Source organism: Xenopus laevis, chromosome 8S (assembly GCF_017654675.1).
Source record: "Xenopus laevis strain J_2021 chromosome 8S, Xenopus_laevis_v10.1, whole genome shotgun sequence".
NCBI classification, from domain to species: domain Eukaryota; kingdom Metazoa; phylum Chordata; class Amphibia; order Anura; family Pipidae; genus Xenopus; species Xenopus laevis.
Window position 1 is genome coordinate 97578341 of NC_054386.1, and position 72089 is coordinate 97650429.

A 72089-nucleotide genomic window follows, 5' to 3' on the forward strand; every position below is an offset into this window, starting at 1 on the left:
GGATACATGTACTGTTAATATGAATGAATTTTGTTACAACAGCGCCACCTGCTGGTCAGTTTCCCACCAGTCTGACCACCAAGTAGTCAAGGAAGTTGTCAGGAGAGAGAAAGAGGCTGCTCTGATGTTCTTCTGCTTAGGAAAGATTTGAGAGAGGTTTCTAATTATTTTCCTAAGCAGAAGAACATCATATAGCGAATAAATAGAAAATCAATAATTAATATAAATTACAAAAGTACTTAAGGTGGCCATACACGGGCAGATAAAGCTGCTGATATTGGTGGTTTGGACCGATTTGACAGCTTATCTGCCCGTGTGTGTGGGCTTCCGACGGGTCTTCCCGATCGATATCTGGCCATGATATCGATCGGGAAGGTTTGATTTTTAACCGACTAACCCATCGGAGCTCCTTGGCGCATCGTAATTCGATCGTTTGGCCTTAAGGCCGAACTAATTACCCCCGATATAGCCATGCCGTTAGTGGCATATCGGGGAAAGATCCGCTCGTTTGGCGATGTTGCCAAACGAGCGGATCTTTGAGTCTATGGCCACCTTTAGAATAGCACTCTCATCAATTTTGCATTCACTTATTTTAAAGATTTACTTATCCTTTATGTTTAGTGGACATTACAAAGATATGGTCTTAAGATCTGCTTCCCCCCCCCCCACCGTTTTGTTGGTATTCAAGAGTTTAAAAATATGAAGAAAAAAAAAAAATCTTGCATTATTATTATGCCCTCTACTTTTTACGGTGGTAACGATGTGCTATTTCTAGAAACGCGTGTGCTGCGCAAAAATCTTGCTTGCAGTGCCTAGGGTCCCCAAACATTTTTGGCCCGGGAACCAAATTCCAGGGGTTGGGAGGGATCAGAGGGGGTCGGGCAGGTTGTTGGAGGGGTCGGCGTCCAATTTGGGCACGCTGGAGTCAAAATTTGGCGCACCGATTTCATTGTCCGGCAGCCCATTTCAGAACTGTCCGTGGCCCGGTGGTTGGGGACCCCTGGCCTAGAAGATATCACAGAAAGCTGGAAATTGTCAGGCGGCCCCTGCATGAAGTGCGACAGGCCAGATGATACTCTGCAATCAGTGGATGTGGCATTGGGGTTCTACTAATTGGAAATTTAGAAGAACAAGGAAACTTTGATTGGCTCCCGTCATGATTCCACATTAGTGTATTTTTTATTTCTTAAAGGAAGACTACACCCGAGCTTTTATGAGTCAGAGCATCATTGGAGATCTTTGTTTACGGCTTAAACCCAAGCACTTAGGGTATGACTTACCATGGAGTGTTAAGGATATCCACATAATTGGGGAAACAGTGGACTAAGTGACTCAGGCCATAAGTAGATTTTAATTATATTCCCTAGTAGGGACTGCGCCTGCTAAAATGGTGCCCCTCCTCTTACTGGAATTGTCGTCCTTTCTGCAAAGCGGCTTTTAACCTTCACATTTTAGAAACAATCCCAAAACTACACTTTTACGACTGCTGCTGTAACACCAAGGGGGTTATTTATTAACTTAAAAAATCCAACTATAAAATCCGAATTTTTAGTGCGAAAAAAAACCCCCATTTTTTTCAGGATTTATTATACAGGTATTGTACCTGTTATCCAGAATGCTTGGGACCTGGGGTATTCCAGATAATGGATCTTTCAGTATTTTAGATCTTCATACCTTATATCTACTAGAAAATCATGTAAACATTAAATAAACCCAATAGGCTGGTTCTGCTTCCAATAAGGATTAATTATATCTTAGTTGGCATCAAGTACAAGCTACTCTTTTATAATTCGGGGGCTTTTTGGATAACGGGTTTCAAGATAATGCATCCCATACCTGGGAGATAAGCCCCAAAACAAATGAAAGCCTAGGACCATCTTTTCTTTGAACAACTACTTGCGTTAATCAACATGACAGCCGCCACCTATATACAGGTATGGGATCCGTTATCCAGAATGCTCAGGACCTGGGGTTTTCCAGATAATGGATCTTTCCGTAATTTGGATCTTCATCTTGTCTACTATAAAATCATGTAAACGTTAAATAACCCCAATAGGCTGGTTTTGCCTCCAATAAGGATTAATTATATCTTATTTGGGATCAAGTACAAGTTACTGTTTTATTATTACACAGAAAAAGGAAATAATGGAGTTTATGGGAGACTGCCTTTCTTTAATTCAGAGCTTTCCAGTAACTGGTTTCGGGATAACTGATCCTATACCTGTACCCCGAAGAGGGAAAAAGTCTGAATCCGAAAATCTGATCTCAGACCTGCCCAGGTTGTGTATAAGTTAATGGGGAAAAGTCCCGAAGATATCCAGAGCTTCGCTAGGTTTCGTGGTTTTCGGGCAGAAAATCCAAAACATTTGTACAGTTCGAATGTGTACGTTTCCCCCCCCCCACACGAACTGGAATTTTTCGGGAAAATGTATTGGTAAATAACGGAGAATAACCCGTGCCGAGTATATTTCAGAAAATAGAATCAATTCGGATTTTGATAAATAACCCCCTTACTGTATTCATTTTTTTTATTTTTGAAAATGTAACCACAAAGAAGCTGCAGTTGAGCAACGGCTTCATCTCGGGTGCCTCTAATATTTACCTCTAGTCTGAGAAATGACGCGGAACAGAAAATGATTTCTTAGTCATCAAACCATCGCGGGACGTTTGATCGGGAGCCGGCAGTTTGCAGGCTTGTTAAGTGTCGGTTATTCTAGTATGGCTGAATTTAACTCTGAACACGCATTCGTTTTGCTTCATTCATTGTCTTCACAGCATTGAGCCGAAAAGCTTTTATTTCCGTTACCAAAACGTTCTGAAATTCACAAGGTAACTGCTTATATACCTATATTCTCAGGAACCGCGTATGCGTCAGGCACTTGTTACAAAGCCTTTAAAGGGGTGGATCGCCTCTAAGAGAACTTTTAGTATGTTATAGAATGGCTAATTCTAAGCAACTTTTACATCGGTCTTCATTATTAATTTTTTCAGTTTTTAAATGATTTGCCCTCTTCTTCGGACTCTTTCCAGCTTTCAAATGGGGGTCACTGACCCTATCTAAAAAACAAATGCTCTGTAAGGCTACACATTTATTATTATTATTGCTAATTTTTATTACCGTGTATACTCGAGTATAAGCCGAGTTTTTCAGCCCCCAAAATATGCTGAAAAACTCTACCTTGGCTTATACTCGGGTCAAGCGCAAAAACAGTCGCCGGCTTCCAAGAATGGTTGCCGGCATCCAAAAATGAGACGCTGGCACCTCCATTGGGAGGAGAAACCCTCAATTTTTTGATTGAAACTTACCAGAAGCTGCTGCATTTCTCACCCTAGGCTTATACTCGAGTCAATAAGCTTTCCCAGTTTTTGGAGGTAAAATTAAGTACCTCGGCTAAAACTCAGGACGGCTTATACTCGAGTATATACGGTACTCATCAGGCCTCTCCTATTCATATGCCGGTCTCTTATTCAAATCAGTGCGTGGTTTTTAGGGGAATTTGGACCCTAGCAACCAGATGGCTGACATTGCAAACTGGAGAGGTGCTGATTAAAAAGCTAAATAACTCAAAAACCACAAATAATAAAAAATGAAAACCAATTGCAAATTCTCAGAATATCACTCTCTACATCATACTAAGTTAATTTAAAGGTGAACAACCCCTTTAATACACAGTGGTTGATCTTTTAGGGAGGGGTAGGAACTGTGCAACTGTACTAACAGTATTAAAGGGGTAGTTAACCCTCTCCTATTAATATTCTCGTCTCCCCGTTTATCCTCTGCCTAGTTGCTAGGGCAAGTCGTACCCTAGCAACCAGATAACTGATGGCATAGCAAACTGGAGGGTTGCTGAACAAAAAAAGCTAAAAAAAAAAAAATTTAAAAATGTAAAACCAAAGGCAAAACTGCCACTGTCTGCATTCTACAAAAGTTGACTTAAAAGGCAACAACCCCTTTAATGTGTTGGGCAAAACAATTGTGGGTAATATTATTCACCCCCCTCCCAGTGTGATATATTCCAACAGGGAATAACTGAGCTTGCTTACTTTACCACAACATCATTTTCTGTTGACCCAAGTGCTGGAAAAAAAAAAAAATATTATAATATATTTCTATATTATAATATATATATCTATTGTGTATATATCGATGCCGCTTCTTTCCCAGACATTGGCTTGTTGTATAGCATATGTGTGTTTTAAACTTCATATTCATATTTTTAAGTTAACATAGCTTTTTTATTATGTTTCAAAAAGGACAGGAGACAAAGTAGTGGCATAAAGAGCCGTTCCTCGTATAAACGCAAAGGAATTGCACTTGGTTCTCATGGAGATTTTTTTGCAGGTTTTTTTTTCTTCAAGTTTCTTTTTAGATTTCAGGGAAACTGCTCAGGTCTCTGACGCTGGACCATAATTGGGTCGGGTGCATTGACAGCAAACGGGACACAGTATAAAAGAAATCCGAATAAGGCTCGGGGGTTGTGCCTTTCGTGATTTCTGATTGGACAAGGATTCGACTGCAGGATCTCTATCAATGCTGCTTTGGGTCTTGCCCGATGCTTTATTTGTGTCCACAAGCAAGTGCCAAATATTTGTAACATAAATTCTTTTTAATTCCCAGTAAGATTTCAGAACTAATTATCCTAGAAGTAGTTGGCTGGGTTTTGTGAAAAAAAAAAATCTTTTTTAACACTAAATGGGCAATCATTCAAATCAAGTAGAATGGATGATAAATGATATATTAAATATAAGCATTAATAATTCACTTTCCAAATAAGAATTCCACTGACTGTGATGACTTCTCTGCAGGTAGTACAGCGCTGCGAAGTATGGTGGCGCTATATAAATGTTAATAATAATAGTACACGTCTGCTCCCAAACTCGGAGGTATCCATAAAAGCATTATATGCAAAGGTTTCCTTTGTGGTCCAGTCTCAACTGATTACTTAAGATCTCCAACCCTTTCTTAGAACAGGCTACTGCTTACTGCCACCGCCTTCAGGCCCCGACTGTGGGTGAATGTCAAATGCCTTGGACAGTCACTTTATTGGGCCTGTGGGGGGGCAGACATTTGGGTGTGGATCTGCCCCTTCTTAGTGTCAGTCTGACAACTCTACAGGCCGTTGCTAGGTTCTTGGCGTAGGAGTTCTATAGAGCTGTGTTTTAATTAGGGGTGCACCGAATCCAGGATTCTGGCTTTTTCAGCAGGATTCAGCCAAATCCTTCTGCCAGGCCGATCCGAATTTTAATTTGCATATTCAAATTAGGGGTGGGGAGGGTGAAAAGCATGACTTTGTCACAAAACAAGGAAGTAAATGGTTTCACATCCCTAATTTGCATATGCAAATTAGGGTTCGGTATTCGGCCGAATATTTCGCAAAGGATTTGGGGGTTCGGCCAAATGCAAAAAAGGGGATTCGGTGCATCCTTAGTTTAAATACACCAAATTAACACCCAATGCAGCCGCATTAAACCTGGTGTACGAGTGTGCATTTATAAAGTAGTGTGCAGCTGAGTGTAAAGCTTAAAAATTGTTTGCACTTTTATGTGAATAACGTTGCACATCTTTCTAAATATGCCCTTGGCTTGCCTTTTAGGTATAAGATGCCTGAACACTAAAACATGAATACCTCTACTCAATAGCAGCTGTCACAAAAGTATATACAGGTATGGGACCTGTTATCCAGAATGCTCTGGACCTGGGGTTTTCCGGATAAATGATATTTCCTTAATTTGGATCTGCATACCTGAAAGGATAAGTAAACCTTTAAAATAAGTGTAAAATTGATGGTGCTATTCTAAGGCTTTTTGCAATGTATATTCATTACTCATTTTGTTGACCAGCAGGTGGCGCTGTTGTAACAAAATTCATTCATATTAACAGTACATGTATCCCATAATATCTTGGAATAACAAAATGAATAATGATTGTACATGGCAAAAATGCTTAGAATAGCACTCATCAATTTTAAATTCACTTATTTTAAAGGTTTACTTATCCTTTAATTTTACTAGAAAATAATGTAAACATTAAATAAGCCCAATAGGCTGGTTTTGCTTCCAATAAGGATTAATTATATCTTGGTTGGATCAAGTACAAAGTACTGTTTTATTATTACAAAGAAAAAGGAAATTATTTTTTAAAAATATGGATTAAATGAAGTCTGTGGGAGACTTTCTGGATAGCGGATAACAGATCCCATACCTGTATACACCATCCAGCTATAGTGTATATAAATACCCTAGTGCTAGCAGAGATCATAATTAAAGGGGAATAAACTGGAATTTCTTGTTGGGTTAGGGTTGTTGCATTGAATAGCCTGTCTATCTGCATGTGAGATTATATATTGGATGTGGCAGTGCTTTATGGAAAGTCTGCTCCATCTATTTTGAATAAAGCTGGCTGTTATTCAGGCCCCATGCATATTTTCCAGTATATGCCTGTGTATGGGCCCAGAACTGCCTCCTCCCAACAATGTCTAATTGGGGCTTATGGATCAGGAAGACTTGGTCCCATTGTGTGTAAAACACCTGTGGTGGATGCCTTTACCGGTTACCCATATTGTCTGTAGTGTGTGTGTTCAACATCTTCCCCTCGTGACAAACAGAAGCCAAATCCATTGTTCTACATCTCTATACCCTTGATTTAATTGGGGCTTGGTCACATAAGGATCAGGAAGGCTTGATCCCATTATGTGTAAAACACCTGTGGCGGACGCCTTTACCGGTTACCCATATTGTCTGTAGTGTGTGTGTTAAACATCTTCCCCTCGTGACAAACAGAAGCCAAATCCATTGTTCTACATCTCTATACCCTTGATTTAATTGGGGCTTGGTCACATAAGGATCAGGAAGGCTTGATCCCATTATGTGTAAAACACCTGTGGCGGACGCCTTTACCAGTTACCCATATTGTCTGCAGTGTGAGTGTGTTCAACCAACATCTTCCCCTCATGACAAACAGAAGCCAAATCCATTCATTCTACAGCCCCATACCCGTGATTGGTTGTCCTTTATTCTAATCCTAGTAGCTTTTCATTATTTTTTTTCTCTTTATATAAAATGAAGTGCGGGGGGGGGGGTTCCATGTTAGTATTCTCCTCCCAAAACCCCTTTTTTGTGTTCTTCTAATGTATAGAAGTTGCTCTTGGGTGGGGAGTTCATGGATTTTCTTCCCCTTCGCTGATTCAGGAAGAAGTGGTGTATGTACATAGTTGTAAACTAGCTGATCTGTGCAGTGCCTTTAGACGTTCCAATTTCTATGAAGTCATCAAAAAAAAAAACAAATACCTTTTTTTGGCATATATATTATATATATATGATGTAATGTTCTATAGAAATATATGTATAATATACATATTTTCCCTGGGGTATGTGATAGCTCTGTATTTTGTATGGAATTTGAAAGTAAAAGTATTTTACCTCGGATATAAGATTAAACAAAAAAAAAAAAGTTAATAAAGTTCCCTTTTCCATATGTTTTGTCTGCGTTGTTTTATTTGCTCTGCCTTTTTTAGGTTTGTTTATTCTCTGGTAGAGGCTTCACATTCATCTGTCACATTCATGAGACACTGCTCCAAAGATTATATAGTGAATAAAGTTCCCCTCTTGTAAAATATAAGGATATTATAAGTTACATGGAGTTCCATGACCATATAAAAGTACAAAGCTGAAGGCCAAGTGTTTTTATACAGGTCATGGTACTCCGAGGTGACTTCTGATATCCTCATTTTGCAAAAGGGGGTATGTTATTTATAATACACAACTTTCAGTGAGTCATCTAATCTACAGTTTTGTCTAAAGGAAACCCAGTGTCCTTATATACACAAACTCACACTGACTCTCTGGGCACTCCTATAAATGGCACATACCAGAAAAGAACCCAACGTTGGCAGCTTGCCCTCAAAATGAAATCTCCCAACCCTCTAACCAGTTTGTTTGCTCTTAGTCTCTGATTGGAGCCCAAAAGTGCACTGTATACTCCAGGTAAGGCCTTACCATGGACCTATAGCATGTAATCTATGCTTCAGCCAGTTCATTATCCAGGTACAAATACTATGTTCCAGGCCAATATTCCTTAATGTAACCAGTAACCTTTTGTGCGTTACTGTTTCATATGTTTTAGCAATGTCTTAGTAGATCACATCCACTGCCATCCCAGTGCCAAGGTCCCTACTCGCCTCCTCATAAAAATAAATAAAATAAGTGTGGCAAGATCTATTACATATACATATCAAACTGATCTCATTGTGCTATTTTTAATGCATTCAAGTTCTTACCCTTTATTACCCCCTTCTAAAAGCTTTCCTACCATGGACATCAGACTACCTGGCCTATAGTTCTGAGGCTGAGAACAGCATCCCTTTTTGAATAGCAGCACCACATTTGCCCTGGAGGACTCCAAGATGGACGGGTCAATATAGTATAGATTTGGAGGTCCACTCTGGTTCACTAGAGAGGACCATCTGACAAACGTGCATAAACCCTTGTTACTCATGGTGAAGCCGCAAGCTGCCCATCGTCATTACCCTGCAATGAAAAGTAGATTTGTAGATTGTGGGAAAGTGAGGGGCGTCTTAAAAATCCTTTGGAGGGTCACAGCCAGAAAGGGGTGTAATGCATATGGTTGTCTAAAGGCGGAGTCTAATATCTGTATATATAATATAGGGATGCCCCGAATCCAGGTTTATGCCTTTTTTTACAGGATTCGGCTGAATCCTTCTGCCACACTGAACCCTAATTTGCATATGCAAACGCTTTCGCAAAAGATTTTAGGGTTCGGCCGAATCCAAAATAGTGGATTCGGTGCATCCCTGATATAATAATCCTCTGTTAGGATTATCCATTACATATATATTTGAAACCGTCTCAAATCTTTCCTAAGCAGAAGAACATCAGAGCAGACTCTTCCTTCTGACAACTTCCTTGACTACTTGGTGGTCAGACTGGTGGGAAACTGACCAGCAGGTGGCGCTGTTGTAACAAAATTCATTCATATTAACAGTACATGTATCCCTTAAAGGATAAGTAAATCTTTAAAATAAGTCAATGTAAAATTGATGAGAGTGCTATTCTAAGAACTTTTGCCATTTACATTCATTATTTATTTTGTTTTTATTCCAAGATATTAAGGGATACATGTGCTGTTAATATGAATGAATTTTGTTACAACAGCGCCACCTGCTGGTCAGTTTCCCACCAGTCTGACCACCAAGTAGTCAAGGAAGTTGTCAGGAGAGAGAAAGAGGCTGCTCTGATGTTCTTCTGCTTAGGAAAAGAATCGAGAATGTTTTTTTTTTATTATTTTCCTAAGCAGAAGAACATCAGAGCAGCCTCTTTCTCTCTCCTGACAACTTCCTTGACTACTTGGTGGTCAGACTGGTGGGAAACTGACCAGCAGGTGGCGCTGTTGTAACACAATTCATTCATATTAACAGTACATGTATCCCTTAATATCTTGGAATAAAAACAAAATAAATAATGAATGTAAATTACAAAAGTGCTTAGAATAGCACTCTCATCAATTTTACATTTACTTGTTTTAAAGGTTTTCTTATCCTTTAATATCTTTGAATGAAAAAAGAATAAATAATGAATGTACATTACAAAAATTCTTAGAATAGCATTCTCATCAATTTTACATTCACTTATTTTAAAGGTTTACTTATCCTTTAAGCTCACAATACGGCACATCATATTAGACCCATATTATCAAGCTTTAATATCATTAATGTATATAGAATGCCGGGAGCTGTAGACTTACTGCAACATAAAAACATATTTGGGAGAAAATATTTGAGATGTAGTTCTTCTAGATAGAGGGGAGCATTGAGCAGCTGGATGAGAAGTAGTAGTAAATCCATGGACTCGCCTTCTGGCAGACCAACATAAAAGAAATTCTTTATGACATTAACAATTCCTTTTTCTTGAGATTAAAAAGCTTCTGTTCTTTGGTTCTGTTCCATCATCTCCCCCAGCGCAGTATTTAAATGACCTTCCTGCATTGTGTGCCCCCCCCCCCCAAATCCCCGTCTCTCTGCTCCGTTTAGGATTTCTTGTTTGACCGAATTACAAAAGCCTTTAAATACCATTTCCCCAGGAGACACAATGCGAGGAAATGAGAGAAGCCGGTAACAGCGGTGAGAGGAGCACCAAGGGGTTATTTTTATTCCTGAATTTAGAAATGGACCCACAGAAATCCATGTTGTACATCCCAAAATAACGTACGTGGTACATAAGGGAAATTCCAGTATGAATTGGATGCCAGGGCTGCAATGTAGATGCTAGTGATGGGCGAATAAATTTGTCAGGAGCAAATCTGCGACGAATTTCCAAGTTTCGGCTTGTTAAATAAATTGACGAAACCGCGGCAAAAATTCGCAATCGAAAAAAATGTGCATCTGAATAATTGCTTGCGACAAAACTATTGCGTGCGTCAAAATTGACGCGGGTTCTTTTGCAAATTTTGTGCAAATTTTTCGGCAAATTGAAACGAGACTAATTAGCACATCACTGGTAGATGCCAGTGAATTTGTAATACTGACCCCTGATCCACTCTATTTCTAGGACCCCCAAACATCATTCCCCGCATCCTAGCATGAAAACTCCACCCCCTTAGGACTGCTTGAAGGATCTCATAATGAATAATTCTCCTGAGACTTTGTATATGTGTATGTATGTGTGTATATATATATATATATATATATATATATATATATATATATATATATATATATATATATATATATATATATAAATATATATAGTCAATAGGGTGGCACACCGCTTCTTGGTTCCATACCTGGGTGCCCGGTAAAAAAAGATATGTAGTACAAAAATGACCAGCAACACCAGGATTTCAGTGAAAAAGTAATATATTCATATGTGCATATGTGGCTACATATGCACATATGAATATATTACTTTTTCACTGAAATCCTGGTGTTGTTGGTCATTTTTGTACTACTATATATAAATATATATATATTGCACCCATCTGCTCCTCTCATTTAAAGGATAAGTAAACCTTTATAACAAATGAATGTAAAATTGATGAGGGTGCTATTCTAAGAACTTTTGTCTTGTACGTTCATTAATTATTTTTTTATTCCAAGATATTAAGGGATACATGTACTGTTAATATGAATGAATTTTGTTACAACAGCGCCACCTGCTGGTCAGTTTCCCACCAGTCTGACCACCAAGTAGTCAAGGAAGTTGTCAGGAGAAAGAAAGAGGCTGCTCTGATGTTCTTCTGCTTTGGAAAGATTGGAGAGAGGGGTTTTATTATTTCCTAAGCAGAAGAACATCAGAGCAGTCTCTTTCTCCTGACAACTTCCTTGACTACTTGGTGGTCAGACTGGTGGGAAACTGACCAGCAGGTGGCGCTGTTGTGCACTGGGAACCCTTGGAACTATAGCAGGGTGACTGTTATCCCAATGTTTCTATATATCTGTATCTGCTCCTAAAAGCTCTGTTCTTTGGTTTCAGGTGGTCTGATGCATTGTGGCTGTACCCCGAGTTCCTATTGGCTGCTGGGTAAGTAACAGTGGGGGAAGAGAGGTGCACAATGGATTAATATCTAAGGTATAAGGGGCATTTTTACAATCTCATGGAGTTTAAACATCTGTCACAATGCCAAAATATGTCTGTCCAAATGTATTAAATAATCCAGCGCAGGAGGAGTATATGGTCCCCTAATGTTACTCCACTGCTATACCACATTCTCCTAACTAATTATTGGAGGTTTTTGGCATTCAGAGTTTAATAAATAACCCCCCTAGTGTTCCCATGGGCATTATTATTACACGTCCCTAAGTGTTCATGCAATTCTTCCCTCTAATGATGGTTCATTTTCTCCTGTTCCTTACCCAGTTAGTAGGGTCTGAATGTGCGATGCCCCTGTTAGGGCCACATGGAATCAGCACTCACACTCAGGGGCCCATGATCCCTTTCTATTGATGTTTTACTGGCTAAGCCATTTATTTCAGTCCTGCCTAAAGTGCCATTGTCTCTCAGGCTGGCTTTTTACAGACTTCTTTAATGGCTCCCATAGTGCCCCTGTTGTGTTGCCCCTAAGTTTGCTCATAGTCTGTAGAGAGATCCCATAAAACTATGGCAGCATACGTATTCCCCTGTACTAAGCACAATTCAGCAGGAACAGTCCCTAAGTTTTCTCATAGTCTGTACAGAGAGATCCCATAAAACTATGGCAGCATAGGTATTCCCCTGTACTAAGCACAATTCAGCAGGAACAGTCCCCTAAGTTTGCTCATAGTCTGTACAGAGAGATCCCATAAAATTATGGCAGGGTAAGGTATTCCCTGTACTAAGCACAATTCAGCAGGAACAGTCCCCTAAGTTTGCTCATAGTCTGTACAGAGAGATCCCATAAAACTATGGCAGCATAGGTATTCCCTGTACTAAGCACAATTCAGCAGGAACAGTCCCCTAAGTTTGCTCATAGTCTGTACAGAGAGATCCCATAAAACTATGGCAGCATAGGTATTCCCTGTACTAAGCACAATTCAGCAGGAACAGTCCCCTAAGTTTGCTCATAGTCTGTACAGAGAGATCCCATAAAACTATGACAGCATAGGTATTCCCTGTACTAAGCACAATTCAGCAGGATCAGTCCCTAAGTTTGCTCATAGTCTGTACAGAGAGATCCCATAAAACTATGGCAGCATAGGTATTCCCCTGTCAGTTCAATGGTGCTACGTTGTACGGTGTCTCATACCCCTCTCCCATTGTGTGGCCGGGCAGGTACTACTACTACAACAAGCAGATCCTGCACAAGCCCAAAGGGAAGAGATTCACCTATAAATTCAACCTCAGCAAGTTAATCTTTGTCAATTACCCTGTGTGGGACGTGCATTGCCCTCCCCAGTCTTTCCTCATGGGGAGCAATGTGTGTCTGTCGCCTGTATCGCCCCCCGGGGTGCAGAGAGAGGTAATTTTATTCTCTAAAGACATGGATCTAACAGAATGTACATTCACTTGCTTATATAACACTGCCCTCTAGTGGCCAAGAAATAAAACATAATGCACAGATTTGGCTTTATAAAGCAACACATAATCATGTATCAGCCACAGAAGCTTTTGTATCTGTTCATTTCAGGTCCTACAGAATACCCTCCTGGCCCACAAGCTCCTGGCTAACCAACGTGCCGCAGAGTGATCCCCAGTCTGATGGAGTATGACCGGTGTCTAGAAAAAAAGTCACCAAGCATTGGCCGTAAGTTCTGGTTGTGCCTTAAAGTGGAATGTCGTATGCTTACATTAAGCTATACCCTTGTACTTAAATATATACATTATAAAGTTAAAGGATAAGTAAACCTTTAAAATAAGTGAATGTAAAACTGATGATAGTGCTATTCTAAGCATTTTTGCAATGTACATTCATTATTTATTATTTTTTCATTCCAAGATATTAAGGGATACATGTACTGTTAATATGAATGAATTTTGTTACAACAGCGCCACCTGCTGGTCAGTTTCCCACCAGTCTGACCACCAAGTAGTCAAGGAAGTTGTCAGGAGAAAGAAAGAGGCTGCTCTGATGTTCTTCTGCTTAGGAAACATGTGAGAGAGGTTTATAATTTTTTTCCTAAGCAGAAGAACATCAGAGCAGCCTCTTTCTTTCTCCTGACAACTTCCTTGACTACTTGGTGGTCAGACTGGTGGGAAACTGACCAGCAGGTGTCACTGTTGTAATAGATTGCATCCGGCTACATGTTTTATGGGCCTTTTTTGGCTTGAATGATGGAACCCTCTACCCCTGCAGAGCTGCGTTCCTCAGGCTTCTCCACTCCTACTGGTTGATCGCTGCTCTTCCTCGCTGGTGGCTCTTCAAGGCACTTCTGATTGGCCGTTGTGCTCAGTTCAACTGTTCCACCATCGTCAGCTGTCCTTATCGTAGGGAGGAGAGAATCCAGACTCTTGGTCAGCGACTTCCTGGAGGCTCATTCCCTGGCCATTGGCTGGGGCAGCACAAAGAAAACCTGAACCTCCTACCTCTGCCCACAGAAATTAAAGGGCAACGAGATATCTGCCATGTGACCTCCGCTGTGAAACCTGACCCAGAGGTAGGTCACTGGAGCAAGACAACATCTTCCTGGATTTTCATGAAAGAAATAAGGTCCCTGTTGACCCGCATGGGAACCAGAGTCCTCACAGTAAACCCACCCCCTGCGCTGAAACCAAACATCTGCCTGACGTCAACCCCAACTGTCAACTCATTGTGCGCCTATAATATTTCCTGCTGAAAACAAACCAACTCTGGAATCAGCCAGTCAGAACAGAGGAAATGTGTCAGCGACTCACAGCATCAGTGTGTTGGCTGCATCCAGGAATAAAAATGTTAGGTTGAGGAACACACACATTATTCATTCCTCATAGGAACTAAATGGGAAAAAAGCAATATAAGCCAAATTACTAGCATTTCAGGATCTTTATTTTTCCCTTCATAAAATACCATAAAACAAAAAACATATGGCATATACAGCCAATTTAAAAATACCCCAGTGATCCCTGTTAAACATCAAAAGCCTGTGTGAATCATTTGCACCCACGCAGCCGTTAATGAGTTAATGTGTATACAGTAACGTTTATCTCTTTCCCTCAACACTAAACTGTCATGTTTACATCTCCTACACTGGAGAAGCCATCCGCGTGCTTGGATAAGCAATGGACTATGATGTAAGCATATTTACATTGTAATATAATAAGCACACAACCACACACACTGGCCAATCGGCTTCTACATTGTGTGATCACATGTTCTAAAGCTACAGCATACATGATCATACTGATATACAGGGCATTCAAACATGTACATACATGATTTCCTCCTATAAGGCATTAGATATGATATCGTAATAAAAATGCAGCACAAATACAATTTGATTGTTTATACTGCAGTTTCCCCGTGATCAGTTTCATACATTTCAGTTTATAAGGATTTTAAAATAAGTTTAACTGGTAAAATATCAGGAATGTATGAAGACCGTTTCCTATTGACCCCAATGTTTTTTTTGTTGCCAAAGGCCATTGGTGGACATAATGTCTAGTTTTCCGGTTGCCTATTTTCAAGCAAGATTGCCTACTGAATGTCCGTTAGATGTTTCTGTTATATGGGTACACTAATGGCATTCAATATGAGGTCCTTCAACTCCAGTATGTGGGTCACCGACTGTTGTAGGACGATAAACCCTTCAGCATCCCAATAACACCCTTTGGTTGGTTAGAATGTTGGGATTTGACCTTCATCTACTGTTGGAAAGCCTCAAGATTGATGCTCATGTTCTAGATCATGGCTATCAAGAGTGGCCATCCACTGGATTCCTTTTTAAAGAACTCCAAAATGTTCTTCATAAAACATCATCACTTAATTTTAATCCAGGCTGCTAGTTTGAGATATGATAGTCAACCTATTGCATGGAAGAGGCTGGACAGTACTCTTCTGGAACACTTCTAGATCTAGACACTGGTGGCCACATTTAGCTATCAGAACTTCTTAAAGGATCCCTTGTAATTATTCAGTTACCAGGTGTACCTGATGACTTGCCCAAAACTCTTTTAAGCGATGGCTCTTCCACTGTTCCTCAGAGACCTATGTGGTTCTACCAAATTTGTTGAATTTCGGTCTACTTGTTGGGTCCAATATAAGGTGATTTTCTAATAGCTTCTCGTTGGAAGACTTTCCAACTGGAGAAGCAGATTTTTTGAGCAGGAGACCTCACTTACCTTGTGTAAACAATCATAGGGTGAGAAGATGTTATGGATCCCTGAGTTGATCTTGACTTTTGGGTGATAGCCAAAAAGACCACAGTTGACACGAATAATTCCACGGTAGGTTTACTTCTTCTCTTGCCAAGGCAATCAGCAATGTAGCTTCCGCTTTTTAAGGCAAATTAGCAAATGAGGAATTTTCTGATTAGTGACAATGGTCCTTCCTTGTTCCTTACTTCTGTTCCTTAGTCCATCCATGTATGTGCAGTAAAAGTCTAGGGGTACAGGAGTATCATCTTCCTCTTCTATACGTATTACTGGTACCATTGTTTGATAACCTATGCAAAAGGTTGTACAGGTATGGGACCTGTTATCCAGAATGCTCTGGACCTGGGGTTTTCCGGATAACTGATCTTTCCATAATTTAGATCTTCATACCTTAAGTCTACTAGAAAATCATGTAAACATTAATAAAGCCAATAGGCTGGTTTTGCTTCCAATAAGGATTAATTATATCTTAGTTGGGATCAAGTACAAGCTACTGTTTTATTATTACAAAGAAAAAGGAAATCATTTGGAGGTGGGCATACCGTAATTCAGAGCTTTCTGGATAATGGGTTTCCGGATAACGGATCCCCTACCTGTATATCCATTGGCTAAATAATAGCACATAATGACAATGGATATAAAGTACCACTGCAGTAAGTTACTACATGTAGCAGATAAGTCCGATTTCTTTTCATTTGCAGACCCAACACCATTCTCCATGTGACTAAGGAGGAAAGTCAAGTCAAATTTGAGTAATGTATGAACAGTCCAGGGGTCGGTGGTTCGGATACACTGTTGGACACTGATGTTCTTCCAGTTCTTTCCTGTGGATCTCCCAAATATAAAAGGTTTTAGTATGGATTCCATTATAAGAACTCACACACACTATCTTCTTGAGAGCCTGACAACAATTAAGCCAAGAAATTCTAGCTCCACCAATAATAAAAAAAAGTGTCGGATAGTTACCAACAAACAATCGTAATTATTCATACGCCCAGGTTAGAAAAAAATGCAGCACTACCTGAACAAGGTTTCATTCCAGGAGGATTGTGAGTGTTGGGTTGAAGTCATACAATTGAGGTCTACAGTTTGTACTCCTGCCGTAGTCCCTGTCTAATCAGTGCTAACCATATGGCGTTTGTTCCATTTTATAAACGAAAAAAAAAACGAAAACTAAAAACGATACTATCCGGTAGATGCAAGACTGATGTTCATGCATACCCAAATCCTAAGTCATCTTATGTCCAACAAAAAAACTAAAACAGATGAACCAACCATCAGAGATTGTCTCCAACTACTGAAAAGTCAGACTGTTTCCTTTGTTTTGCCCACAATATGAGGTAGATAGGTATGTGGTATTAACCAGAAAAAAAAATCATTCATACAAGACCAAAACTTGTGTTAGAAAAAGACGAATGCACTGAAACAGTCCAGAGGTTTCCTTTCTGGTAGTGTGGGCAGGTGGATCTAATGCAAAGACAAACGTCTCCTATTTTTCCCTTTCTTCTTGAACTGGTTCTATCCACGTCAATGTCCATAACAAATAGTTCCTATATCGATGTTTCTATATCTTCCTTGTTCTTATGACTGTAACATAATTCATCCTTTACCAATGGACACCATCATGTACATGACGTTATTGACGTTGTCTGGCTTGAACCATTTCTGCAAACCAAACAGTTTAAAGAATTATTTCCTATAAAAAAAAGACATCATCCAGGCTTTAGTTGCTGAATTTGGTCATTTGAATTTTCAGTGTTTTTTTTTCCCTGTCGGTAAGTTTCAAAAATTTGAACTCAGAAAACTCAGATCTCAGTCGTATTTGCTTAAACTTGATTTAAATTTGTAATAAATCTTGAGCTTGGGCCAGTGCTCACATGAGCTGATGATGATATAACACACTTTGTATTGTATTGAAGAGATTGGTTTAATTTAATTGACCGTTGCAATATCCAGAGGTGGGGACAGGGCATTTCTGGTATCAGGGCTAATAAAGGCCAAACAAAACCTAGACCCTCTCACCTAGATAATCAATCTTCTCTTGGTACTGATACCAGTAATGCCATGGAATCCCTTCTAGGTGCCACTTTCCTTATAGGTTGATGTCAAATTACAAATATTGGCATATATATATGGTGCTTCTATTAATAAAACACCATAAGTCCGCAACACTTTTACCGTTTAGGCCTTGGGTTCTGAGTCCTTGCCCATAGCAGGGGTGTTTTCTGCACCAGGAACAGGCTGAGGGTTTGATGCTGGAGGGTATCAAGCAAGGGGATAGCCTGTGGGAGGGGGATATCCTTAAGGAGGAGGATATCCTGCAGGAGGATATCCTGTGGGAGGGGATCCAGCAGGAGGGGCTCCTGCAGGAGCATATCCCATAGGAGGAGCTCCGGCTGGGGGAAATCCCTCAGGGGGGGCACCAGCAGGTGGAAATCCCACAGCAGGGGCTCCGGCAGGTGGAAATCCCTCAGTGGGGACTCCAGGAGGTGGATAACCCACAGGAGGGGTGCCAGCAGGAGGATATTCCACAACAGGACCTCCAGCAGGAGGATAAGCTCCGGGATAAGGATATACACCAAGAGGATAACCAGCTGGAGAAGGATAACCAGCAAGAGCATAGCCAGCAGGTGGGGGATATCCAGGAGCTCCTGGTGGTCCAGGAGGATACCCAGGCATACCCTAAAAAAGGGAACAAAAACAAAATGTTATAACAGTGCAGCTAAGGGTAAATAATCACCTACACAATCTACTGTACAAGTATCATACATTAAACCGACAGCAATGTCAACAGTCAAATAGTTTTTTATGGTGGAACAATTCAAGGACAAATGAGCAAAAAAAAAATGACGAAGAGCTAAATGAAGAGGACAGTGATAATAAGTCTTTGCTCCAGTTTTAGTAAATGCTGTGGGCTAAAGACCCTTTCATCAATCATTTATTCATCTCTGGAGAGAGAAATAGAGACGCAGGGGCAGACAGAGGAACGATATAGGGAGGTTTCTTTACCTGATTTGGGATGTTCGGATTCATCATTTGAACATCAGTCATTTGTCCTTCAGGAGCTGCGTATCCTTGAGTATGAGAAGAGTCCGCTATAATGGCAAGATAGACATTTGTAAGGTTCTAAACAAGCACCTCCCTGATCCCTTGGTTGGTTTTAGGAAAGTATCTCCCAAAAGTCAAATGTTTCTCAATAATGGTTGGTCAAGCCATAAGAACAGTAGAGATGGAAGCATGAAAAAAACAGGAAATAACAAGGGCGCATTCTGTACTGTAACTGTAAGTCAAGGGTATGGGACCTGTTATCCAGAATGCTCGGGATCTGTGGTTTTATGGATAACAAATATGTCTGTAATTTGGCTTTTTATACATTACGGGGTTATTTATCCGAATTTATCTCAATATTTTCTGATCAAATCCGCTCTGGTTTTTTTATGCTTTTTTATTATTACATTTTCCCAAAAATTTGTTTTACGGTAAAAAAAAAAAATCAAATTTTCACGATTTTTTCATCCGATTTTCATGATTTTTTAGGAATTTTCACCCGAAAACTATGGGGTATTGCACAAAACCCAGTGCACATCAAAAAAATCATTGGGACTTCTCCCATTGACTCATTTGCAACCTCAACAGGTCTGAGATGCTGAATTTTCAGATTCAAACTTTTCCATCGTCTGGGTTTAATAAATTCCGAAAAATTTGTGATTTTTTAAAAGTCCGATTTTATTAAAAAAAAAAATCAAAAATTTTTCGGAATATTTGCATTTGGAGTTTAGTAAATAACCCCCATAGTCTACTAGAAAATCATGTCAAGTTTAAATAAACCCATTAGGCTGGTTTTGCCTTCAATAAGGATTAATTATATCTTAGTTGGGATCAAGTACAAGTTACTGTTTTATTATTACACAGAAAAAGGAAATCATTTTGAAAAATTTGGATTATTTGGATAAAATGGAGTCTATGGGAGACAGCCATTCCATAATTCGGAGCTTTCTGGATAACTGGTTTCTGGATGAGGAATCCCATACCTATAAGACAGGCATGCTGTACTGTAAGTAACATATTTAAAGAGGAATAGCCTGGCCATGCTCTACTGGAATTGAAATTATTCATTATAAGCTTAATAAAAGATTTCTTCTTTAGGGGGAGATGAAAGTAAAATAAAGACGTTACCTGCTCCGCACAACAGTTCCTTGATTTTCTTTCTTTTAAGGAGAGCCAATACGAGTACCGATATGCCGAATATGGGCAATAAAATTTTCACGTATTTGGTCCAGTAGTAATCTGTAGTCAGTGCAAAACACAATATAACAGTCTGATTAAACATTTGTTATTAAACATTACTCTGCTTACAGCGACAGTCTCCTCTCTCCTTATATTCACTATTTCTATCTCACCCTTCTCACTCATTGGCCTCATTCCTTGCCTTTTATATAGGGGACAATAATTATTTATAAATATTCATTTCAATCTCAAGAAGAACTTTCCTAATTAATATTAGAAGTCACTGATGGGTTGTTCTGTGACCATATAAAGACACAAGGCTGCAGGCTGAGTTATACAGGGAACTCTGAGTATCACTCATGTATTATAAGGGATAATGTACCCCCTACTGTAAATGATAAGGATATTAGAAGTCACTGAGGGGTTGTTCTGTGACCATATAAAGGCACAAGGCTGCAGGCTGAGTTATACAGAGAACTCTGAGTATCACTCATGTATTATAAGGGATAATGTACCCCCTACTGTAAATGATAAGGATATTAGAAGTCACTAAGGGGTTCTGTGACCATATAAAGGCACAAGGCTGCAGGCTGAGTTATACAGGGAACTCTGAGTATCACTCGTGTATTATAAGGGATAATGTACCCCCTACTGTAAATGATAAGGATATTAGAAGTCACTGAGGGGTTGTTCTGTGACCATATAAAGGCACAAGGCTGCAGGCTGAGTTATACAGGGAACTCTGAGTATCACTCATGTATTATAAGAGATAATGTACCCCCTACTGTAAATTATAAGGATATTAGAAGTCACTGAGGGGTTGTTCTGTGACCATATAAAGACACAAGGCTGCAGGCTGAGTTATACAGGGAACTCTGAGTATCACTCATGTATTATAAGGGATAATGTACCCCCTACTGTAAATGATAAGGATATTAGAAGTCACTGAGGGGTTGTTCTGTGACCATATAAAGGCACAAGGCTGCAGGCTGTACTGAGATCACCGAGATCTTATTGATAGTTTATCACTGTAACTTGCAGTACCAAAGTTCACCACCATAAGTGAGCGATGCCACAAGCTATGGTTTTCCTATTGCCAAAAATACATAAAATGGAATAATTTTAGATTAACACCTATTCATTTCCCCCACCCCTGTTTTAAATCAACTACCCCTTTAAGAAGGGCATGTGGCATTGCATTGGCATTTCAGACAGACAAATGGTAAGTGAAAAATGCAATGAGAGAATGCAAACACTATACCAGACTAATACTATATCTGAGGTATAACAATCAAGCCAAATGGGTGAGAGACGGAAGGAGAGACACACGGAGGTAAATGGATGTGTCTGTCGGAGAGGAGCCGCCCCTTCAGTCCATGCAGCACAGGTAATGGGAAATCAGGGCATTATGGTGCACTGGTTGGTATTACACTCACTTTGTCACAATCAAAATGTCAGCTTCCATGAGGATAGGTGTTCTGCCTTTCACTAAAGTAAACCTTTAAAATAAGTGAATGTAAAACTGATGAGGGGGCTATTCTAAGCACTTTTGTAATTTACATTCATTATTTATTTTGTTTTCATTCCAAGATATTAAGGGATACATGTGCTGTTAATATGAATGAATTTTGTTACAACAGCGCCACCTGCTGGTCAGTTTCCCACCAGTCTGACCACCAAGTAGTCAAGGAAGTTGTCAGGAGAAAGAAAGAGGCTGCTCTGATCTTCTTCTGCTTAGGAAAGATTTGAGAGAGATTTCTAATTTATTTTCCTAAGCAGAAGAACATCAGAGCAGCCTCTTTCTTTCTCCTGACAACTTCCTTGACTACTTGGTGGTCAGACTGGTGGGAAACTGACCAGCAGGTGGCGCTGTTGTAACAAAATTCATCCATATTAACAGTACGTGTATCCCTTAATATCTTGGAATGAAAAACAAATAAATAATATATGTAAATGACAAAAGTGCTTAGACCTGTTTTAAAGGTTTACTTATCCTTTAATCAAAGAAGAGTTTAGATATGGACAAATCACAAGTTAAAGCCTGGACCTGATCTTATAGCACCTGTCTGGGACCAACCAGTGTCAAAATCCATCACCATAATGTGAGCAGTGGAGGGAAGACAAAATGTGGAGACTGGCTTGGGAACTGAAGACCCAGAATTGGGGGCGTAATGATCATGTGAATACATATCATAGTACCTACCTTTTTTACTCCCAAATATGCTCCAAACTGTGGAAAAAGTTGAAAGGATTTCACTTCCTTGACCCATGTGCATAATGAAAAGCTTGATGATGATCTAGTTATTTGGTGCGGCGGGGGAGGGGGTGATTTTGTTAAGATGGGCGTGCTACAAAGATGGACTATTTTAGGAATTTGCAAATAGGGTTGTTTGCTCCAGATACAAAAAGTTTTGGGTTCTCAGCCATAAAAAAAACATCAACGCACAAGTAGCACACTCGTTTCGCACATTACTTACCACTTAGTTTGGACTTGAAGGGTCTTTTGGAGCAGATGTCCTTGGAAGAGACCGAAGCCACCTTGATTTCAGCCGCATTCTGGACGTTGCACTGAAACTTATTTTCGAATAGGGAAGATCGCAGTGCGACATTGATGGTGCTGCCATTTTTATAGTGCTGGTAGAAACTCGACACATGGCGGGTTTTCCAGAAATAGCTCAGCCCAGACTGGTCTCCTGGGATGTGACATCTGAGGGTAAAATTACACCCCTCGCCAGTTGACCTCAATGTGCTGGTTATATTTGGAGTTGGAAGAGGCTCTGTAATCAGAAACAAAACAGCCCTGTAAAAAACATGGACAATGCCGAGCTGTCTTCTGGGTAATTTTGGGCACCTGTGGTTATAGACGCAATACAATGTAACAATAGACAATAATATTCTAATGGGGGGTATTAAAAAAGTACTTGAGACTAGTTGTACATGATTTCATGCCATTCATTGGAGGAGATTAATGGAGATCTCTAGAGGCTTCGCCTTCTCAAAGAGACCATAACATACCGTAATATAGGACATTAAATATAACTATATTTGGTAAGCTCTCTACTGATAGCTTTTCCAAACCGAAACTGAACCCTCATTGCCCTCTGCACTCATATCAACAGAATGCAACCTTGGACACTGTTGTTAAAGGCCTACAACATTAGAGGTTCTACCTATGTATGGACCCAAGAACAAAAATGGCTCCCCATACTACTTAGACTGGGTCCCCATGATGCATTTCAATAATGTGAAGGTAGTTCCTAGAGTAAAAAAATCATAGGTTCACATTTGATTCTAAAACATGTGAAGGTAGTTTCTCATTGCCCTCTGTAGTCATATCAAGAATACGCAACCTTGGACACAGTTGTTAAAGGCCTACAACGCCAGAGGTATAGACCCAAGAAAAAAAAATGGCTCCCCATGCTACTTAGACTGGGTCCCCATGACGCATTTCAATAACGTGAAGGTAGTTCCTAGAGTAAAAAATAACAATTATAGGTTCACATTTGGTTCTAAAACAAAATTTTGGATACAAAGCTAATTAAGTGACTTCATTGGGGTCCCCTGCAAAAAAAAAAAAAAGTTACATTGCAAGTCTATGTGAGCATTTCTTGTGAGCACTTATATGTAAACACTTACCATAAACAGTGAGGTTAAATACAATCTCTTTTGACTCTTTATCCACAAACTCAATGTGGCCGGTGTAGATGCCGCTGTCCTTCACCCGAAGGTTATCGATCTTTAACCTTGTGCCGTTCACTCTTGTGCTGAGACGCTTGCTAAACTCCTTGTTAGTGATCATGAATTTTCCATTCCTGTACACGCCCAGTTGGAATTTTTGCCCATTACTTGTGAAGTACCAAGTCACACTCTCTACTGGAACCAACATCTTTCGTTTCTGTGACAATTCCACTAACCTGTTTCGAAGGCCAGCGACCTCCTTAGGTGCCTCTTGTGTGTCTGCAACAAGAACACAAACCCCTGATTAAACCAATCTGTGATCTATACAGAGGATGGAAAGGTGGAACCTACAATGGAGGTCAGCTAAGACAGTTGCTTGTGAACCCAGCCATCTTCCCATGCCTCTTGTCCTTCAACATGGAGAAAGTATGAACTTATTGTCAAGGAGGAGGTTGGTGGAATGGTGGCACAGGTCGTATTTAGATCTGCAGATCATGAAAAATACCATGTCAGCAGCATTCTTTCTCCTGAAACAGTTACCACCATCACCATTCTGGCCAATCGTTGGTACAAGACAATGAAGAACCCAGAATCATCAAGGCAGCCAGAGGGTAGAGGTATAAGCACCAGTGTAGATGAGTTTTTAGTCATGGGGGGAGGGATGCAGAGAGCTTAAAGGTGGCCATACATGGAGAGATCCGCTCGTTTGGCAATGTCGCCAAACGAGCGGATCTCCCTCCGATATGCCACCCTTGAGGTGGGCAATATCGGGCTGATTGATCGTGGGCCCTAGGGCCCAACAATTGGATCCTAAGGATGCCTAACGGGCGGTCGGATCGCGGGACCGCATCAACGAATAGATGCGGCCGCGATCCGACGGGATTTTTTGTCTCGATCAGGGGAAGCCCATCGGGGGGCCCCATACACGGGCCAATAAGCTGCCGTCGCGGTCTGTCACCAGCTTTTATCGGCCCGTGTATGGCCACCTTAACATGCCTATTGACACTTAGGGGCAGATTCACTAAGGGTCGAATTTCGAAGTAAAAAATACTTCGAAATTCGACCCTCGAATTGAAATCCTTCGACTTCGAATATCGAAGTCGAAGGATTTAGCGCTAAACGTTCGTTCGATCGATCGAAGGATTTTAATCCAACGATCGAAGGAAAATCCTTCGATCAAAAAAAGTTTAGCAAGCCTATGGGGACCTTCCCCATAGGCTAACATTGACTTCGGTAGCTTTTATCTGCCGAAGTAGGGGGTCGAAGTTTTTTTTAAAGGGAAAGTACTTCGACTATCGAATGGGCGAATAGTCGAACGATTTTTCGTTCGAATCGAAGTCGAAGGTCGTAGTCGAAGGTCGAAGTAGCCCATTCGATGGTCGAAGTACCCAAAAAATACTTCGAAATTCGAAGTATTTTTCATTCGAATCCTTCACTCGAGCTTAGTGAATCGGCCCCTTAAGGTCAGATAATTAGACAAGAGCTTTGCTGCTTACTTTTCACCTTGCAGGAACCAATCATTTCCTTGCCTGCTCCTGCCAGATTCCAGCCATGTCTCCTGAATGTGCAGAAAACAAAGCGACGATTTGTATAGGGTTTCGGGCGACTATTGTGATATTGAAAATTAATATAAGCTTCATCATACTGAAATAAGAAACTTTGTAAATATAATCAATTAAATATTCTGTATCGTTTCTGAAATAATCAAGTTTATCTTCACTATTCATCTGTTTCTCTTCATTCTCTCTTCATGCAGCAGTTGGGTGTCAAATATTCATTGACAGTTAGATCCAATATATTTTATATGGGGGCTCGCCCTAGAAAACGTTTTAGAGCTCACTCGATTAAAATCACCAGACATCATGTCTCTCTACATGCAGGATTTGTGCAAAAGACAGTTATTTTGTTAGATTTTGTTTTTACTGGAATCAGTTATCTGAGTGAGCTCTAATACATCTGCTAGGAAAGGAGCCCCCCTATAAGATATATTGGATCTAACTGTCAATGAATATCTGACACCCAACTGCTGCATGAAGAGAGAATGAAGAGAAACAGATGCTGAGAGAGGGATAGTGAAGATGAACTTGATTATTTCAGAAATGATACAGAATATTTAATTGATTGTATTTACAAAGTTTCTTATTTCAGTACAAGGAAGCTTATATTACATTTTCATTTTTGTGATAGTTCCCCTTTAAGAATGTACCGTTGTTTGTCCTATATAGGCTGGTCTACTCAGTGTTTATAAGTGATGTGTGGATGTGTCTAAATACTCATGGGTTTAATCTTGAGTTGGGTGGGTTTGAGACACCAAAGTGGCTGGTTGAAGTAGGTGGCATGTCCACACCTCATATACCTTGAGTGCCGGTAATTCTTTCCTATTAGATGTCCACTCTTAATGGCATTAATGGACCTGCACCCCTTTGTGACATCACCACTAGAGGAATTAGGGTTAGGTGGGTGTACAGTTTTGGAAGACAGGCCAGGGTTCAGTACAGGCCAAAACTACATACATAGAATAGGCTTGTGACAATCTCTTGTTGGTTGCTCTGGACCCATCTGATAAAGCCTCAAAGATCACGCCCTGTGAAAGGACCTTAAACTTACCATAGCAACCAAATTGAGTGTCTAAATAAAGGATGGACAGGACTTATTAGAATGACAAATCTTCCCGAGGTTGATAACACCAACTATTTGCCTTTTGGGGGTCGTAGAAGAGGCAATCCCAGCTAAAAATCCCAGACTTGTGTCATCGGGATGGCACTCGGAGCGCTTTGTTTTCCGAAGTCGTCCGAAGTTGCCTCACCAGGAAACTTTGGCTGACTTCGGTATACGAAGTGCTCTGAGTGCCATCCCGCCAGTAATTTCGATTCTAGCCGGCGGGGATGTAGTTCGGGGCGATTAGTCACCCGAGGAAGGGGCAATTTGTTGCGGGCGACTAAATCTCCCCGAATCTTCTCGTCTGTCTCTGCTCTAATGCAGAAAGAACAGTAGCAATGCACTGGATGGGTAACTCCCCACCATCAGAGCTTGGATACAACTGGTTAACAATTAAGGTTGCGAACTTTTCATAAAATTTCCACCGGCCGGTGGTGGGGGCGGGAACAAAAGGGGCGGGCTATGCCACGCAATGGCCAGAAGGAGGAGAAAAGGTAAGTTTTGAGTGGAATGGGGGCAGGCCAAGGGCTTTTATAAGGGGTATTACAAATTTACCGGCGGCTACATTGCGTGTAAATTTGTAATATGGCCCCGGCATTGGCAGGAGTCTCACCGGCCGGGTGGCAACCCTATTAACAATGCAACACCTCTCTTTAAACTTACTTACAAATTAAAGGATAAGTAAACCTTTAAAATAAGTGAATGTAAAATTGATGAGAGTGCTATTCTCAGCACTTTTGTCATTTACATTCATTATTTGTTTTGTTTTTATTCCAAGATATTAAGGGATACATGTGCTGTTAATATGAATGAATTTTGTTACAACAGCGCCACCTGCTGGTCAGTTTCCCACCAGTCTGACCAGCAAGTAGTCAAGGAAGTTGTCAGGAGAGAGAAAGAGGCTGTTTAGGAAAGATTTGAGAAAGGTTTCTAATTTTTTTCCTAAGCAGAAGAACATCAGAGCAGCCTCTTTCTCTCTCCTGACAACTTCCTTGACTACTTGGTGGTCAGACTGGTGGGAAACTGACCAGCAGGTGGCGCTGTTGTAAAAAATTCACTCATATTAACAGTACATGTATCCCTTAATATCTTGTAATTAAAAAAGAATAAATAATGAATGTACATTACAAAAGTACTTAGAATAGCACTCTCATCAATTTTACATTCACTTATTTTAAAGATTTACTTATCCTTTAAAGGATCACCAACAAAAATTGACAAGGTCTGGGGCCTATGTTGTTTTATTGACCTGGTTTCTACACCCTCTGAGTAACCTGAATCAGGAAAATTCCTGTGCATTCCCGCAACAGAAAGTTAACCCACCCCTAAATACCCCACAGACCAGACTGGGCCTTAATCCTCAACGCACAAAATGACTCTTTGTTGTGTCCAATTGGCTTTTTCGTTATACTATGCTTTGTGTCGACTTCTACCTAATGATTGATTACATGAACTGACATGGGTTAGTCTGATTCATTCATTTGCTGGTGCAATCTCTATGTTTACTATTAGGTGCCAAATTGCATCTATAGTGTGAGATACACAGAACGCCTGTGCTTAGCCTCAAAGAGTAGAAAATTCTGTCTTATGTTGGTTGTGCCATTGATGAGTCCAACTCTTTCCTGCACAAGGAAACTCTGAATTTAACAGGCAATAAATACAGGACTATTGCTCTGCCTTGCATCCCACAGGAGCTCCCTCTAATGCCTATGGAATTGCATGCTAATATTAATGCCCATGGGTCCACCATGCTCCATTCCTAACATAGATATATATTTATATACATACCAGACACAGTAACATTGAATGAGAGGTCAGTTATCTCCTCGTTAGTAAGCGTCATGGTGGCAGTGAAGAGTCCACTATCCTCCAGCTTCAGTTTCTTAATCCTCAAAGTTGCTCCCCCATTAGAAGCTTCCAAGCGTCCGTCATACTGAGCGTTGGAGACATCAAGATTGTTATTCTTAAATTCTGCCAGTTTCACTTTGTTGCCATTGGTAACCATGAACCAAGTGACTTCCAAAATGGAAGCTGAAAGTGTCAGATAGTTTGTCAGGTAGACAGAGTGGTTTAGATCCCCAATCACCGGGATACCGGTACCTTCTTTTTCTTGAGGGACTATGGAAACAGGAAGAGAGTATTTGGCATTAGAACTACAGGTTCTTCATGTATCCATTGGTCAACGTTATTCCCTTACCACAACTGCTATTGGGTTTGACCAACAAAATACTCAACAAAAATAATCAATCATTTAGTGGCTTAACAGATACATTAGCCACTGTATCACCAGGCTTACCAGTGAGATAAGGCCTACTCCATAGCAACGCTACCATGATATTAGTGCAGTTAGGTCTATGACAGTTTGATGGTTTAGGTTTGCCTATGGGAACTGTATTTTATGTAAGATCTATCTGCAGGTATGTAGGGCTTTCGTGTGCATCTTTCCTTTTTGGGGCAGAGGGAGTCAATGATTTCCCCTGGGTGGTCCAAAGGCCTTCGCCAGAAATGGCCATAATTTGTGGGAATAGGATGGCAGTTGGGTGGAAATTATGATAGTAAGCTTTAAGCAACTTTGTTTAGGTTGAGCTGGTAGGGCTTTGTGGTGATGCCTACATGGAGTAGTGTCTCCACTGGGTTTAGAGGGAAAGAAGGAGCCTACTATAGTAAGTTAGGTTGAAAAAAGACATACAACCATCAAGTTCAACCTATTGACTCTATTTTAACCTTCCTAACTGCCAGCTGATATAGAGGAAGGCTAAAAAAAAACCATCTGAAGCCTCTCCAATTTGCCTCAGAGGGGGAAAAAATTCCTTCCTGACTCCAAAATGCAATGGGACCAGTCCCTGGATGAACTTGTACTATGAGCTATCTCCCATATCCCTGTATTCCCTCACTTGCTAAACACCATCCAACCCCTTCTTATACCTATCTAATGTATCAGCCTGTACCACTGATTCAGGGAGACAATTCCACATCTTCTCACTGTAACAAACCCCTTCCCAATATGGAACCTCTTTTCTTCTAATGGGAATGGGTGTTGGAGGGGCTGGGTTTAGAGGGAGAGAAGAAGCCTACTAGGTTAGAGGGGCCATCTTTAACAATTATTTTTGCATCCCAATCAATAAATACACTGTCTCCTCTTCCTGAGGGCCAAGGTTAGTGCTCCTGTACCCCATGTCCTCTCCTTATGGCCTTGGGTTAACACTGCTCATAAATAGACTCCTGTTCCCATTGTTATACACTAGGCTAGCATTTTCAAGGCACTTTCAACAACAAGGATATATAACAGAAGGTCACATCACGTATGGAATAAAAATCTGACTAAATGACTGCTCAACAGAGTTGCCAGTTGCAGTTACACCCGCCTCTGTCTCACTTTTACACCTTGTTCCACTATAGGAGGATTCTTTTAAATGATGTAAACAAGGCTGGACACAGACAAAATCATCAGTAAGTATATATCCAGGGCACACATACTAATGGTGGTATCCAAAGAGACTTCCCAGTGCTGACTTACTCCATTTTATGCAATTGCCATTGTTATCTAGGATGTAAATAAAATGATGGCCAACCCACAGGATGAGTTGAAGGAAATATAGTCAATGTTTATGGTATAAATAACAGGAAAAGTCTCAATCTGTTCTATGGCTGGACCTAATCTGATCCCATGGGGGGCATCATTCTGTCATTGCTATGCAGAAGGGAAGAGACCTTCCCAATACTAGTTTAATGCATGTGATTTGCACCCATCCCGCTGGCAGACGAGGCAGTTCAGGGAGATTAGTCGCCTCGCGTGTATCACTTTAATCAATAACCCTTGGGGCAGGGAAATCAACTTCAAATAGTCCAAATATATTTGCTCTAAACTGATGTCTCCTTCCTTCATAGACAGTGAACCTAGTTCTGACCACTGCGGGGTTTTGTTTTGACTCCTATCCATAAATATAAAATACAGAGAAGGAAATCCCACAATAAGTGATACCCGTATATGTAATTAAATCTATTTTAATAAGAATAACATTTTCTATCTGTGTGTATTTATCATGTAAATGTTTATTTTTTATGAGCAACTCCATGACACCTGGAGGTAACTGCTCATTTCCCAGGCTCCAAATGTCCAGAAACCTCACTAAACATTTCCCTTGGAGATGGAATTTTATCGGCAGTCTGTGTTTTGGCATGAAAATCAATGAGACATTGCTGCGACTACATATTTATATCCAGGGCCGCCATCAGGGGGGGATAGGGGGGACAAGCGTACCGGGCCCGGGCATGAAGGGGGCCCCGGCAGCGCTGAATTTTTTGAAGATCCGGGCCCCCCTTACGAGCGCCCGAGCCATACGTCTTGCCTCTTGCGTTGCCGAATGCGGAAGTGCCGAAAAGCTGAAGCCGATGCGCCCGAAGTCACGGAAAAAGCCGAAGTCCCGAAGCGCCGAAAAGACCCGAAGTCACGAAAACAGCCGAAGCCGAAGTCCTGAAGCGGCGCAAAGACCCGAAGTCACGAAAACAGCTGAAATTGAAGTCCTGAAGCGGTGAAAAGACCCGAAGTCACGAAAGGAGGCGAAGTAGAAGTACTGAAGCCATGAGTTCAATTCTACTGAACACCAGTTTGTGTGTTTTTTTTTTTTAATCCCCTGGCCACCAATGTATTATTTTAGGAAAATAATAAGAAACCTCTCTCAAATCTTTCCTAAACAAAAGAACATCAGAGCAGCCTCTTTCTCTCTCCTGACAACTTCCTTGACTACTTGCTGGTCAGACTGGTGGGAAACTGACCAGCAGGTGGCGCTGTTGTAACAAAATTCATTCATATTAACAGTACATGTATCCCTTAATATCTTGGAATGAAAAAATAAATAAATAATGAATGTAAATTACAAAAGTGCTTCGAATAGCCCCCTCATCAATTTTACATTCACTTATTTTAAAGGTTTACTTATCCTTTAAGTTCATGATCAACCTTCTACCCTGACCTATCTCAAAGCAACAGTTGCCATTCTGTACAGGGATATTAACTTATACAGCAGTTGCGGTTAAAAAAAAAAAAAAACATTTATAAGTTGACTTCATGCTCCTATGCTCCTCTGAAGCCCTCTCAAACCTGCCTTGGAAGGGTAAAGAATTTCTTCATTACTCCATATTGGAATTAAACAGCATTCTCTGAATATTTGTAACTAAACATATGGGTGGGCAATGACATGCCATGTACTCTAGACCATTGGTAGGTGGACTTTTATGGAATTTTCAAACCCCCCTTGGATAGCCAGCCTTTGTTTGGGGTCTACTTACCTCATTAATTGATAATGGATCAGTCATTCAGCAATAATTATAAGAATATCTAGGACAGCAAATTGGTTTTGATCCCTAATACCACCCGACCTTCAAACCAGGTTTTCAGGTGTATCTAGGAAGGCAGTAGACAGTCTTCTCAATTCTACTCTTATCTATTCCTTAGGCCAAGCCTTCCTGCCACTGCTCCAGGGAAAGCCCCACAGCCTGGGAAAACCCTGCTCTTCCCTCAATCTTACTGTTAATTGAGCCATGTTGTAGAATTTTATTTCGAAGAGCAATCAGCCTAGGTCATTCTTATGAGCTGGATGACTATCCCATCCAAAAAGTACATATCGTAGGACTAGAAAGAATGTGAATATAACTGTAGCTCAGTTTCTTAGTAATTAGCAAGTGTCTACGGATACCTACCACTAACAGTGAGATTGAAAGCAATCTCTTCTGTCTCTTCATCCTCGAGAGTAATGATGGCGGAGAAGATTCCACTGTCCTCCTGGGTCAGGTCACTGATCTTTAACGTTGTCCCATCGTTTGACTCTTCCAGTCGGTCGGTAAATTGATTATTAATGATCTCAAATTGCTGATTCTTGTATTCCGCCAGTCTGGATTTCGTCCCATTGTTGTTAAAATACCAAGTGACTTGCTGTGCGGGAGCTTCCAAGCTCAGATAATTGGACAAGAAGATATATTGATTCAAGTTGCCACTCACGTGGATGGGGCCGTCTTCTTTGGCTGTAAGAGAATTTTTTTTATATATAAGGAACTTGAAATAGCAATAAACTTTTTTTTCACATCGTCTCCTATTGATTACTGCCGGGAAAGCAAATGAAATGGACACTAGACAATGTATTTCTACTTTACTTTTGTATTTTTCAAATGAAAGTATTACATGGTGAACACAAGGAGAGCAATGAATGGAACAGGACAGGTGCAACACGAGATAATTGATAGGGAAACACGATATAAGGGGAGGAAAGAAATCCCACATAAATGGTGCAGAATAGGAATTCGTGAAGCACTGAGAAATGGTAAGGAAATGAATGGTGCAGGAGAGGTGCAACATGGGATATTTATTAGGAAGCAGTGACATAAGGAGAGGAAATGAATGGCATATGAGAGGTGCAGCATGGGATATTTATTAGGAAGCAGTGACATAAGAAGATGATATTAATGGTACAGGAGCTGTACAGCATGGGATATTTATTAGGAGCAGTGACATAAAAAAGAAGAAATGAATGGCACAGGAGAGGTGCAGCATGGGATATTTATTAGGAAGCAGTGACATAAGGAGAGGAAATGAATGGCACAGGAGAGGTGCAGCATGAGATATTTATTAGGAGCAGTGACATAAGAAGAGGAAATTAATGGCACAGGAGAGGTGCAGCATGGGATATTTATTAGGAAGCAGTGACATAAGGAGAGGAAATGAATGGCACAGGAGAGGTGCAGCATGGGATATTTATTAGGAGCAGTGACATAAGAAGAGGAAATTAATGGCACAGGAGAGGTGCAGCATGGGATATTTATTAGGAAGCAGTGACATAAGGAGAGGCGCAGCATGGGATATTTATTAGGAAGCAGTAACATAAGGAGAGGAAATGAATGGCACAGGAGAGGTGCAGCATGGGATATTTATTAGGAAATAGTGACATAAGGAGATGATATTAATGGCACAGGAGCTGTACAGCATGGGATATTTATTAGGAGCAGTGACATAAGGAGAGGAAATGAATGGCACAGGAGAGGTGCAGCATGGGATATTTATTAGGAAGCAGTGACATAAGGAGAGGAAATGAATGGCACAGGAGAGGTGCAGCATGGGATATTTATTAGGAAGCAGTGACATAAGGAGAGGAAATGAATGGCACAGGAGAGGTGCAGCATGGGATATTTATTAGGAGCAGTGACATAAGAAGAGGAAATTAATGGCACAGGAGAGGTGCAGCATGGGATATTTATTAGGAAGCACTGACATAAGGAGAGGTGCAGCATGGGATATTTATTAGGAAGCAGAGACATAAGGAGAGGAAATGAATGGCACAGGAGAGGTGCAGCATGGGATATTTATTAGGAAGCAGATACATAAGAAGAGGAAATTAATGGCACAGGAGAGGTGCAGCATGGGATATTTATTAGGAAGCAGTGACATAAGGAGAGGTGCAGCATGGGATATTTATTAGGAGCAGTGACATAAGGAGATGAAATGAATGTCACAGGAGAGGTGCAGCATGGGATATTTATTAGGAAGCAGTGACATAAGGAGAGGAAATGAATGGCACAGGAGAGGTGCAGCATGGGATATTTATTAGGAAGCAGTGACATAAGGAGAGGAAATGAATGGCACAGGAGAGGTGCAGCATGGGATATTTATTAGGAAGCAGTGACATAAGGAGAGGAAATGAATGGCACAGGAGAGGTGCAGCATGGGATATTTATTAGGAGCAGTGACATAAGAAGAGGAAATTAATGGCACAGGAGAGGTGCAGCATGGGATATTTATTAGGAAACAGGCACAGGAGAGGTGCAGCATGGGATATTTATTAGGAAGCAGTGACATAAGGAGAGGAAATGAATGGCACAGGAGAGGTGCAGCATGGGATATTTATTAGGAGCAGTAAAGAGAGGAAATGAATGGCACAGGATGGGGTGTAGCATTGGAAAGGCCTGAAAGCTTTGAGTGAGAAGAATTAACAAAAACAAAATGTGCAGTAACTGACAGAGAGGAGCAGGGAGTAAGTAAATATGAGGTTGGTAATTACACACATTTTGAATCAGGGAAAGCATACGATACGATACGAGATGGAACCATGTTTCCAGCCGGCCAGTGCCACAACACACACAAATGTAGGGGAGAAGAGAAATCCTTCCCCTGCTTTTCTGTCTGTGACATCATTCAGCCCAGTAACAGGCTGGAGAGCGACCTGATTGGCTGGAGACCGCAGTGCATCCTGGGAGGAGAGGGTGTGCCCGACTGTGAAGCTGTGTGTGTAGGCCCTGCTGGATCTGTGAGGTGTGTAGGAGTGCAGAAAGAGGCTGTCTGACCCTGCCACGCTGCTAAAGCTTCAGAGGAGGAAAGTGCCATTGGTGAGAGTGATTCTGGAGAAGAGTTATTTGTGATTCCAATGTGATCTGCCTCTGAGAGAAAGCGCTGAGTAAATCCCTTGAAGAGAGGATTTGCCACAGAAAGACAGGCCTTGTGTAATTTTGCCTGCTACGTGGGAAGCTGCTATTTTCCAAGGGAAAAGGTACTCTGTGGAAAGGTAGCGCTACCAAGGGAATAAGAGCTCTGGGGAAAGGGACATTGCATTTGGAACTGTGTGCTTTTTAACCCTTCCAGACAAGTGGGACTGTGTTTGAACAGATAGTTAAAACCTAATAGGGATTTAGGTAGTGTCCCTTATATTCCCATACAGGCGTGACTTGTGTATTAGTTACTACTTTACAGTTTATATAAAGTTAAATATTGTTATCTGCAAAGTGTGTGTGTTTATTATTTCCTAGGGGATTCCTCTGAGGTAAGTTCCTCAGTGCTCCCTAGGTGGAGGCACTGCGCTGTGATTCCTAGTTCCCAGTACTTTTCGACTTGCAAAAGGGACTCAGGGCCCCTGAATTGCCAAGGAAGCTATTATTTAAAGGGACAGTAACCAAATTAGCGTTACACAAACTTAAAGAGAAATATTTAGAGACTCAGGCACAAATATATGTATTGCTCTGTGCTTATTCAGTATCCCTGGCCTCACACGAGGGACACAATCCTGACATCCAATCAATAAGCAGAAAAGCCAGTGACTGAGATAGGGCAGTTGTATTACACAGAGCTGAGACTACGTGCGACATTAGGGCTATAGCACATGGGGCACATCTTCCCTGGCTTATTGCACCCTGTGCCCAAAACAGCCGCTTCCACCTCTGGTGATGAACTACATTTTTCACCAGGTTTCGTTGCAAAAAAGACATAAAGCCACAGACTCCAATGAATGAAAAAATTGTCGCCCCTAGACTTCAATGCATTTGACACTTTTTTCGCTGTTTTGCATATTTTGGCGAAGCCAAATCAGTCAGATTCATCCTTCACTAGCCTCCTCTAATCTCAGAATGGGAATCACATGAGAACTCTGGAATCAGCCTGGAAATAGATTTTTAGTGCCGTTATTCTGAGAAACACCAGACCCAACACTGGGACATCACATGTTTCTCACTCATAAATAAGAGTCAGCAGTACTAGGGATTTTCTTTGCTGTTGGAAATTTAAGTTGCAAGTTTTCAGCCAGTCCACATGTACTTGGTCACCAATCACATTAAAGGAGAACTAAACCCTGAGAATGAATATGGCTAGAAATGCTTTGTTTTATATAATGAACTTATTGCACAAGGCTAAAGTTTGAGCTTGTCAATAGCAGCAATGATCCAGGACTTCAAACTTGTCACAGGGGGTCACCATCTTGGAAAGTGTCTGTGACACTCACATGCTCAGTGGGCTCTGATTGGCTGTTGAGAAGCTAAGCTTAGGGCTCGTCACTAATTATCCAGCAGAAAATGAGCTTCCCCTGTAATATAAGCTGATGCTACAGGTTTGCTGATTATTAAATTCTGATGCTAATTGCACTGGTTTCTGTGCTGCCATGTAGTAATTATGTGTATTAATGACTAATCAGCCTTATATTGTGACATTTCTATTCTATGTGTACTGTATATTGTGAGTGGGTCCCTAAGCTCAGTAAGTGACAGCAGCACAGAGCATGTGCAGTGAATCAGCAGAAAAGAAGATGGGGAGCTACTGGGGCATCTTTGGAGACACAGATCTTTACTGCTAAAGGGCTGTGGTTGCCTTGGGCTGATACAGAAGCACAAAACATCATGTACAACATTTCTAGCCACTTCTTTAGTTAAGCTTTGGTTCTCCTTTAATTCTGGCAACTGTCTGGCAACTGGCCCTGAGAAAAGTGTCATGGTGCTAAATGTCACAGAAGGAGGCAATGTAGGCACAAGTCTATAACATTTAGCGCTAGAGGAGCTCGAAAAAAAGCTGGAAAAAAAACCTAGGTAGCAGCCAACCCTATGAATATTTAGGGCGCCCCCTCACCACCAAAGGGCCCCCTGCACCTCTAATTAAAACAATGCAGCATTGGTTCATTCTCCTGTATCTACGGTTGCCACCTTAGCAGCCTTCCTAGATTTCTCTTTTTCCTCCTATTAATACCATTGGCATCAAGCCACCCTCGCTCCGGCCAAGTCTCCGCTTCCCACAATGCTTTGCTTGTTTTGTGCCATACCTGAGTAGAACAACATTATAGTGTGCAAAGCATTGTGGGACTTGGCAGTCTTCCACACTGTTTCTGTAGCCGGCTAAGCAGTGAAGAGTATTACATTTCAATAGCTGAACGGTAGTGTATTTGTAAAAAAAACAAAAATGGCGGAGTTCCCCCTACCTGAGGCGCGGTGCATCAACATTACAGAAAGATCCCTTATCTAGAAACCCCCCTGGGGCCCAAGCATTCTGCACAAGAGATCCCCAACATGCAGCACAGGAGTCCATTGAGCACAACGCTGCGGGTTTGTTTGTTTGTGTTCATTCAACTGGTTCCGACCAGAGAGAAAGAGAAAAGCCAGTACTGACCTGAGCAATGGAGGATGACTATGAGGAGTATAACGGGCAGGAGCCTGGGGCCCGGCTGCAACATGGTGCCCTTGATAAAGTGGAGTGAAGAGTCTCATATACACACAGAGGAGCAGCTATAGGGTGGGGAATGCATTCCTTGTGCAGAGATGGGGGAAGCCACAGGAGGAGGAGACTAAAGAGGAGGAGGGAGAGCAGAGGAAGAAAAGGAGAGGAAAGGAGCAGGCAGGTCTGCAAGGATAGCTACTTACTCCACTGGACCCGGCCACTCATTATTATGAGTATTCTTTATTTATATAGTGCCGACATGCCCCCCTGAAATTCCTTATCATTCCCATCCAGGGGCGTAACTACAGAGGAAGCAGACCCTGAGGCTGCCCCGGAGGTATAGGGGGTCCCATGAGGCCCTAATTAATGAGCAATTTCACAAACTGTGGATATTTTAGGGGCCCAGTCCTAGGTGTATGTATGTATGTACAGTATGTATGTATATTTGTATTTGTACAGCACTCCTTGAGGGTAAAGCACTGTACAACAGAACTATAAATTAGTAGGGTCACTGCATTAATAAGTAACAATAAGTGGCATTATTAGCAATACAATTCACATAAATATAAAATATAATTACACTACAGATTAAGTGCTCAGCGTCGAGGAGACAAAAGGATGGAGGAGCCTACCCCGTAGAGCTTACAGTCTAAGGGGTAGGTTTATCAAGGGTCGAAGTGAAAATTCTAATTTTCGAATTCTAATGTCGAATTCGAATTTTCAAGTTTTTTAAAGGCCAAAACTGTGAAATTCAACTAGGGAATTGCTAAAATTTGATTCGAGTTTTTTTTAAAAAATTTCAAATTAGATTTTCGAGATTTATCATACACTGGCCCTTTACGAACTCAAATTCCGCTATTCGCCACCTTAAAGGAGAAACAACCCGTACTAGAAAAAACCCTACCCACCTACCCTGCGTAGACCAACCTCCCTCCTCCCCCACAGCCTACCTGCCCCCCCCGGGCAAATGCCCCTAGTTTTTTTACTTACCCCTCTGTGCAGATCTGGCATCAGGAGTTCGCGAGCGCCATCTTCTTTTTTCGGTCTTCTTCGGAATCTGGGGGGAATTTTGGCACATGCGCAGTTGGAGTGCGCCGAAAGTCACGATAATTTCCAAGAAATTTTAGGAAATTTTCGTGACTTTTGTCGCATGTGCTAAAACTCTGTTCAGATTCCGAAGAAGACCGAAAAAAGGAGATGGCGCCCGTGAACTCCCGAGTCCAGATCTGCACGGAGGGGTGAGTAAAAAATTAGGGGCATTTGCCTGGGGGGGGGGGGAAGTTAGGCTGTGGGGGAGGAGGGAGGTTGTTTTACGCAGGGTAGGGGGTAGGGTTTTTTGTAGTACGGGTTTGTTTCTCCTTTAAACCTGCTGGATTGCTGTTTTAGCCTATGGAAGACGTCCTGGGATCAATTTGGAGTTGTTTGCAGCCTTCCTGACATCCGAGTTTTTTTTCAAATTCGATTTGAATTTTCAGGTCCATCCTTTTCACCTGAGTTTGCCAAATTAAATTTTTTTAATGAATTTCTATTGGTCGAATTTCAAGTTCATCTGAGTTTTAAATAACTCCCATGAACTGGAAATTCGACCCTTGATAAATCTGCCCCCAATTTACACCACTGTTCCCATCAGCCCCTGCCCCAGTGGAGCTGACAGTCTAAAGTCCCACTAACACAGACTAGGGTCAGTTTTATCAGGAGTCAGTGTTTATGGAATGCGGGAGTGAAATCGGAGCCCCCTCTGGGATTGAGACAGAGCATGATGGGAAAGGCTGGGCACATTCCCAACACACAGGCTATAATTATAAAGTGCACAAGGATCAGTGTTTGGGTTGGGGGGGATGAGTGACAGGGACTGGTGTAAGACCCTGATATCAGGAGTATAAATGGATTGCAGCAGGGAAGCTCCACACTTTGCATTGAGGACTGTTGGGGCAGGGGGCGCTGGATATAGAGTGTTGCCGAACTATAAAATACAAGTGGCGGGTGTCTCCCCAAGCACATGGTACAGGGACGACTAAGCAAGCAGTTCCCTAATATTTTAGGCTGAAAGGAGAAATAAAGCCTAACTAAAGAAGTAGGTAGAAATGTTGTACATGATGTTTTGTGCTTCTGTACCAGCCCAAGGCAACCACAGCCCTTTAGCAGTAAAGATCTGTGTCTCCAAAGATGCCCCAGTAGCTCCCCATCTTCTTTTCTGCTGATTCACTGATTCACATGCTCTGTGCTGCTGTCACTTACTGAGCTTAGGGACCCACTCACAATATACAGTACACATAGAATAGAAATGTCACAATATAAGGCTGATTAGTAATTAATACACATAATTACTACATGGCAGCACAGAAACCAGTGCAATTAGCATCAGAATTGAATAATCAGCAAACCTGTAGCATCAGCTTATATTACAGCCAGGGAAGCTCATTTTCTGCTGGATAATTAGTGACGAGCCCTAAGCTTAGCTTCTCAACAGCCAATCAGAGCCCACTGAGCATGTGAGTGTCACAGACACTTTCCAAGATGGTGACCCCCTGTGACAAGTTTGAAGTCCTGGATCATTGCTGCTATTGACAAGCTCAAACTTTAGCCTCGTGCAATAAGTTCACTATATAAAATAGGACATTTTAAGCCACATTCATTTTTAGGGTTTAGTTTGCCTTTACATCCCCTTTACTGTTTCCAGCTGCAGGGACAAAGATCATGGAGCCAGATTTAAACAGATAAACTGGGATTCTATTTGGAGGATTATTTTGCTGAAGCCACTGGTTCTGCAGAGTTGGAGAAAGTTTGTATTAAACAATACAAAAACTATAAAATCCACATTAGATTACATGACAACACAGGACCCAGTGAAGTCTGTATATTCTGATTATTAATCAGTCTTGTGTATCGGCTTCTGGCAGATATTATTTGACTTGTGCTGTTTTGATAATTTATGATGATCCCTAAGCAGCCCAGATCACACTGAGCATGTGCACAGTCTTGGTCTTGCAAAGATGTATAACAAAGTTACAAGATGGTGACCCCCTGTGGCCAACTTTGAAAGCATAAATCATTTGTTTGATTAGACTTGTGGTGCAGTAAGTTCATGGATGATGTGGCTTCTAAAATGGTGTTGGCAGTACAATCCTTTCTATAGAGAGAGGTAACTACCTTTGTTCCTTTTCCCTCCAATTGAACATCAAGGAAATGAATATGTGTATTATGAAAATACAAGTTATGGTCATTTGTATTTAGATATTCAATAAATTCTTCAAAAAGTATCTTATCCCCCTTCCAGATAAACAGAAGGTCATCTATATGGCGTCCATAGAAGTGAATATAGTTACTAAAAGGATTATATTCGCCATATATATATATATATATATGCGTATCTTGACAGCGCTATATAAATAAATGATGATGATATATAAACATATATTCCCACCATGCCATGTATAAATTGGCATATGATGGAGCAGATTTTGCCCCCATGGTCGTTCCATATTTTGCAGATAGTTTTTGCTGTCAAATAGGAAGGAATTAAGTGTCAATAGAAAATCATTGGCTTCAAATATAAAACCCCTCAATAGGTGTTCAATATATTGTTCTAAATGGAAAGAGATGGCCTTAATGCCCAAATGGTGGGGCCCCAAATGTTTTTTTAATTTTATGGTAAAATAAGGGTCTATATCTATATCTTTTTTTTGATTAATTACTTTGCTTATTAATTGATTGGGGAAATTAACAAATTGATAATCCATTGTGATTGAATTCGATACACATTGATATCATTGATTTCCTTGCCTTAATAATTAGGGAACATAATTCATTTGGGAGATTAATTATTAAATTATTGCAGATTAATTCATTGGATATTGATCAACTGTTTGTGATTTATTGTATCAGGGTTCTTAAACACATTGAAGGGGGATTGGTGGGGCCAAAGTCAAATTGAAACAATTCAAATGACGTAAATTAGTCCAGCATGGCTCCGAGTGCCATGCCGCCGGCGATTTACATTTTAGCTGGCGGGAAGGCAGCCTGTGTCATTAGAAACCTCTCTCAAATCTTTCCTAAGCAGAAGAACATCAGAGCAGCCTCTTTCTTTCTCCTGACAACTTCCTTGACTACTTGGTGGTCAGACTGGTGGGAAACTGACCAGCAGGTGGCGCTGTTGTAACAAAATTCATTCATATTAACAGTACATGTATCTCTTAATATCTTGGAATAAAAAAGATTAAATAATGAATGTAAGTTACAAAAGTGCTTAGAATAGTAATTTTTACATTCATTTATTTTAAAGGTTTACTTATCCTTTAAGCAACAGATAGATATAAATTAGAAACCTTTCTTAAATCTTTCCTAAGCAGAAGAACATCAGAGCAGCCTCTTTCTTTCTCCTGACAACTTCCTTGACTACTTGGTGGTCAGACTGGTGGGAAACTGACCAGCAGGTGGCGCTGTTGTAACAAAATTCATTCATATTAACAGTACATTTGCACGCTTATCAATTTTACATTCACTAATTTTTAAGGTTTACTTATCCTTTAAGGGTAGAAACACAGGGTCAGATTCGGGGATATTAGTTGCCTGGCGACAAATCTCCTTTCCTTCAGGGGCGACTATTCTCCCCGAACTGCCTTCCCAATGGCTAGAATGAAAATCACCAGCGGGATGCCTCATGAGGAAACTTCGGGCGACTTCGGAAAATGAAGAAAAATTGATGAGAGTGCTTTTAAGAATGTATTTTAAGAACGTTTGTAATTTACATTAATTTTTTATTCTGTTTTCATTCCAAGATATTAAGGGATACATGTACTGTTAATATGAATGAATTTTGTTACAACAGCGCCACCTGCTGGTCAGTTTCCCACCAGTCTGACCACCAAGTAGTCAAGGAAGTTGTCAGGAGAGAGAAAGAGGCTGCTCTGATGTTCTTCTGCTTAGGAAAGATTTAAGAAAGGTTTCTAATTATTTTCTTAAGCAGAAGAACATCAGAGCAGCCTCTTTCTTTCTCCTGACAACTTCCTTGACTACTTGCTGGTCAGACTGGTGGGAAACTGACCAGCAGGTGGCGCTGTTGGAACAAAATTCATTGAATACCGTAATGTTTTTGGATTTGACGACCATATACCGAGATTTTTTCGGAATTTGACGCCTGAATACTGTGACTTTTTCAGAAACCCAACACAAGTCAGTGTATCGTTTGATTGCTGAATGAAAATAAAAAAAAACACGAATAATAAAAAATGAAAACCGATTGCAAATTGTCTCAGAATATCACTCCAATTCACACCTTTCAATAACCATTTAATATGTTATAGAATGGCTAATTCTAAGTAACTTTTCAAATGGACTTCATAATTTATTTCTAATAGTTTTTTAAATCTTTGCCTTTTTTCTTCTGACTCTTTCCAGCTTTCAAACGTGGGTCACTGACCCCATACAAAAATAAACGCTCTGTAAAACTACAAATGTATTGTTATTGCTACTTTTAATTATTCATCCTTTTATTCTGGCCCTCTCCCATTCAAATTCTGGTATCTTGTTCAAGTCAGGGCATGGTTGCTAGGTTGATTTGGATCCTAGCAACCAAATTGCTTGATTAACAATTTGCAGAGCTGCTGATTAAAAAAAGCTAAATAATGCGAAAACCACAAATAGTAAAGAATGAAAACCAATTGGAAATTGTCTCAGAATATCCCTCGCCACATCCTAGTAAAAGTAAATTTAAAGGCAAACAGCCCCTTTAAACATACCTCTCAACATTTTGGAAGTAAAAAGAGGGACAAAAAAATTTTTTACGCACGTAGCGCAGCAATTTTTTGACCACACCCCTTTCTGTGGCCACCCCCCCTAATTACCATGTTTGTTTTACAAAATTTGGCAGGTTATGAAAGTTTGAAAATATTTCTCCTTATCTAAACTGTGTTTTTGTGTCTCAGAATTGTTACAAAGTATCTTATTTGCACCTGTTAGTTGTTCTGGGCTCTCTGCTAAAAGCCAATTAAGAGAGAAACTTTGTTTCTTTTTCTGGCTGTTCAGTGCAGAGAAAAGAGGGACTTTCCAGTACAAAAGAGGGACTGCGGGTTGAGCTGTCAAAAGAGGGACTGTCCCTCCGAAAAAGGGACAGTTGGGAGTAAAGTAAAGTGAACGCCCTCTTTACAAACAGCTGTCACACCTTTTATGCCATTTCTCCTGTAACAGGACACAATAGAGCCCGAAGCACTTTGGCTGGTGTGTATCGAAACTCACAGTGACGATTAGAATTATACACAGCGCACTGAGCCATTATATAGCCAAATCCCATACTGTGCAGCTTTGTACTCCGCGCGCATGCGCTATTCCTCCGTGCGTACGTCGACGCACACAAGTGACCGGACGCGTTTTGCGTGGGGCATTATGGGAAATTCGCAAAGCGCTATTGCTAAGACTTTTCACGTTAAAACGATTGAGACTCGGTGCCAGTGATCACGACTATGTCTGTAAGGGAGACAGTTGGCAGCCCAGCCACTTGTAATGACAATAAACTGTTCTCATCTTCCCTCAGCTCCCGGTTGCTATGGAGAGTGACGTCAGAACCCGGAAGTGTGTAGAGAACTTCCTTTCCGCTTCAGCCCGTGTGCGAGGTGAGTTACTGCTGCTGCTGCTCTTGCCTTTCCTCTGCTGTTTACAGTCCTTACTTGTCTTTCTAACATTATTGAGCCTCCCGGTTACTTGTCAGGCCCAACATCTCCTGAATTGCCGCTCTCTAGTCCCCGGGCTCATTGTGGTGATTTAGTTTCGTTTCCCAGAGGCCCCTGTGCTCCAGTTGCTTTGTAGGACAATACCGACTTAAAGGGCTTGTTTACCTTTAAATTAACGTTTATTCTGATGTAGAGCGTGATATTCTGCAATTGGGTTTCATTTTGCATTATTTCTGTGTGTTTTTTTTACTTATTTAGCTTTTTATTCAGCTCTCCAGTTTGCAATACTATAAATTGGGTTGCTAGGGTCCAGATTCCCCTAGCAACCATCCACTGATATGAATAAGAGACTGGAATATGAATAGGAGAGGCCTGAATAGAAAGATGAGGAATAAAAAGTAGCAATAACAATACATTTGTAGCCTTACAGAGCATTTGTTTTTAGATGGGGTCGGTGACCCTCAGTTTGAAAGCTGGAAAGAGTCAGAAGAAGAAGGAAAATAATTCAAAAACAATAAAAATTTAGACCAAAAGAAAAGTTGCTTAGAATTAGCCATTCTATAACATAATAAAAGGTGAACCATCCCTTCAAAGGGGTTGTTCGCCTTCGAAATACTTTTTTCAGTTCAGTTGGTTTCAGGTTGTTCCCCAGAAATAAACTTTTTTTTCAATTGTTTTCCATTTTTATTTATTTTTTTTACAGTTTTTCCAAAATCTAAGTGTAAAGTTTAAAGGGATGGTTCACCTTTAAGGTAACTTTTATGATGTTATAGAACAAATTCTAAGCAACTTTTCAATTGGTCTTCATTATTTATTTTTTATAGTTTTATAGGTATTTGCCTTTTTCTTCTGACTCTTCACAGCTTTCAAATGGGCGTCGCTGACCCCCTTAAAAACAAATGCTCTGTAAGGCTACAAATGTATTGTTATTGCTTTTTATTACTCATCTTTCTATTCAGGTCTCTCCTATTCATAATCCAGGCTCTTTTTTTTTAAATCAGTGCATAGTTGCTAGGGGAATTTGGACCCTAGTTACCAGATTGGTTAAGATGCAAATTGAAGAGCTGCTGAATAAAAAGCTAAAGAAGTCAAAAACCTTCAATAAAAATAAATGAAAACCAGTTGCAAATTGTCTCATAATATCCCTCTCTACATCATACTAACAGTTATCTCAAAGGTGAACAACCCCTTTAAGGTTCGTGTCTCAGGTGTTTGAGTCGGACAGCTCAGTAATTCAGGTGCAGATTCTGAACTGTTACAATTCTGCAACATTTAGTTGATCTATTTCTCAGCAGCATCTCTGGAGTATTAGTAACTATTGTATCAAGTCTAACAGCCGCCTGTAATGAAACCCAGAGATTCTGCTCAGCAGGGACAAAGATAAGAAATGTATCAATTTAGAACACTTTAGAGAGTCGGCGACCCCCCCCCCTCCTCCTAGAGATGCTTTAGAATGGTGATAAATTAGACTTACACTTCAATATTAGAAAAACACTCACAGGTAGAAAATAGAAAGTAATTGGAAAAAGTCTTCAAAAAACACACGCTGCAGCACTCAGAATCCTGTGAAAGTGGTTTATTGTGCCAACAAGCAAGGCAAAGTTTCGGGCCAACTCCCCTTTCTCAAGCTTGAGTTCGCCTGAAACATTGCCTAGTTTGTAAGCACAATAAACCACTTTCACAGGATTCGGAGTGCTGCAGCGTGTGTTTCGTGGAGTAATAAGTGGGTCCCTGGCAGGGGAACCAGCAGCTTGCACCTGACGCTACAACAAGCGGTGAGTTATAGTTGAGCATCGCCCACATTTGATTGAAAAAAGTCTTTATTTCTGGTGAAAAATCTGAAACCAACTAAACTGAAAAAAGTGTTGGATGGTGAACAACCCCTTTAAAGGAGAACTAAACACTAAAAATGAATCTGGCTAAAAATGGCATATTTTATATAGTGAACTTATTGCACGAGGCTAAAGTTTGAGCTTGTCAATAGCAGCAATGATCCAGGACTTCAAACTTGTCACAGGGGGTCACCATCTTGGAAAGTGTCTGTGACTCACATGCTCAGTGGGCTCTGATTGGCTGTTGAGAAGCTAAGCTTAGGGCTCGTCACTAATTATCCAGCAGAAAATGAGCTTCCCTGGCTGTAATATAAGCTGATGCTACAGGTTTGCTGATTATTCAATTCTGATGCTAATTGCACTGGTTTCTGTGCTGCCATGTAGTAATTATCTGTATTAATTACTAATCAGCCTTATATTGTGACATTTCTATTCTATGTGTACTGTATATTGTGAGTGGCTCCCTAAACTCAGTAAGTGACAGCAGCACAGAGCATGTGCAGTGAATCAGCAGAAAAGAAGATGGGGAGCTACTGGGGCATCTTTGGAGACACAGATCTTTACTGCTAAAGGGCTGTGGTTGCCTTGGGCTGGTACAGAAGCACAAAACATCATGTACAACATTTCTAGCTACTTCTTTGGTTCTTCTTTAAAGACTGTTTACCTAAATCTGAACTCTATTAAGTGTCTTTTCTTATTTTTGCAGGCAAGGAGATGATTTTCTCTCTCGTTCCACCCAGGGGATGTTTTATTCACAAGAGTAAGAATTTTGGAACTATGCAATTGTTTATCTTTACATAGTTTTTATTCTTTCTGTCCCTCCTTACGGCTTGGTCATGTCGGACCTGCTTTTAAATCTGGGTGTGGATTCCAGCCCTCCTTCCGGGCGCTCTGGACACACTAACAAGAAGCACGAGCGCTTCATCAAGAGAAGGAAGTACTTGGAGAGAAGAGGTCTGCTGAAACAAAAGCAGTGCCCACCAAGGCCAAACCGTCCTGTGCCGGCTAATAACCCAGGCCAACAGGTCAACTCATGGGCCCAAGGCAAGAAACAAGAGCAGCAAGGTAATACCCGGAACCAATTTAATAGGACGAATACAACAAAAAGCAGCACAAACTTTAATGGTTTCCATCAGCAAAAAGCACCTGTAAAACAGCAAGGACAGCCGATCCAGTTTAATACCCGGACAGTCCAATTCAACTCCGGGCCACATAATTTCCGTTTGGCTACTTTTACTCCAAAGGAAACGTCGAAGGCCAGCTACAATGGCCCTAGTTCATCAGAACCAGCAAGGGTGAATGGGCAAACCTTCAACACAAAGGTCCAAATTTTTCCAGGGCAGACCCACAACAGCATTCTGAGTGAGTTTGACAGTGGCCTTCCCTCACTCCCTTCTACAACTGGCCCATCTCACAAAGCCGTGGCTATAGACTGCGAAATGGTGGGCACTGGGCCAAATGGAAGAAACAGCGACCTGGCCCGTTGCAGCATTGTAAACTGGTTTGGCGATGTGATGTATGACAAATACATTAAACCCAAAAGCCCCGTGACCGATTATAGGACTCGATGGAGTGGAATCAGAAGAGAACACCTGGTGAATGCCATTCCTTTTGTTGTTGCACAAAAAGAGGTTTGGAAATTCATATTTTTTATTATCTTCTGAATCATGTTTTTTTCTTTAAGTGCTAGTGTGTTTAAAGGAACAGTTCAGTGTGAAAATAAAAACTGGGTAAATAGGCTGTGCAAAATTAAAAAATTATCTAATATAGTTAGTCAAAAATGTAATGTATATAGGCTGGAGTGACTGGATGTGTAACATAATAGCCAGAACACTACTTCCTGCTTTGCAGCTCTCTAACTCTGAGTTAGTCAGTGACTATAAGGGAGGCCACATGGGACATAACTGTTCAGTGAGTTTGCAATCGATCCTCAGCATTCAGCTCAGATTCAAAAGCAACAGATATGACCCATGTGGTCCCTCCTCAAGTCAATGATTGGTTACTGCCTGGTAACCAATCAGAGGAAACCAAGAGAGCTGAAAAACAGGAAGTAGTGTTCTGGCTATTATGTTACACATCCAGTCACTCCAGCCTTTATACATTACATTTTTGCCTAACTAACTATATTATAAACATTCTTTATTTTGCACAGCCTATATATTTACCCAGTTTGTATTTTTACTCTGAACAATTCCTTTAACTGGTTTAAACGTCTCACTCCAACACTTCTGCATCCCATTTACTTCAATGGGAAATGTATGATAGCGCTGATACTGCTGCTTTTCAGCCCAAATCTACTCATTCTGTGGCTAAAAAGCACAATTTCTTGTGCTGTCACTTCTAGTGATTTTCACACTTTATATTTAGGATTTATTTTGCTTTTAAAGGGGTTGTTCCCCTTTGAGTTAAGTTTTAGGATGATGTAGAGTGTGATATTCTGATTGCAATTGGTTTTAATTTTTTATTATTTGTAGCTTTTGAGTTATTTAGCTTTTATCTTAAGCAATCTGGTAACTTGGGTCCAAATTCCCCTAGCAACCATGCATTGATTTGAATAAGAGACTGTTATGAATTGGAGAGGCCTGAATAGAAAGAGGTGGCATAAAAAGTAGCAATAACAATACATTCTTAGCCTTACTGAGCATTTGTTTTTAGATGGGGTCAGCGACCCCCATTTGAAAGCTGGAGAGAGTCGGAAGAAAAAGACAAATGGTTAAACTATTAAAAATAAATAATGAACAGTCGAAAAGTTGCTTAGAATTGGCTATTCTATAACATACTAAAAGTTAACTTAAAGGTGAACCACCCCGTTAATGTTGCAGCTTTTCAGTGGGCTCATTTATCAACACTGGGCAAATTTGCCCATGGAAAGTTACCTATAGCAACCAATCAGTGATAAGCTTTTTGAAGTCAGCTGCAAGTAGAACAATGAATGCAGCAATTTGGTTGCCATGGGTTACTGCCCATGTGCAAATTTGCCCAGTGTTTATAAATGACCCCCAGTGTGTTTTCAGGATACTGGTATCACTGGCTCCGGATCAAGGAAGTGAGATGAATAATAGAAGTAGGGCTGAATAGAAAGATGTATTAAAGGACAAGGAAAGTGTCTTTAACTGATGCATTTTGTAAAAATGTTTTCACATGACATTAACCTTTTAAAGGATGCGTAAAATGCTGTTGCAGCGCAGAAGATGAACCCGCAAGCCCTTTCTAGAATACATTTTGGTTAAAGGGATATTGTCATGGGAATTTTTTTTTCAAAACGCATCAGTTAATAGTGCTGCTCCAACAGTGCAAATAGATTTTTTTATATTTCATTTTGAAATTTGACATGGGGCTAGACCTATTGTCAGTTTCCCAGCTGCCCCCAGTCATGTGACTTGTGCGCTGATAAACTTTAGTAAACTAAAATTGGAGTGATATCACTCTCCTCCCTTTCCCCCAGCAGCCTAACAACAGAACAATGGGAAGGTAACCAGATAGCAGCTCCCTAACACAAGATAACAGCTGCCTGGTAGATCTAAGAGCAGCACTCAATAGTAAAATCCAGGTCCCACTGCGACACATTCAGTTACATTGAGAAGGAAAAACAGCAGCCTGCCAGAAAGCCGTTCCATCCTAAAGTGCTGGCTCTTTCTGAAAGCACATGACCAGGCAAAATGACCTGAGATGCACCTACACACCAATATTACAACTAAATACACTTGTTGGTTCAGGAATAAAATGTTATATTGTAGAGTGAATTATTTGCAGTGTAATTAGAAATAAAAACTACACCATAAGGTAGAATCCCAGTAAAGAAATACTAATGCTGCAGGTGTCATGTCTTCATGGCTTGGAACAGTTCACTCTGTTAACACTCTCTATGGTACATTCCAGCCAGAGTAGTGAATAAAATAAAGTCTCAATGGTTATGTATCATAACGGGGAAAAATATTGCCATTATGTTAACTCATAGCAACCATGTTAAAATAATAAGTAAACGGAGTCTTTTCATGTTTATCCTTTGATGTCCATAAGCTAAAGCAAGCTACATCAGATAGGACCATTAAAGAGTTCTCCGAATGGACAGATGAGAGAATTGATTTTATTTTATGTTTTTCTCCTTCAGATACTTAAAATCCTCAATGGGAAGGTAGTGGTTGGACATGCTATCCACAATGACTACAAGGCCCTTAATTATTTCCACCCCAAGGAAATGACCCGGGATACATCCAAGATCCCTCTCCTGAACCACAAGGCTGGCTTCCCGGAAAAGGAAGCCGCATCACTTAAGCGACTCGCCAAGCAGCTTCTGCACAAAGATATCCAGGTACGTTCCATGAAAGCTCAATCTTATCTATTAAATTACCAATAAATAAACTGATACAATCTCCAGATGTGGAAGTAAGTCTCCCTTTTAACTTTGTGTTTGTTCCCCTGCAGTGTAGCAATGGCCACTAGTGATGTGCGGGCCGGCCCGATACCGCGGGTTAACCAGCGGGTTCGTGCCGACCTCACGTGCTTCTTCGTGGGTGGGTGCGGGTTGAGCTCTTCTCCTGCTCTTTCCGCCCACCACCGTCAAACTCCGACTTCCAGGTTCGTCTCTTATAGACGCTACGCCTGACACCCCGCCCCTTTTGTGATGTCATCGGTGGGGAGGTCAGCACGGGTCTATAAAAGGAAGTGCGGAATGGGGGCGCGCAGGTTAGGGTTGATACCGCGGGTTTACCAGCGGGTTCGTGCCGACCTCACGTGCTTCTTCGTAGGTGGGTGCGGGTTGAGCTCTTCTCCTGCTCTTCCCACCCGCCACCGTCAAATTCTGACTTCCAGGTTCGTCTCTTATAGACGCTACGCCTTACGCCCACCCCTTTTGTGATGTCATCGGTGGGGAGGTCAGCACGGGTCTATAAAAGGAAGTGCGGAACCGTGGCGGGCAGGTTAGGGTCAGGTGCGAATCGGGGAAATTCCGACCTGCACATCACTAATGGGCACAAACCAGTCTCCATACCATGTCCATCAATAATAAGTATCTTAGTTCATATTCTCAGACACTTAAAGGGCAACTATCGCGAAAATGATAATTTAATTTAATCTACATCATACTGAAATAAGAAACTTCCTAAATACAATCAATTAAAAATTCTGCATTGTTTCTGAAATAATCAAGTTTATCTTCACTTTTCCTCTCTCAACATCTGTTTCTCTTCATTCTCTCTTCATGCAGCAGTTGGGTGTCAGATATTCACTGACAGTTAGATCCAATATATCTTATAGGGGGGCTCCTTTTGCCTAGAAGATGTATTAGAGGTCACTCTATTAAAATCAACAGAAATCATGTCTCTCTACATGCAGGATTTGTGCAAAAGGCAGTTATTTTGTTACATTTTGTTTGTACTGGAATGAGAGTGAGCTCTAATACATCTGCTAGGAAGCCCCCCTATAAGATATATTGGATCTAACTGTCCATGAATATCTGACACTCAACTGCTGCATGAAGAGAGAATGACGAGAAAGAGATGCTGAGAGAGGAATAATAAATATAAACTTGATTATTTCGGAAACAGAGTTTTTCTTATTTTTGTATGCTGAAGCTTATATAAAATGTTCATTTTCAGGATTGTTCCCATTTAATGTGTCTAGCTGCTTTCCGTAACTCTGTTACTGATATAATTAGCAGACTACACGCACTAATCACTCCATTCTTATAGGGCATGTAAAGGCAAAAAATAAAATCCCATGTTTTACTTTCTTTAATGAAAAAGAAACCTATCTCCAATATTTTAATTAAAAAATGTGTACTGTTTTTATAAGAAACCTGACTGTATGTAGTGAAATTCTCCCTTCATTTACTGCTGTGGATAGGAATTGTCAGACGGTCCCTAACTGCTCTGCAGGGAAACAATCATACTTATGAACAGCAGGGGGAGCCCTCCCCTTCCCAGCCATGCAGAACTCAAGCAGCTTTGTTTGTTTCCCTGTAGAGCAGTCAGTGACTGTGTAGAGATTTGTATTGGATTTTATTTTTGCCTTTACATCCCCTTTACTGTTTCCAACTCCAGCTGCAGGGACAAAGATCATGGAGCCAGATTTAAACAGATAAACTGGGATTCTATTTGGAGGATTATTTTGCTGCAGCCACTGGTTCTGCAGAGTTGGAGAAAGTTTGTATTAAACAATATAAAAACTATAAAATCCACATTAGATTACATGACAACACAGGACCCAGTGCAGTCTGTATATTCTGATTATTAATCAGTCTTGTTGTATCGGCTTCTGGCAGATATTATTTGACTTGTGCTGTTTTGATCATTTATGACGACCCCTAAGCAGCCCAGACCACACTGAGCATGTGCACAGTCTTGGCCTTGCAAAGATGTATAACAAAGTTACAAGATGGTGACTCCCTGTGGCCAACTTTGAGAGCATAAATCATTTGTTTGATTAGGCTTGTGGTGCAGTAAGTGTGTTTATTATACAAAATACAGCATTTCTAGCCTTATTCTATTTTAGACTTCCCCTTTAAACTTCATTTTGCTTTTTATTCTTTATTGCACAGACTGGGAGACAAGGGCATTCATCAGTAGAAGATGCCAAGACCACCATGGAACTGTACCGAGTTATAGAAGTGGAATGGGAGAGGAAATTGGCAGCTGGTCATGTTCAGCAGTGACATGGACATTGTCAATAACGGGCCAGGGATGCATTTTGTTATTTTCGCAGATCTTTTGACATATTTATCCTGCAAAATATATTCATATACTGGCCTCGCAATAAATTGTGAACCTTGCAAGATGTTTTTTTTTTTTTTAAAAAATTTGGATGCACACAGGGAGTTATTGCTTATTTATCAAAAAAAAAAAAAAAAGGTTAAATTTTTTTGCTCACTTAGCACCTGCTACATGTACTCGCAATACTTTGCACTTCCAGAATGTAGAACTAAGATTGCACTACTCTCTGGATGCATTGCTGCTCCCCAGAACCAAGTCTTGGTTGGATCAGGGTGACCCTATTTACATTCCAGCTACCACCTGTCTTGAAACAGTTTAAAGGAACCATTGTGATTGGCAAGGACACCATCAGCTTGTTTATGTAGCACCCTCCCATCATGTGGGAGGACCAATCAGGGAAAAATCTGTTTGGTGACCTCACAGATTCTTAACAATATCCAAAGTTTTATAGATGAACTTGAACGAGGGTCTTCAAATAGTAAGATTGTTACTCACCACATAAACTGAATATACTATGAAGCAGGCTCTCAAATGAAGGCAATCTTCCACCAGGTTGTTAAAGGACAAGAAAAGTTAAACTAAAGAATTAGGTAGAAATGTTGTACGTTATGTTTTGTGCTTCTGTACCAGTCCAAGGCAACCGCAGCCCTTTAGCAGTAAAGATCTGTGTCTCCAAAGATGCCCCAGTAGCTCCCCATCTTCTTTTCTGCTGATTCACTGCACATGCTCTGTGCTGCTGTCACTTACTTAGCTTAGGGACCCACTCACAATATACAGTACACATAGAATAGAAATGTCACAATATAAGGCTGATTAGTAATTAATACACATAATTACTACATGGCAGCACAGAAACCAGTGCAATTAGCATCAGAATTGAATAATCAGCAAACCTGTAGCATCATCTTATATTACAGGGGAATTTTTTCATTCCAAAATATTAAGGGATACATGTACTGTTAATATAAATGAATTTTGTTCCAACAGCTTCACCTGCTGGTCAGTTTCCCACCAGTCTGACCACCAAGTAGTCAAGGAAGTTGTCAGGAGAAAGAAAGTGGCTGCTCTGATGTTCTTCTGCTTAGGAAAAAAAAATAGAAACCTTTCTCAAATCTTTCCTAAGCAGAAGAACATCAGAGCAGCCTCTTTCTTTCTCCTGACAACTTCCTTGACTACTTGGTGGTCAGACTGGTGGGAAACTGACCAGCAGGTGGCGCTGTTGTAACACAATTCATTCATAGTAACAGTACATGTATCCCTTAATATCTTGGAATGAAAAAAGAACAAATAATGAATGTAAATTACAAAAGTACTTAAATTAGCACTCTCATCAATTTTATATTCACTTATTTTAAAGGTTTACTTATCCTTTAAGATATTGGGAGTGGGAGTGATTTGGGATTTGCTCTTGAAATTCCATATGAAGGTGACAAGCCTCTTTTTATTAGATCTGGTTGTGTGAATATATCATTGCATTGTCCTTATGTTTGTATTCGATTTGTGCTTGTTCATTTTGGAGATATCGACAGGCCGGATGTTCCTCCATCGAATGGCTTTTGTGTGTGTGGTCTGGTGTTGCCTGAGAAGAACCTCTCCTGGGTACCAGCCCATTATAAATGTGTTTCTCAGGGGGAAGCCTCTGACTTGGGCCAAGAATGGACCTTTCTCTTTCTTTTTTTTTTCTCATAGATTCATCTGACCAAAGTTTGGCTGGAAATGAAAATCTTTAAGAAATGATTTGGCTTTGAAAACCAATTTGATTCTTTGGGTTCCCCTGGAACTATAGCAGGGTGACTGTTACCCCAATGTTTCTATATATCTGTAACCTTGTTATGAGCTAAGGGGCCCAGTCTGAAGGTCAGTTAGGGGGAGATTTGGGGTGAGTGCTTATTTGTACCCTGGGTACCCCTGGAACTATAGCAGGGAGACACCCCAATGTTTCTATATATCTGTAACCTTGTTATGAGCTAAGGGGGGCCCAGTCTGAAGGTCAGTTAGGGGGAGATTTGGGGTGAGTGCTTATTTGTACCCTGGGTACCCCTGGAACTATAGCAGGGTGACTGCTACCCCAATGTTTCTATATATCTGTAACCTTGTTATGAGCTAAGGGGGCCCAGTCTGAAGGCCAGTTAGGGGGAGATTTGGGGTGAGTGCTTATTTGTGCCCTGGGTACCCCTGGAACTATAGCAGGGTGACTGTTACCCCAATGTTTCTATATATCTGTAACCTTATGAGCTAAGGGGGCCCAGTCTGAAGGCCAGTTAGGGGGAGATTTGGGGTGAGTGCTTATTTGTGCCCTGGGTACCCCTGGAACTATAGCAGGGTGACTGTTACCCCAATGTTTCTATATATCTGTAACCTTGTTATGAGCTAAGGGGGCCCAGTCTGAAGGCCAGTTAGGGGGAGATTTGGGGTGAGTGCATTTTGTGGGCTAGCCCTATTTACAGGATTGTGCCATAAAAGCAAATTAAGTTATAGTTAATATACAGCAGTAGATCATAACGGCAATTGCACAGACTGTATGTGTTTCACCGTCAGTGGCAGCAGAGGGCAGTGTAGTCCTGTTACAGATCATTGTCAGTCTATTAGACAAAGAAAAGTTCAGCGAACTCAAACACTGTAAAAGCCAAAGATATATAGACTTGAAAATGCTGAATCCCCATAAATTCTTTCCAGATTCAAACTATGATAATCTGCCCAGACAGTTTTGTGTGTGTGTGTATCCTGATAACGGATCTTTCTGTTTTTTTAGATCTTCTACCTAAAGTCTACTAGAAAATCATATAAACATTAAATAAACCCAATAGGCTGGTTTTGCCTCCAATTAGGATTAATTATATCTTAGTTGGGATCAAGTACAAGCGACTGTTTTATTATTGCAGAGAAAAAGGAAATCATTTCTAAGAATCTGAATTATTTGATTATAATGGGGTCTACGGGAGACGGCCTTTCCGTAATTTGGAGTGAGTTACCCAAAATCACACAGATCTTGCAGGTACAGGACACCTAACCTAAAAAGGATCACATAGATATACTAAGGGTCCTACAAGGGGGCTGCGTTATAATAACATATCAAAGTAAAGTTCGTACAGTATGGGATCCGTAAGCTGAAAACCCGTTATCCAGAGAGTTCAGAATTACAGAAAGGCCGTCTCCCATAGACGACATTTTATCCAAATAATTCATATTTTTAAAAATGATTTCCTTTTTCTGTGTAATAATAAAACAGTCGCTTGTACTTGATCCCAACTAAGATATAATTAATCCTTATTGGAAGCAAAACCAGCCTATTGGGTTTATTTCATGTTTATATGATTTTCTAATAGAGTTAAGGTATGAAGATCCAAATTACGGAAAGATCCATTATTAGGAAACCCCAAGTCCCGAGCATTCTGGATAACAGGTCTCATACCTGTATAAGAATATCAATCCCATCATTGTCAATAGCCCTGGAAAGAACTGATCCATAATGGGAGCCAATCTCTAAACCCGATCAGCTCCCTGTTTCCTGGGGAATTTTCTTCCACTCAGCACATATTCCAAGCTGCGCCCCTGCCAAACCATAAGCAATTTGTTTCAATTATAAGTGAGGCCGAGGAAATAAAAGTCAGCTCCTATAGGAGGCCGGATCTGGTTTTTTGCACGTTTGTGAGATATTAAATGGCGTAATTTATTGTAAATATACATTGCAGAAAGTTATGACTGCGAGCAAGTCTGTAATCTTGGGGGGAACATTATTTAAAGGAGAAGGAAAGCTACCGAAGCAGTTTATTGCCAATAGATTAGCCACAATAGTGCAATCTATAACACTATATTTATTCTGTAGAATGCTTTACCATACCTGAGTAACAGCTCTAGAAGCTCTCTCTGTTTAGGATAGCAGCTGCCATATTAGCTTGGTGTGACATCACTTCCAGCCTGAGTCTCTCCCTGCTCACTGATAGCTCTGGGCTCAGATTACAGCAGGGAGGGGGAGAGGGGAGCAAACTGAGCATGCTCAAGCCCTAGCCCTGGAGGTTTAAGCTGAAAACAGGAAGTCTGATACAGAAGCCCATGAGTACACAATAGAAGGAAAGAAATGTGTTGTTTCTGTTGACAGAGAACTCAGAGCAGCATTACTTTGAGGGGTTACTGGTGTATTTATATAGAACTTTCTGATAAAGCTTACTTAGTTTTAGCCTTTCCTTCTCTTTTAGTAGTAGATATGTGAAGGCTGGTTTGAAATCCACAGGTTGCAGGTCTCTGGTAGGCCTAACTCTACCCATGCACCAAACCACCACCCCCCGTCCATAATGGATACATTGCTGTTATTCCTCCCCTGGCCATCAGCTGGTTGCTTATTCAAATACTCATGCCTGCCCCTCCCCACCACCTCTGGTGATGCCATATTGGGTGGTGAGATGCAGGTCTACAAATAGTCAAGGCTTACCAGGTTGTACTGGGTTCTGGTTGGAAGAGGCTGGGAATGGGCGATACATCACTATAGGGTAATATGCTAGTGAGCCCCATGCTACCTTCTTGCTTTTGCTCATGCGCATTAGAGTAAAATTATAACCTATGGGGTTATTTATCAAAATCTGAATAAATATTCTGATATTTTATTTTAAAAAATGTCCAAACTAGAATCCATGATTTGACCTTATTTATTATTATAAATGCTTGATTTAATCGGATCGGGGGAAAACTCGATAAAATAAAGCGAAACCCTGAATCAATCAAATTTTTCTTGGTTTTTCCTAAAAAAAATTCGGATTTTTGCCTGAAAAGCCCAAAATAGTTGGATTTTGGGGATTATTCCAGCGTAGACCACATAAACTTCCAAATAAGATAGGAACCTCTCCCATTGACTTATATATAACCTTGGCAGGATGGCATATTTTCAGATTCTGACTTTTTGGGTATAATAAATCTCGAAAAATTACTTTTTTCCCACTAAAAATTCAAAGTTTTTAGCATTCTGACTTTAATAAATCCTCTAGAGTAACAAAGCAAGTATTTATGCTACTGTGCATGAGCCTAGGGCAGGAGCGAAGACCCCACAACAGGAAAGATTTTTCCTAGGGTCATTGATCCCAGCTACCAAACATTATATTAGTTGTGTAGTAGAGAGACTACATTTTAATTCTTCTCACTACTTGCCTTTCCAACTATGACCTACTGCCCTACAGAAACATTCATATTCAAGCTGAAGCTCTTCTAACATTTCCCAAATTGGATTGATGAGAAAGTTAAACACATATGATTTTTCTGGCCTCCTCATTCCTTGTCCAATGTGGGACCCTGTAGTCCCCTTGGGGTCACATACTTCCCCGCTGTTGACCTCCTGCTGACAGCTGAAACTAAACAGGTCCTGATGTGAGAAGATGAAGCCCTAGAGAGAAAGAGATGAAACCCTATAGGAGGCCAGTGCTTCAATGTCTTTTCAATGCTGTTTCCACCTCTTTTTTATTCACGCTTATTTTTTTTGTTCCTGTGATAATGAAAACCAGTTATTGAATGAGGTCAGTAGTGGGGCAGGCCTTAGACCCGAGGCAAGGCAGAATAGCTTTATCCCGTTGAGACCAGTTCACCCGCTCCCTTTTTCATTATGGATAAAATGGATGCAGGGACTTGAGATATTGCGACCCCTTGGCCCTTGTCAAGCATGAAGTGGCTGAAGGCAATAAGAAAAGGCCTTGGGCCCCCTGGAGCTTTGATGTATTTCCTACAGAGTTCAGGTTTATGAACTGGAAATCTGGCACAAATCCATCATTTATTCCTAATAATGGGCCCAGAGCCCCATAGATCAAATTCTACCCCAGTCACCATTGTGTGAATCCCTGTATCAGAAAACGAGGCCTCTCCGCTTCATCTATTTCAATGGCGCACATCATAAATCTTCTTTAGTCTCAATCGCTTTGACCTTGGAGGAGTGGGATGAAGGTCATAGCTCATGTTCACCTGCCTTAGCCAAGAGTGGAGGGACATTCAATAATGTAACAAACATCGCGAGCAAATGCTTTTGCTATTATTATTAGTCATTTGATTGGCATTATGGTTCTCCGTTATTTACATTAAATTGCAAAAATAAACCTTGAAATATATCTCAAGTAATCTCAGTGGTTTCGATTACCACAGTCCATTTGTGGTTGAAAAAAAATGACGCACTCGCTCTGATTAAAGTGGAATGGGATGCAGGAATAAGTGACTCATTCTCAGAAAGGGAATATGAAATTTTGTTAATATCTTCATAGAATACATAGGAGACTTGCTATCCTAAAATAACATTTGGCTATAGATTGCTCGGACAAGGTTTGCAGGACTCGCATACAGCAGTACTCAAGGCCAGAAAGTAACCCCTGCAGCTGCCATAAACGATATAAGGCTTAGAGATCGGAGATGTTGATCTGCAGCCACCACTGAGACCTTTAGGAGGCACTCTACATGGTCAATACAAAGGGAGGCATCTCTGGAGGTAGAAGTAGGAGGAAGTGTTTTTTACCATTGGGTAGAAAATATGAGAATGTGCCTTTACCCAATACAAGGTCATATTTTTATACCTCAGTTGGTGGGGTGCAACTTTTTTAAATAGGCTTTGAAACAACCAAGAAACTGGAGGAATTCTAGCGCTGAGAGACCTGGAGCAGTGGCCCTGAGGTCTATCCTAGAATTTGGAGTTATTGCTTATTTATTTTCGTAGATGCTCTGAAAATCCAAACTTTAACATTAATTAGAGTTGAACCCTTTCTTCCTCCACCCAAGGGTTGGAACTATGGCTGAATGACTCTCTCTCTAAAACTTGTTATAAAGTAAGTGGGACCAAATGTTGAAATTCAGTACAAAAACCTCTGCTGTACCGGATATGAGCAAAGGTAGGAGTTTTATGCTGAATTGTGCTTCATACAGGGAGCACCTAAGTTGGCATACTTTTATGGTAGCCTCTGTAGAGGTCATGGGTAAACTTGGGAATGTTTGCCAAATATGTTGCTGCTACAGAGATTTCCATTCATGGCTCCATTCTACTGATCTAGCCCCCAGTGACTAGCATGGAAGAACACTTTTCCATCTGACGTCTTGATATGGGATTATAACACAACAGGAGGGCTATGGAAGGTGGTAAGGAAGGTTAAGATCAGGCTTTCTGAGACATTAGCAGCATGACTTACTCTGACTTACATAATTGTACTCATAAGTAGAGCATAAGGCTTTGACATAGCTACACCAGCGTACTTTAAGTTCTCCCCATGGGGTATATTTATCAAAGAGTGAAGTTAATAGTGAAGTTCCGCCACTAGAGTGAAATTCCACCACTTCCCATTCATTTCTATGGGGTTTTTAAAGGCGTATTTATCTAAGGGTGAAATTTCACTTTCACCCATTGATAAATACGCCTTTCAAAATCCCATAGAAATGAATGGAGAGCTGCGGAATTTCGCTCTAGTGGCAGAACTTCACTCTTTGATAAATTTACCCCTAAGTCTCCCCCCCCCCCCTCTGCCTCGATGCTTCATCTCCACGTCATCCTCCAGCAAATACTAAAACCGCAAGCCTGTAGTTATACATGAACTTCTTAAATTGTCATTAGCCAAACAGGAGAAGGTAGAAAAATTAAGGCATTTTGTCCCTTCAAGATAAATATCATTTCTTTATACAGTTAGACCTCCATATACTGGACCAGAGGCAAAGGGGCAAATTTACTAAAGGGTGAAGTGGCTAACGCTAGTGAAAATTCGCCAGCGTGACATCATTTTGCCACTTCGCCGATTTACTAACGGGTGCTGGCGTAAATTCGCTAGCGAAGTAGACATACTCTAGCGCTACTCCGCACCCTAACGCCAGGCAAAGTTGCGCTCTGGCGAAGGGATATAACTACGCTAATTCACTAAGTTGCGGATTTTAATGAACGTTACCTCTTGCGCCAGACTTGACTTCGCCAGCTCAGACCAGGCGAAGTGCAATAGAGTAGATAGGAGTTTCTTCAAAAATATTTGAAAATGTATTTAAGTCCCAAAAAACACTGGTGTTTTTAACTTTTTACCAGGTGATAGTTAGGGGGGTACCCTCCTTCCCCCTACATTTGGCACCTAAACTATGCAGTGGGCACATGTGTAGGGCAATATAAGAACTCTAATTTTATTACGTTTCCCAGGCCTTATGTAGTGTAATGTATTTGCTGCAGCATATACATCCATTGTACTGTAACTGCACGCCGTATGCTAATTGGGCATCGCTAGCGTAACCTCGGACTGCTTATCGTATTATCGCAAGCGCAACTTCGCAACCGTTTGGTAACCTGTGCGCAACTTCATATCTTCATGAATTAAAGCAGCCCTGGTGAAACTACGTCTGGTGAAGTGTGGCAAAGTCGTCGCTAGCGCATTTTCGTTGCTTAGTGAATTTGCCCCAAAGTCTCACGGGCTCAAACCATGTATAGAAGTCTAGAATCAGGTCAAGAAAGGATACATTTATTATGCCCTATATTTATATCAATACCATCCCTTGACTGGGCAGCACTAGTCTGGTCTGCTGCTCTCAACAAGAGAACGTTCTACGCAAAGATCCTAAATTCTGAAACATTTCTGAATGACCACCCAAGTCGAGTTCTTGAAATTAAAATGTTTTCTTTGACAAAAATCTTCATCGGGGACACAGGGGCATCTGTGGTGTAAGTATTTGGTTACAAGAAAGGGCCCCGGTGCTGTTTGGCCACATCATCATAAAAACACAAGGGTACCAGATATAAATACAGCTGACTATGTGGCGGGTGCTTGATGGCCACCCCAGTCTAGTCCTTACATTTCTCCTTGTATTACAGTTTCCCCCGTACATCTTGCTTAGTCAGGTCAGAAACATTCTGTTTGTCCTACAGAACCCAAGCTAATCGCTTCCAGCGCTGTTCTGTTTATCCATAACGCATGTAAATAATCCATCTCCAGAATGTGTATCCAATTTCCTGCAATCACTTTCCCTCTCTCGTAAACAAACACCCTGTGCAATCACGTTGTTACCTTCCCACTTGCCAGAGATCCTTCCCTCTCCTCTGAACCGTCTCCTGGGATAATGGCTGTTCTGAAGCTTTGCTTGCCTCCACATACTGGGATTTCTGCTACAGGTGATTCTTATACCTTATAGTGGAGATTACTGGGACACTGCTGCAAAGAAACCTTTAAACGAGAAGTAAAGCCTAAAAAAAGAATATGGCTAGAAATGCAGACTTTTATCTCGTGAATTTACGGACTTTATGGACTTTATGGAAGACTACCTTGCTTTAATCTGGAGCTTTCTGGATTATGATTTTCTAAATGTCTCTATATCCATTTTGGATCTCACATCCCAGAGTGAAATTTTTACCTCACCTGTGAAAGTCCTGCAATAAATAAATAATACAAATAGAGTCACATCCAGCACTTTCCCTCAATACCATAAGCTCTCTGTACTGTCTTTGTATTTGCTGGCCTATAGACTACATAACAAGTCCCTACTTGTTGCAGATCTGTGTGGGGTTCATTGGATTTCACCAGGAACATAACAAGCTAAAAGCCTTTGGAATTTCTAAGTGAACAATGAGGATGTCACATATTAACAGGCAGCATTGAAATATGAGTCCTCTATTTATTAGCTGCCTTCATTTGAATTATCACCCTTCACACCCCGTCTCATTCAGTTCCCTGACTTCAAGCAAACTCAGTAACTCGTCTTCTACCCAAACTAAATCTTACTTGGAACTCTTCTTTGACACAAACCACAGCTAACACAGTAACTATTTTTCTACCCATCTAATTTCATAATTTGTTTTGTACCCAACCCAAAGTTTAGCAACTCTTCTTCTACCCAACTCAAAACTACCTCAGTAACCCAATCTAACTTCATAACATGGCTTGTCCCCTAGTTGAACTAAGTAACCCTTCTTCTACACAACCCAAATCTTACTCAATAACTATTCTTTTCAACCCAAAGTTAACTCAGTATCTCTTCTTCTACCCAACCTCAATCTAACTTCATAATCTGTTTAGTACCCAACCCAAGTCTAAATTAGTAAGCCTTCTTCTATCCAACCCAAATCTAACCTGGTAGCTCGTCTTCCTCCCAACCCACAGCTAACTCAGTAACTCTTCTTCTACCCAACCCCAATCTAACTTCATAATCCGTCTTTTACAAAACCCAAGTCTTACTTTTTAATCCTTCTTACTCCCAACCCAAATCAAACCTGATAACTGTTCTTCTACCCTACCCAAATCTTACTCAGTAACTCTTCTTTTCAACCCACAATTAACTCAGTAACTCTTCTTTTACCCAACCCCAATCTAACTTCATAATCTGTCTTGTACCCAACTCAAATCTTATTTAGTAACCCTTTTTCTACCCAAAACTAAATTGGTAAATTTTCTTCTACCCAACCCAAACCTGAGTTACCCTTTTTCTACCAAACCCAAAACTAACCTAGTAACAACCCAAAGGTTTGGTAATTCTTCTTGTAACAACCCAAATCTAACTTTGTAACTCTTCTTCTACCCAAACCAAACCTGACTCAGCAACTCTTCATATGCACAACTCAAAGCAAAGTCAGGAAAAGTTCCACCTAACCCAAGCTAGCTCTTTCCCAACCCACCTGAAAGCTAACTCAGTAACTCTTCTAACCAACCCAAAGCTAACATAATAACCCTACTTTGTCCAACCCAAATCTAACCTGGTAACTTTTCTTCTACCCAAGATAATTCATTAACTCTTCTACCCAACCCAATGCTAATTCAGTAACATTGTTTCTGCACAACCCAGAGTTAGCAAGTGGACCCAATCCAAATCTAACCCAGTAACTCTTTTTCTACCAAACCCAGAGATAACTCAGTAACTCTTCTTCTACCCAACCCCAGGAAAAAGAATCTCAGCAAGGTATAGCTGGATAGAAGGGCACTGATGTAAAACAATGTTTACCAAACTGCGGGCCTACAGTAGTTCCAGGGAGTCTCAGTCAGAATGCCATTTAGGCTTCAATTTGGTTAATACATTTATTTACTCTTCTAAATACCACTGAGAGCAGGTCAGTTAGAATAGGATTTAGAGCTGAACACCTATTTGCTCCCATAGATATTCTTGAAACTATTGATAAATTGATGGTAAAGCAATGATTTCCTATAAGGGAGGCCTGTACAAAGCTTGAGCAGCCAAGGTTAGTCTTCAATCACACACAACTGCCAACCACTGATATAAGGGCAACTGGAGGAGATTAGGGACATGGCTATGAGGAGGTGACAACAAACTTTGCAAATCATCTAGTTATACATTTCCCATAAACCTCCCCAACACATGAATCCCATGGGATATCAGGTCAGTGTTCATCAGTAGGGATGCACAATATCCAGGATTCTGTTCTGTATTCAGCCAAGATTCAGCCATTTTCAGCGGGATTCGGTTGAATCCTCATGTCTGGCCGAACTGAATCCAAATCCTTAAACTCATATGACTTTTTCATCAAAAAACAAAGAAGTAAAACAAATTTTGACCACTCGTGATTCCCTTTTTCCCTCCTCATCCCTGATTGCAATTAGGGCTCACCGTCGGTTCGGTATACAGCCAAATCTTTAACGAAGGATTCAGGGGTTCGGCTAAATCCAAAATAGTGGATTTGGTGCATGCCTACTAATCAGAGCTGCCATGAAGCCTTGACTGGGGATAGTAAGTTACAGGCATTCATGTCATTGAGAAACTGAAGTCTAATATAAGCTTGCTCACAAGAACTTACAATCTAGATCGCGATTTCATGTTACCAATTGATTGGAAACCTGACCTAAAAAAACAGTAACATCACCCTGAAATTCTTCCTGCAGAACACACAATATTCTATTTCCGTATATATTTTTTCCTCCTACAGAGTTAACATCTTCTTCAGATGCAATGGCCAATGGGTCTGCAAGAGGCTGGATATCTTCAGAAGACAACGCTATGAGTAGACATACAGGGTCTAATTCAGATGATCGAATCCCACAGATATCTGGCCAATAGCTTCTGGCGTCAGGGAAGATTAATATTTAATTTCTCCTGGGAAGGGAGTATGATCGATGCACAACTGGATAGTAGAGGTGGGAGGGGTGTCTGGCTTCCTCGGGACTGACATAATCATATGTATCTCGCAGAGCGCAGCATTAAATAAAATATCACCATTATTTATTCTCATAGTCTGCTTGGCTTGCGAGAGAATTGTGGCAAAGCAAATAAAATGAAGTCTCCATGGAAATCATTGCTGATAGAGGCAGAGGAGGGAAATCATACTGGTTCTGTATAAGCAATGATTCAATCAGACACACAAATCACCCGGGTCTCTCTTCCCACCCCCTGCGATCCCAAGTCGCAAAATCCATCTCCCAAAGATAAGTAATGGGATCAGCTAGTGACAGGCTTCCCCTTATTCATTAGTTTAGCAGAGTTACTTTACTCTTACTTTTGCTTATTGTTATTTTATACCACTTCCTCCGCACAAAAATGACAGCCAATAACTAAATCCTTATTCTTAGTGCACTGATCCCCATTGTAAGCAGCAGTCCTGTCCTGCTTTATGGCAGCTGAGATTCTAGCTATCTGTATAACAGAACATTCTGTCCCAGTGGCTGCACAGATCCTATCTGATCCCCATTGTAAGCAGCAGTCCTGTCCTGCTTTATGGCAGCTGAGATTCTAGCTATCTGTATAACAGAACATTCTGTCCCAGTGGCTGCACAGATCCTATCTGATCCCCATTGTAAGCAGCAGTCCTGTCCTGCTTTATGGCTGAGATTCTAGCAATTCATTAGTGTAATTAAATAATATGCAGATGCTAAGTGATGACCTTGAAGTGTGCAATTGTTTGCTAAGTCACCAACGGCTAAATGCAATGACCTTTCCTAAGGAATGCATGTTGTCTTTTTCATCCCCTAATCTTTTTAGGGTTAGACAAATGAGAAAAGGGATTGATGGAGAGGGAAGTATGTAGGGAGGTAGTAGAGGACAAGATGGGCATAACGGGGTGACAACTGTAAAATGGGATGTGTGTGTAGATATTTGCTACTGAATTATATGGATGTGAGAAGCAAGGATGCAAGTTACGATTTGGAGAAATGTGTCTGGCTATGACAGAGCGTCTGTAAAGGAGATGGACAGATGTATAGGGAGTATCTGTTCAAAGATACCTGCTTCTCTACACAACCTATTTAACTCTAATAATATTGTACCTTAAGCTCATCATACACTTCAAGGTTTGCTTGTCACCCATGAGTTGTTTGTCCGTGTATGGTCTGCCCACCCAAGCGATACAAACATTAGATCATTCTGGGAGCCGAGGGAAACCCATCAGATGAGGACCTCATCAATGTGCCAATGCAATTCTCTTCCAATGGCATTTTAAAACCTGCCTGATAGATATCTGGCCATTGTGTGGTGGCTTATTGGTCCCAAGGCACTCATACATCTTCACTTAGTCTGGAGGGACTGAGCCAACAGCTTTTATCTACCTGTGTATGGCCAAATTTAGACTGTGTTTTCAATGTTTTTAACAGCTGCTTTATGGTGGTGCCTACTGAGATGATTACCTGGTCACAGTAGGGCAACATGACAGTAACAGGCCAAGGTGGCAACAGCTGAGAAAGACAGTAGGGCAAGATGGAGACATTCAATCAAAATGACTTCTCAAGGCCCCAATGATAAATACAGGGCATGGTAGCTACAGTAGGGCAAGATGGTGACAGTAAAGGAAAATAGTCACTGTAGGGCAAGATAGAGACAGAAGGTCAAGTTGGCAGCAGCAGGGCAAGATGGTGACAGTATGGAAAGGAGGATACAGGAGGTCAAGATGGCAGCAAGTTGGCAACAGTAACCCACATCTGGGTTAGCACCTACTTCTGGAGAACAGCTTGAAGGAAGTTAGTCAAAGACTAGTAGTTCTAGTTCAAGAACAACAAAAATGAAATAGAATTGTTCTTAAAATGGCAATATAGGTGCATGATTGGATAGGAAAACAATATTTCAGGTTTCACACCTTGATTTGGGGTAACTCTTACAGCATGTTCCCCTTGTCTCACTATATATTAGGCATCAATATAGTGCTCTTAGCAAATAAGGGAAACCATGTAGAAAACTCTATGGTGGGTCCAGATTCACATGCCACAGACATACAGCTCAGGGATAGGGTTGCCACCTGACCGGTATTTTACCGGCCTGGCCGTTAAAAATGCTGCTTGATGCCAATGTTATTTATAAAAAATCCATAAAAATATAGGAAGGCAGGTATTTTTTTTCAAAAAAGGTGGCAACCCTACTCAGGGAGGATCACAAAACCAATGTTAGATGACAGTTTGGCACAAAACTGGACCATGTAGGATCAACAGTAATCGGCTGTGGTCTAGTTATGTGCCACCCTGTCTTCCAACATTGGTTTCATGATCCATCTAGAGCTAAACCCTATTTTTAACAGCAACACGAAATCAGAGACTGCAGTAAATCTCTCCTTATGTCAGTTCATTATGGCAGCTTAATTGTATCCCTTTGTTTTGCAATATCCTTGTAGGCCATTTAACCTCTCTTCCCATTATTGTGACTCTAGTATAACGGCAAATGGAGCAGAGATTTTTTTTTTTTAAATGCAGCCGCACTCCCAGCCCTGTTTTGGGGAATCGTTAACGTTTCTTCCCAGCATTGAGCCATAAGTATTTGCAGAATAATTTCGCATTCACCTCTACTGGAAATCCAACCTAATCCTCGATGATGCGTTAAAAACGGCTTGAGAACAAGTTATGATTGATTCTCCTTCTGCTCAAGGGGACAGGTCCTTTCTTTCCCTTGTTCTCTGTTTGCTTATATACAATATACTAATCCCCTGAAATGGCCCAGCTGCTCCTCATTTCTCTCAGTTGAGTCACTTGTGTAAGATGTGACCCCATACCCAGCGAACCAGACATTCAGCATATTGTATTACTCGAGGCCAGTGGTTCTCAAAATATGTATAAGTTAAGCGGGCCTGGATTCGTTTGTGGTGGACCCAACTTGAAGGCCAGTTAGGGTGGCAGCCCCCATGGTTACACAGCAGCTTGTTTATATAAACTATAGTAGTACTTATCTGTTATCTACTGTGTATCCTGTGCTTGAATGGCTGCCCCCATGGCTACACAGCAGCTTGTTTATATAAACTATAGTAGTACTTATCTGTTATCTACTGTGTGTCCTGTGCTTGAATGGCTGCCCCCATGGCTACACAGCAGCTTGTTTATATAAACTATAGTAGTACTTATCTGTTATCTACTGTGTATCCTGTGCTTGAATGGCTGCCCCCATGGCTACACAGCAGCTTGTTTATATAAACTATAGTAGTACTTATCTGTTATCTACTGTGTATCCTGTGCTTGAATGGCTGCCCCCATGGCTACACAGCAGCTTGTTTATATAAACTATAGTAGTACTTATCTGTTATATACTGTGTATCCTGTGCTTGAATGGCTGCCCCCATGGCTACACAGAAGCTTGTTTATATAAACTATAGTAGTACTTATCTGTTATCTACTGTGTATCCTGTGCTTGAATGGCTGCCCCCATGGCTACACAGCAGCTTGTTTATATAAACTATAGTAGTACTTATCTGTTATCTACTGTGTATCCTGTGCTTGAATGGCTGCCCCCATGGCTACACAGCAGCTTGTTTATATAAACTACAGTATAGTAGTCTTTCTGAAGCAAACACACCAGTTTTACCAGTACACTACATTATATTTTCATTACTTTCATTTTTTTTTGTGTTACTGTTCCTTTAAGATGAAGCCTTTGTTGGTGTCAAACCCAGGACCACAGTCTTACAAGGAAACAACACTACGCACTGTACCACCGTTACGCCCTATTCATTATAATAATTCATAATAATTTAATGAAAGTGTTAATTCAGAGGCCCAATTTGTGTTCAATCTGATTCCAGGCTGGTTCTTTATTCCACAGCTGCACAAAGACATTTGGGCCCAGACAGTGAGAACTATAAAGAGGAATGTGAGGCTGAAGGTGACGTTTCCATTGTTCCTGAAGCCACAGGTGAGCTGAAGTGAATGATTTAATTTCCAAGCCAGCAGGGTTCTCGATCCAGAATGATATTTATTGTTTGATATTCTTGTCCCCTGGCCACGTTACAACTTATTATTGGAAAGAAACCATAGGAAAGAATCAGAGAGCGTCACCTCGGAGCAACGAAGCGATGAGAAACTGACCTGTGTGTTGGATCTGGCAGGGAGAATCCAGTAGAAAAAAAGAGGAGAGAGTAATTCCATACAAACTGTCTGTTTATTTATTTGTATCTGTCCCTGCTGAGTTGGCTCTGGCAATATTTCTAGATATGAGCCAAGGTGTGTTCAGCTGCGGGATGTGTAGCACAAGGGATACTAAATAAATACACTTGATGAGGGTAAACAATTCAATTTTACTGAGGTTTTATAGATGCAGAGAATTGGCCCAGGTGACAGGAGATATCAGGGAGTTGATTGAGGGAGGTATGAGCGACTTCACATTAGGTTTTCATAAAGCCTGAAAAAGAAAATGGCTAGAAATGTTGTATTTTATATAATAAACTCGCTCAGAGGGCCAGCAGCCGTATAACAGTATAACAGTATAACAGTATAACAGTAATGATCCAGCCCTTGTTAGAAAGTTGGTAGTAGTAATTAGCAGTGCTCTTATCATTAAAACCTATGTAGGTGTCACGGTCGGCACCCAACACCAGAACAAATGGCAAGCACCCTGGTCTCGGCTCGTGCTTCACCTGTAGTGAAGCCTTTGGCCTCGGGAGGAGCCCTCAGCTACTTGGATGCCGCCAGGACTTAAACTAGCAGGGTCGGACTGGGGGGTCCGGGGCCCACCGGGACTGGTGTCCAGGGCCCCCCTCTGGCCCCCGCTACCTACTTGTTCGGCGAATCCGTGCTCGGCGCATCGCGCATGCGCAAACGGTGCGCATGCGCAAACGGAAACGGCGCTCGGCGCGCATGCGCAAACGGCGCTACTATGCGCCGATTTTTTTTTATTATTTTTAAAAAACAGTTTGGGAGAGGGGGACTGGCCCGGCGGGGCCCACTAGGGTCGGGGCCCACCGGGTATTTTCCCGGTATCCCGCCGGGCCAGTCCGACACTGTAAACTAGAGATGCAAGACCAGATGTTCTGGATAGACAGAGGGGCACGACTGTTTAGCGAGATTCTTTTAGGCCGAAGGTCGTAGCACAAGGCGTTAGGCAATAGAGTAGTCAGATCAGGCCGGGTCAGGGCAGGCAGAGAATAAACGTAGTGAGGCAGGCAAGGGTCAAACCAGGAAGTCAATCAGAAGGGATTTAGCAGAAGAGGTAGAAGAGGTAGTCGGTATTCAGGCAAGGGTCAGGATCCAGAGGTCAGAATAGTCAAAAGCCAGGCAGGGGTCACAACAGGAATCAAACAGGTTCAAAACAGGTTAGCAAAAGCTCAGATAGCACCAGGAACAAACTCCTATTGCCATACGTCAGCGTGCCTGCGCCTTTAAATCGCCAGGAGGTGCGCTGCGCGCGCCCTAGGAAGCCGACGCCTGAGGTGCAGACGACCAACATGGCAGGCGTCCCCACTTGGAGTGCGGCGGGCGTCCCTGCCAACCCCCATGAACCCCAGGCTAAGACTTTATTACAGTAGGTTTCAGATTTTGCATAAATTCAAGTGTGCTACTGGATTTCTTTCTTTGTGTGAAAGTTGTTGTCCTCAGCAGCTCCCCATCTTGGATCTTGCGTGTCAGTGGCACTGCACATGCTCAGTGTGCTCCAGGTTCGGAGTGGAGCAATGGGGGCCCACTGGGACTGCAATTCAAAGGGCTTTCCTGGCAGTTACCGGGGGAACCCCTCCCAACTTTCAAAGTCCTCCCCCCGCCTGGCACATGTGCTACAAATGAAAAGCCACAACCAAGTACTAACATCCGAGTGCCCCGCACATGCACTACCGGCACAAGATTCCTGGGCGGCAGCCGAATATGGGAGCAGGTTCAAAGACCAGTCCAACCCTGGCGTGCTCTAGACTGCTGTTGAGAAGTTATGGGGCCATTGCAAATCATTAACACAGCAGAAAGTGAGGTTACATGTCCAGGGCATGTGCTGTGAACCAGCAAAATGAAGATGGGGAAATACTGGGGGCATCTTCAGATATTACCTACTAAAGGGCTGTGGTGGCCTTGGGCTGATACAGTATCCCAAAACATATGTAGAACACCCGTAGGTGGGTCTGAGATGTGCATGAGTAGTGTTGCTTGCTGCCAGTGTATCCTGGTTATCATTAGGCTATGGGCAAATCCCAGTGGTCAGCAATGGCCCTTTAAGCACCTTACCCTCAGGTGGGTCCTGGCTTGTCTCCTCGTGCACATTTCAACCCACTTGGAAATAACAGCAGTCCAGAGGGTGCTTCAGACCAAATTAACTTCTTTATTGAACAGAAATTCAGTTTAGTATTATCACAGTGGTCAAACAGTTGACTTTTCAATCACATTCAGTTCAGTGAGTAGAAAACCTTCAGATTGGTCCCTTTTAGGGGTAGTACAACCAGTCTTGGTGATTCTTCCCCAGAACTAGGGATCTCATGGGGTATCTTGCTCCTTGGCACTTTCCTTGCGCCTGAACTCACCCACTCGTGTCCCTGTCTGGTGGCTTGATCATTGCAAGGCTGCTAACTCCAACTACTCTCCTTATTGGAGCAAACAGCTGCTCACTAACTAAACTGCCACTAACTTTCACTCCTAGAGTAAACTATAACAAATACTTCTATCACTAACTAGAACTGTTCCTGACTTGTGCCTAACACCAGCTCAGATCCAGTCCAGCCAGGTGGGGTCCAAGAAAAAGAGCCTTTAGCAAATGTGCTCTCCCTTTTATACAAAATATACTGCCACCTATTGGGCAACCAATGAACCAGATCAAATTACTGTTAAAAATGGGAAAGGGAAATAGCTTCCTTGGGTGACACCACTTAGGTATCCAAATGACAAGAGACAACTGCCTAGGTAAAATAGCTAAACCTCAGGGTCTCTACACATAAGGTGTAGCATTTATAATCTACTTTTTAATTGAGCTGATTTTAGATTGTGGGATGAAGCCCATATTGATATAGCGAGAGTTACAAACTCATTGCAAGTAGTGCCTAAATGGGATTTAAATTTAGGACCCCAGTGCTACAAGGCAACTGAGCCACTGTGCTACCTGTGATTAAATGGCTAAAAATTACACTTAAACTAAGCCCTTCTTTGGCAGATACTTGATATCCCCTGAGGCTCATCAGACACTTGTTTAAAGCTTGGAAGAAGTGACCCAAGCTGCAGCAATTTCTCGTGATAAATAACTTGTCAAAATAACAATGCACTCCCTACAAAGGGAACCTGTGTGCCAAATTGCGCTCCCCAATAGTGCCAAATCCAACCCACACACTCTATGGATATACTGCAGTTTGTCTCTCCAAAGGGACTCCACCTCTGGTTCCTCATACAGAAATGTCCCTTTAAGAGGATACTAGGTGGCCTTTTCCTCGGATTTATTATTTACTCCAACATCTGGTGCAGAGCGAGAGCCTGAATCATCAAGAGGATTGTTACACTGTGGAAACGGCTGCCCTGAGGCT

At 41.2% G+C, this 72089-nt stretch overlaps 2 protein-coding genes across 4 annotated transcripts; one reads left to right on the forward strand and one right to left on the reverse strand.

The window, feature by feature from the left end:
• Positions 1-17545: 17545 nt before the first annotated feature.
• LOC108700360 lies at positions 17546-37424 on the reverse strand. Of its 2 annotated transcripts, XM_018233488.2 has the most exons (9): positions 37247-37424; positions 32041-32361; positions 28129-28458; positions 23641-23961; positions 22482-22781; positions 22208-22234; positions 19954-20064; positions 18787-18872; positions 17546-18459 (listed from the first exon to the last, which is right to left on the reverse strand). In XM_018233488.2, the coding sequence occupies exons 1-9, from the start codon at positions 37308-37310 to the stop codon at positions 18079-18081; spliced, it is 1941 nt and encodes a 646-aa protein (XP_018088977.1). In that variant the 5' UTR covers positions 37311-37424; the 3' UTR covers positions 17546-18078. The 2 variants fall into 2 exon arrangements, with proteins under 2 accessions (XP_018088977.1, XP_018088978.1); XM_018233489.2 differs by lacking the exon at positions 22208-22234 and having other exon boundaries at positions 37247-37423.
• Positions 37425-43749: 6325 nt separating this feature from the next.
• On the forward strand, positions 43750-52560 carry isg20l2.S (interferon stimulated exonuclease gene 20kDa like 2 S homeolog). 2 transcript variants are annotated; one of them, XM_041574324.1, is made up of 4 exons: positions 43750-43902; positions 46498-47422; positions 49903-50103; positions 52330-52560. In XM_041574324.1, exons 2-4 carry the CDS (start codon positions 46628-46630, stop codon positions 52441-52443), a joined length of 1110 nt encoding a protein of 369 aa, XP_041430258.1. In that variant the 5' UTR covers positions 43750-43902; positions 46498-46627; the 3' UTR covers positions 52444-52560.
• The last annotated feature ends 19529 nt before the right edge of the window (positions 52561-72089 follow it).

Coding starts and splice junctions, on each gene's coding strand:
- LOC108700360 (XM_018233488.2), bottom strand. CDS start 37,310: ATGTTGCAGCCGGGCCCCAGGCTCCTGCCCGTTATACTCCTCATAGTC. Junction 22,235..22,481: donor CTTCAAGTCCAAACTAAGTG/GTAAGTAATGTG, acceptor CTTTTTCCACAG/TTTGGAGCATATTTGGGAGT. Junction 20,065..22,207: donor CATATTTGGGAGTAAAAAAG/GTAGGTACTATG, acceptor CACTGACTACAG/ATTACTACTGGACCAAATAC.
- isg20l2.S (XM_041574324.1), top strand. CDS start 46,628: ATGTCGGACCTGCTTTTAAATCTGGGTGTGGATTCCAGCCCTCCTTCC. Junction 47,423..49,902: donor TTGTTGTTGCACAAAAAGAG/GTTTGGAAATTC, acceptor TTTCTCCTTCAG/ATACTTAAAATCCTCAATGG. Junction 50,104..52,329: donor TTCTGCACAAAGATATCCAG/GTACGTTCCATG, acceptor TTTATTGCACAG/ACTGGGAGACAAGGGCATTC.